At 34.2% G+C, this 72089-nt stretch overlaps 2 protein-coding genes and 1 non-coding gene across 7 annotated transcripts; all 3 read right to left on the reverse strand.

The window, feature by feature from the left end:
* Window positions 1-20482: 20482 nt before the first annotated feature.
* LOC105763285 (succinate dehydrogenase [ubiquinone] flavoprotein subunit 1, mitochondrial) lies at window positions 20483-26981 on the reverse strand. Its single transcript, XM_012581440.2, has 16 exons — window positions 26751-26981; window positions 26046-26204; window positions 25081-25168; window positions 24493-24639; window positions 24275-24415; window positions 23987-24072; window positions 23799-23891; window positions 23640-23703; window positions 23330-23473; window positions 22798-22985; window positions 22318-22492; window positions 22065-22235; window positions 21824-21893; window positions 21612-21732; window positions 21485-21522; window positions 20483-20852 (listed from the first exon to the last, which is right to left on the reverse strand). The coding sequence occupies exons 1-16, from the start codon at window positions 26853-26855 to the stop codon at window positions 20750-20752; spliced, it is 1893 nt and encodes a 630-aa protein (XP_012436894.1). The 5' UTR covers window positions 26856-26981; the 3' UTR covers window positions 20483-20749.
* Window positions 26982-31761: 4780 nt separating this feature from the next.
* Window positions 31762-37015, reverse strand: LOC105763286 (ATP-dependent DNA helicase DDM1). 5 transcript variants are annotated; one of them, XM_012581443.2, is made up of 16 exons: window positions 36873-37015; window positions 36585-36671; window positions 36043-36306; window positions 35878-35955; window positions 35198-35550; window positions 34925-35114; window positions 34627-34802; window positions 34193-34262; window positions 33911-34100; window positions 33605-33700; window positions 33425-33519; window positions 33213-33332; window positions 32786-32905; window positions 32591-32689; window positions 32390-32494; window positions 31762-32269 (listed from the first exon to the last, which is right to left on the reverse strand). In XM_012581443.2, exons 2-16 carry the CDS (start codon window positions 36651-36653, stop codon window positions 32033-32035), a joined length of 2262 nt encoding a protein of 753 aa, XP_012436897.2. In that variant the 5' UTR covers window positions 36654-36671; window positions 36873-37015; the 3' UTR covers window positions 31762-32032. The 5 variants fall into 5 exon arrangements, with proteins under 5 accessions (XP_012436897.2, XP_012436901.2, XP_012436898.2 ...); XM_012581447.2 differs by having other exon boundaries at window positions 36585-36662; window positions 36873-37001; XM_012581444.2 differs by having other exon boundaries at window positions 36773-36961.
* Window positions 37016-45745: 8730 nt separating this feature from the next.
* On the reverse strand, window positions 45746-45851 carry LOC128035745 (small nucleolar RNA R71). The gene has a single exon (XR_008192295.1). It is a non-coding gene; the product is annotated as a small nucleolar RNA R71 (small nucleolar RNA).
* Window positions 45852-72089: the final 26238 nt, after the last annotated feature.

The raw sequence follows: 72089 nt of genomic DNA on the forward strand, positions 1-72089 counted from the left end.
ACCCCAAACTGGTCTGGACTGTGAGGTCGGAAGATAAGTAGTCCTTGCTTACTTGTTATTTGAGTGGAAGATCGAAAGATTCTGCTAGGATGGTGGCTAGTTGATTAACAAGAAACCCGAAGCGAAAATTGATAGGAATTACCAGAGCGAGCTAATCACACATGATTAGATTTGATTTATTCTATTCTTCGATCTCTTGAATCTTATTTCTTTATGTTATTTTATTATTATAAAAAAATTAAAAATCCTCTTTTTTTACTTTCGTACTATAACTAAATTAAAGTACTAATTGGGTCTTTCAGTGTTTAGGTTTAAATTGATCTAGCACTCGCCTCCCTTGGGTACGATCCTCTAATTACTCACCTACTTCATTGTAACTATATTACAACTGGACCCATATACTTACGGATACTGCCTCATATATCTATATCTTTTACTACAGCATTCACACTCTAGACATTAGTATGTGTAGAGTTGATCAAGTTGTTGGCGTCGTTGCCGAAAAGGCAATGTCACTAGTTTGATTTTAATTTTTGCACTTCAAAAAGACTAATTAGGAAATTTCTAGGTTATAGATACGATCTTTAATTTATTCAATTAACGAACTTCACTATTACTTATCTGTGTTTCTCTGAAAACCCTTAGTGCCCATTCCAAATTAGAACAACAGTCGTCGTTGATAAAAGAGGTCAACAGGAAAATGGATAATTTGGATTATATATGGTCAGAAGAAGAATTGAATTACGATGCTGATATTTACGAAGAGGGAGTCTATGAACACTGGGAGATATAGGAGAATCAACATTTATTTAATGCTTGAATTAAGTCAACTTCAAGGAGAAACCATAGCTCTTTCCCAAAATGATAACAACCACATTAGTATACCCTCAAAAAAGCATCAAGATGTGTCAAGCCCAAAATTGAGCAAAGGAGAGAATACCATTAGAGATACGTGTGAGGAAGAGGAACCTCTAGATTGTTATTCATTCCAACAGACAAAAGAATATCCAGATAAGCTGAACGAAACAGCAACAGAAAAAGGCATGGAGCTTGTAGGGAAAATGGCTAGTGAACCAAACAATTAGATAAGCATGGAACTCATCATTCCAGCAATTTCAAGTTCTTTCGATAAGGCTGACACACAAGACCAGCATAACACAAACCAAACAATACACACAATGGTAGCCATGCTTGATCTATTGGAAGAATGCTTGTTGATTCTGGAATTCCCAAAGCAAAATAAAGAGACACCAACAGTCTCAGCTGATGACCTAAATTAAATTTCCTTTGCATGACCTTAGTCCTAAACCAGAAATCCCAGAGATTTTATGGCCTAGGAATTTTCTATATGCTAAAAAGAATTAGAAAAATATATATAGACAAGACCTATGCTTATATAGCAAGCCTCAATCAAGTTGGACAACTAATGAGAATAGGCCTCGAACTGCAAGCATCTCAAAATGTTCGGACATTACAGGAGCCATTTAAGAAAAATATATGTAAACAAATGGAAAATTTTGAAAGGCCACAAATTCAGAATCCAAGAGAGGTAGTCCGAAATTCTTTGCCAATCATCACCTCAAGTATTTCTGAAAAGCCATTTCTGATCGATGAGATGGGAAGAAACACAATGAGTGACAAGTATGTACTGTAATTTTCAACTTTCTTATGAAGCAAGAATGTTAAGCGACAATTAAAATGGTGACATAGTTTCATGGTACTACAAATAATTAATAGCTATTATCTAAGGCAAGAATTGTCGGTTGTCAAGGCAAGCCGAAAAGGGAGGTTTAGAGAGAGAGACAATCGCAGACACATAGAATGGCACGATAGGTGTTGGACTAATACGGACAGAGACAATTTACTAGGAACACCTTGGTGTATATTGACAGAGCTGACGAACGAGTTCGACAGCAAGACTTAACGTTTTTTTTCATAAAAGCTCTTACTAACTGCACAGAATTGTATAGTATGCTAACCAAATAATTAAAATATTATAGGTAGATCAAAGACAAGGTTACCAGGCCATCTGAAGATTGAAAATTTGGGAAAATGGTGGCTACATTATGACACAGACATTTGGTATCTCAACATCGTGGGTAGTAGCGAAGAATTACAATAATTATATCAACGTCACAACACCACTATCCTATGTCGCGACATGGCAGACAGCCTCCCAGAATTTCAATATTGTAGGGCGTGTCACAACATCGAACCTTGATGTCACAACATGAGCAATCTACTACAGATGTCACGACATAGTTGTAATTTTCTGCACGATCAACTCGACCCAATTTCGCAACCTAACTCTTTAACCTTAAAAACACTAATTTTAAACATTAAAATACCCTATTAAGTTAACTTAACCTAGTTTTAACATCTAAAATCTTTTAAAACCTCTCTAAACGCTCTAATTTCCAAACCCCTTTTTCACTAAAGCCTAGGTTTTCAATCCTTCATCCCCAATTCTAAAGGCCACATTGGAGGAAGTCATCATCAATAAATCAAAGAGGAAGCACATACGAGATTGAGGTTAAGTGCTCTTGACTCTATTTTACTGTTCCATCATTTACTATTCATTTACATTCTTGTTAGAAATTTTGATTATAGAATGTCTCCGCGTAAGAGCAAGAGAACGACTATTTTAGAAACTCTGACTGTTTCAGACCCTGTAAGATTTCATCATTTGAATGTTGAAAAATATTTTCTCGGGCCACAGGGGAGGCCTTTTATATAATAACGAGGGTTCGGACCCTCTATGGTCCACTGAAAAGAAATATGGACTTTAGCCTGATATCACCATTGGGAGCGACTCTATATCATTCCCAAAGAAAATGTAGTTATTCCTGTAGTTCATGAATTTTATGCTTCTTTTAAACATCAAATAATTCGAGATGGCACAAGGGTATATGTGACTATTGTCACAATTCGAGGGAAAGAAGTTTCCTTATTTCCTATCAATATTTGTGAGTTTTATAACATTCCGTTTTATGAAAAAAAAACTTTATTAATGGTATAGATTTGGAAAGATTGAAAATATTGATATGGAAGATGTCATAAAGTATTTAACTCAGGGTAGGGGTAGTTGGAACTATAGGCCATATACGGGGATACCAATAAATTTCAGTCAGGTGATTATGTTTCTTATCGCCAAGATATGGATGCAATTCATCGATACCCGAATTGCACTCGCATTAAATGTTTCTAACATTAATATTTTCCAAGTTGTTTTGCTATATGTATTTTGAAGCGTAAACAAATCTGTGCAGGGAGTTGGATCGTCTGAGAAATGAAACGATGCATACAGAGTCAGAAAGTCAGACTTTTCTTTCCTCATTTAGTGACAGCATTATTCCAAAGGGTGAAAGTACCAATGAGTGAAAACGAGTAGTTCATGAAGCCAACAAGGAGCATAATTGAATACACATTATATACACAATTTGTTAAGCTTCAGTGAAAGGAAATTACCTAATGGAACCAAAGAAGGGAGGAGAAGGTGGACGTTCCAATATTGCTAAATCAAGAAAAAAAATCGAAAGTGAGAAGAGGAGTCAGGGGACGCACAGAGGCAAAGCTCAATGGAATGATTATATGGATGTAAGGAAATGATGGGGGGCCAGTTTCGAAGATAAAGGGGATATACAAGATCCTCCAAGAACAATGGATGGGTATAAAGCTGCCCTTCAACTGTAAGTTTCTACACCTAATGGGCCCATTATCCGAAGCCCAACCCAAAATGCGCCCTCAACAGGTAGGAGTTCCCACCAAGAATATGGCTCGGGAAAGGGAAAAGCCCCGATGGAAATAAGGCAGGCGCCACAATGAGATGATGAGGAGGATGATTGAACTTTGTTTAAATTATGTTTTTTTAAAAGACTTATATTAATTTTTGGATAATTTCAATTTAACTTTGTAGGAGTAGGATTAATAATATATTTTTAGTTATGTTGCATTTTTTTAAGTTTTCTATGTAGGAACCCAACACGAAGGAGACACAAACAATACGAGCATTACACGATCAAAGGAAGAAGCACCCACCCTTAGCATTTGGAACAACCAAGATCAATAATGTAACTTCTTTCCTTGTCTTTTTGTGAGCTACACATGGAGGACAATGTGTCAACTAAAGTGTGGGGGTAACATAGAAATTTTGTTTTAAATTTTATGTTTTTCTTTTATTTCTCTTGTCTTTTGTGTGCTTCAGCTTGTAGAAATACAAGTGATTGGTTAGGAGCATGTACATAGGTTGCTTGTGTTTACAAATAAAGTTGGCATGATGATAGGTGATTTTAAATTTTTATTAGACTACTAATTTATGTATGTTACACTAGAAATGGGCATTAAGCAATTAACTGTACCAAATGATATAGAAAATACAAGAAAACGAGCATGCTTGTATGAATGATAAATGGTTGAAATTTGAGTTTGTTTGGTTGATTAAACTCGTGCATATTAAGATATTTGTGGGATGACCTAAGGCATTGTTTGGAACATAACCAGAGCCAAAAAGTTGACTTACTTTTACTCACCTTGGGTATCGATTTTTGAATCTTGTTAACACTTCTTAATGAACCTTATTACAAAACCTGAACCTGAAAATGTTAATTTGTATTTGCCCTTTTTCTTTAGTCCTATACTGCAATACTATAGATGTCTGGCCATACGTATTGAGGGTTAATTAGATACATCACAGAAGAGTTTGTAAAAACATAGTGAAATAGGAAAGATTGGTGGGATATGGGAACTATAGGTTAGCCTGAAAGTGCAAAACAAAAGAAAAATTCAAAAAGAAAAGTGATAAACTCACAAGAATAAGAAAAACTATTTCATTAGTGCACAGAAACTTGTAGGTTAGTCGTAGTTACTATGTCATGCTATGATTTCCTATGTGGAGAAATAAGGAAGGTGGGAGGAGGAGAAATAACGGAGTGAACGGGTAACGGTCACTATGAGGAAAGAATAGGGATCGATACGATGTGCCAAACTATTTTCGTGTTTGTAACCCTTTTGATGCTTACTGTTTTTTATTTCCATACTTGTCCTAAAACCCAGAACGTTACAGGCTAAAAATTTCTATGTGACCTAAATGTCCTTATGCATGAATGGACATTATATTAAACAATCATAAAATCGACTATTTGTATTCTACTTAGATAATCAAATTACTTGTATGATTTGTTGATGGATCCGTACAGGTGAGACCCTTAATGTTTGTATACTTTTTAATATACGGAACTTAGATGTTTGTAGTCAAAAGTGGTAAGTCAATTATTCATCATGCTAAAGTTGTTTATGGAGATGAAATACCTAGTCATGTGCTCCAAAGTCAATATTGTTATGATATTTGCTTAAGGGACATCTTTTCTATTTCTTGTTTTTGTTTGTGTTGCTTAAGGACAAACAATGACTTAAGTGTGGAGGAGTTTGATCTGTCGTAATTTAGTGTAACAGATTAAACTAATTTCTACACTTTAGGAGCATGAAAGCAAGCATTTCCATTAGGTTTTAGTCATGTTTTCGTAAGTTTTCATTAAGTTAGTAAAATGTGCAAATTAAATCTTTTATGACATTAGAGGTAAAATGAGGCCTAAGAGTGAGCTAATAACCTTTGTAAGTGTGCAAGAGACCATCAGAAAGCATACTAAACCGATACTGGTCACTATGTCACAACACGGAATACTCAATGTCGTAACATATGAAGCAGAATAGAGAAATCACGAAACTGTCTTAGGTGTCGCGACATACCCCTGAAGATATCCCAAGAGGAGTACGTTGACTCCTAAGTCATGACACAGGTCCTGGTGTGTCACGACATCGACTTTGAACGAGAATTATACACAATCCAGGGCGTATTTTGGTCCGTAAAATCAAACTTAAAGCTTGGGAACGTCAGCTAACCTAGGGTTAAGGACAACGGCCACCTGAAATCTATAAATAGGCTCCTTTGTCACATGTTATAGATACCAATTACTTAGTTTAGAATTTCTTTTTAAATTTAGTTTAGCTTTTCTTTATTCTTAGGTTTTAGATTTATCTTCAAGTTGTTCTTGTTTATTTCGAGAGATCTAATTTGTGGAGACAATCAAATTTGTTGATTCACTCCATTCTTAATACAAATCAAATGTTTTCTTAAACTTTACACTTCAATTCATTTATCATGTTTTCTCTTTACATCAATTCCATATTGTTTATGAAAATCATAGAAAAATAATCCTTCTATGGGGGATTAGCGAGAGGAAGCATGATCTATCAACTATTTTATAGGGTTACTCAACAGATCAGCTGTTTAGGAAAGGAAAAAACCTAAACCCTAGGTCTGACAACCCTAGGAAGTCATCAAGGTGGAAATTAACCCAAAATTGGTATGGCCTATCCGTGAACTCCTTCACCCCAAAATGGTCTAGATCGTGAGGTCGAAAGATAAGTAGTCTTTGTTGACTCATTATTTGAGTGGAAGACTGAAAGATCCTCCTGGGATAGCGACTAGTTGATTGACGAGGAGCTCAAAGCAATAGTTGATAAGGATTACCTAAGCGAGCTAATCACCCATGATCAAATTTGATTTATTCTATTCTTTGATCTATTGAATCTTATTTCTTTATTTTATTATTATAAAAAAACCTTAAAAAATCCTCTTTTTTATTTCTGTACTATAACTAAAATAAAGTACAAATTAGATCTTTCGGTGTTTAGGTTAAAATTGATCTAACACTCACTTCCTTTGGGTATGATCCTCGGAGTACTCACCTACTCTGTTGTAACTATATTACACTTGGACCTGTATACTTGCGAATACCATCTCATATATCTATATATTATACTGCAGTATTCACACTCTGGACATTAGTACGTCTGAAGGCAGTCAATGGTCCTATACCAGTTGGTTTGAAAGGAAAGCTGGTTGGAAAGAAACAAAATGTGAACCAAAAGAGTCAAAGGCTGGAGGAGTATCAGGTAAGTTTCTTAGACGTGGCAGATTTTGATAAGCCACTCAGTCTTCACGTGATGTTTATCAAGTCCCCATGAAAACTTAAGTTAGGTTAAAAGGACACTTAGGTTAAGTTAAAGAGGGTTGTCTCCCTTCTTAAATACAGAAGGGCTAAGCAAAAAGGGGATGCCTCCCAAAAAGACATGTCTGGAACTCTAGTTTTCTGCTAGCAAACTCCCTCCCAACAAGGTACGTTTTCATGACTCTGTCTGCTAAAGCAACACAGATCTATGAGTATACTTTAAGAAATAATGTTTCATGATATATATGAGTTAAAGTAGAGGTAAAAGGTTGCCTGAATAGATTCTAAAAATGTGCCTCTGTTTGACAAGGCGAGGAAACCATAGCATCTGGTTGAATGAAAGATCTGGAACTCAAGCTACTGTTGTCACAAGGAAGGATTAGATTTAAAGTTTGACAGCTTTCTAGGTTATAAGGTGAGTCTCTAAGCCAACTCCTACAAATGTATTATGCATGTTAGAACCTTTTGTGTAAATAAGCTAAGATTTGCATGATGTGATAATTCTATATGAAATGTATGTCTAATGAACTTTCATGAATGATTCGTATGGAAAATGGATATGATCTTTGAGGATAATGTGTCTAAATGTGTAATGTGTGTATATGTATATTTTGATATATGAATAAGTCTGTTGTTAAAGATTCTATCATGAGCAAGTCAGTTGTAAATGAGTCTGCCAAGTATGACTCTACATGAAGTGTCTGTGTCTGTATCCAGAGTCATTTAAAGAGGTCCATCGGGACTAAAAACATGAATCTCTAATAAGGAAAAGTTCATAAAACTCTAAAGGCCATATAGTGTAAGACCATGGTTGGGACATGGCATTATATGGAATATGTAAAGGACGGTTAGGTGAGTAATAGCGATGAAGGGAAAACCTCAAGATGGTGAGTTTAGGCAAATCCCTATCATCAAAAACACTAGTTTCCATATAAGTGAGCCTTTGTGGTGATATCTATTATAAGGAAGCCTCTATGGTGATCTTTGTTATAAGGAAGCCTTAGCGGCGATCTCTATTATAAGAAAGCCTTTATGGCGATCTCTATTAAAAGGATGCCTTTGTGGCTATCTCAGTTAAATGAATGCCTTTGTGGCTATCTCTGTTAAAATAATGCCTTTGTGGCTATCTCTGTTAAAAATATGCCTTTGTGGCCATCTCTATTCAAGGAATGCCTTGTGGAAAACTCTGTTAAAAAGGACACCTACATGAAGAGACTCTGAAAGGAAATCCTCTGGTGCTATCTTTGGAAAGGAACACCTATGCGGCGAAATATGAAGAATGGATCTCATGATGACCATCTGAAAACAACGCCTTTGGGCGAACATCGAATGAATGGTGAACCCTGTATACTTACAATGGATTAATAGAAAGGCTAGTGTGTGCCAGAGTATATGGTGAGACAAATATATAAGCTAAAAGTAAGTACACAGAGTGTACTAAGTAAGGAAGATATAGGCAAATTCTAATATAAGTATTAGGCACAATCTACCCTGTCGAAAGATAATGATAAGACTAGTCAGTATGGAATAAGTTATTAAGTCTGATAATAAGGTAAGAGAATAAGTTAAAGAATGTGTAAAGATAAGATTTAAGAAAGGATACAGAACGTAAAAAGATGTTAAGTATAGTACGCACAAGAGAAGGAAAATGGTTCTGAGGGAAAAAAATTGGTAGCTTCAGTATTGTACCCGCCAAAGAAGAAAGAAAGGTCAAGGAAAACCCAAAGATTAGCAAAATAACACAAGCAACGTAGAATGAATGAAAAAGGTATTTTAAGGTTTAGCTTACTAAGTTCTTACGAACTTACAAAGGTTGTTTTTGTTTTCAGGTTTGTAAAGGAATGTATGCCGAGATACGATGTCAGGGCTACGCCAAGGAAGCGGTGCATTGGGCTGTTATGCATACAAAGGGAAAACAAGTGGCGTGTCAAAGTCTGCAATGAAGTTCATTAAAAAGCATCCCAAAGTATACCCGGTAGACTAAGAGATAGAGTAGGAAAGTCTGAAAGTTTATTGAGCCGAAATAGTAACCATACATTGTATTTTTACAAGAAAACCTATAGTAGCCTTAGTCAATTGTACATAGGCAAAATGTAAAAGTAATCATACAATGTACACCAATAAGAGATTCTGTTACATTTTTAAAAAGATGTTTACATAAAGAATAAGAAACAATTTTAAGTTACATCTATAAGAAGGACATAACACCCGAGATTTGGATTCTGTAGATCGGGTTAGATTAAGGGTATTACAGTGCGAGTAGAATTTCTTGACAAAATTATTACGAAAATTACAAGTTTTGGGCTTTTTATTCGAGTTTAAATCATATTATGTTCAATTTTTAGGCTTAATTTTTATTATATGTGATCCCAATATTGTATTTATTAAGTTCTATTATTTTATTATTTATTTATTGCAAATTTTGGATAATTTTAAGCATTTTAAGTTATTTAGAGTTTTACGTCAACAAGAAAGTTTAGTTTAAAACTACTTCTTGTTTAAGTTACTTAGAGTTTCAGTATACTTAAGAATTTTATTTGAATTTACTTAGCTAGCCTATATAAAAGTCTCTTCATTTTACACAATCAATTAATTCATTATTCACTTTGAGTTAATAAAATCTATTTGAGTTTTCTTTTCAAAAACTTCTCTTGAGTTTTCTTTTAGAAATATTTTAACAATCTTTTCAGATTGTGGGGATTATCTTCAAGCTTTTTTTTTTTTGTCAAGTTTTCTTTCTTGGAGGGAAAGTAGAGCCATTTGAAATGAGTTGTGCATTCGTCGGGTTTCCAAGGCTCATTAGGACTTCTACACGCTATCTTCATCTTCTTCCATCTATCTTCTTTATTTTCTTCTTTATTCTATTTTGTTTCTATTTAATTATTCAAATTTTTTATTTATTTAATTATTTTTTTCTATCTTAATTATTTATTTTAATTGATTCTTTTCAAAAAAATAGATCTGAGTTGGATTTGTTTGCGTTTCAGGTTGTGTCAAAATCCAAGTTTCTTTCTGATTATCTAGAACCCTAAGTCAAATCCACGAGTTGAACAAACTCAATGCCTTCTTCCGCACCTCATCCGTACCAAAAATCTTTTGTTTCTCTTAGATTTTAGTATTCATCCTCTTGAATATTTGCTAGGGAGGTGGAAGAAAATGGGTAGGTGTGCTTGTTGCTCAAGTTTTGAAATTATGGATATCAAAGTTGATAAACCTCTACCATATCATTTTGATCCCATCATTTAAATCTACCTTGGTGTCAATCAATATAGGCATCTTGGTCTTCTTACTCTTGCTAGTAGGTTCCATAAGGTAGAGACATAGCTTTTTGTTTGAGTTTTACAAACTATGCCAATAGTTATAATATTAACTTATACACAATGTAAAATAATAGATGAATGGTTGTTTCATGCAGTTGGGCACATAAAGCCACTAAGATGGGTGAAGGATGAGGGGTGTTCAGGCAATATCCGAGCAAAGTGTTTCCTTATTAGATTGATCATATATCTTCTGCTAAGTGTTCCCTTGCCTTAATGTTGAAAAAGTATGTTTATAGAGAAAAGTCGGCTTAGCGTAAGTCCCAGCCATCAATATTGGAAAAATCGATTTACAAAATAGCATTTTTAGGCACAACTAATGTTTACTTTTTTTCTTAAAATCAAGCCTTGTGATATTTATAGTAATAAACCCTTAACTGAATTATTACATGTGCTTTGTATGAGGCGATCCAAGTCGTTTCCCGATTTTCTACGAATGATCTTCTCTACTATCATAGAACCCCAAATGGCTTTGAGTGTAGGCTCAAATAAAATGAACCAAGTGCACAAAATAAAAAATTTATTAAATTTCAGTAGGAAAGTTAATTGTCTCTATAGAACTGAAAACTATGAGCTTTTCCAGAAAAATTTAATTTATTCTAAAAATAAATTGCTACTATTTTTCGACAAAACAATGGTGCTCAAATAACTTGTGTAAGTAGGTTAGCCCATAATTGTTATTTATATAGAGAAATGGTATAAGAGTTCTTCTTGAACAAAATTTAATTAAATAATAATATTTTAATAGAAAATATGGTATTCTACTAAGAGCAAAATACAAGGGGCAGCGACAATCTTATAGGGAACTAGGATTTGCTACCCCTTATCCCTTGGGATAGGTTTTCGGGCTCGTCTCGTATTTTGTGTACAATTATATGTATTATCTAGATTTTTATTCAACACTTATAATTTGTTCAAGCCAAAAGAGATTTTTTTTCTTTTTCCCAAATATTATTTATTTAATTAATTTTCCTAATTAAATTATTTTCTCAACCGAATTCTAATTCCATTAAATTCATGACAACTTTCTCGTATTAGAGTTTGTGAGGAAATAAATTTAAAGGCCTTATTTAATAAATCTATGATGGCTAATTAATTTAATTCTCACTTCGAACTTCAATTGTTTAATTACAATCAATTAAATAATAATTCGAAAAATTGAATTAATTTTTAAGTCATATTTTGTACTTAGCGAAAAAATGCATTCACTACTAATAGTGATACATGCGGTCTATTTCTCTTACTTGTTGTTTTCATTCATTCCACGATTGTTAATTCTACGTGCAATTCATTTCGGGTTATCTCAAGCTAGTGGAGTGACTGTTTGGACATATATAATTAGGTTTCAAATAATTTGTAATTAATTTTTGGCTCTGTACCTATTAATTACAACATTACTTGATCATGGAGTCATTCCACTATAGTGTCATGATGAACTCTCTCTTATTATATACCCTTATGAAAGCTACTCAATAATTGTTGGTCCAATGGCCTTTTTATAAGTGCGTTACCTTCATATGATATCATTAATATCTTTGGGATAAAATCTATTCTCCCAATGTGATTATATTTTATCTCATGATATCCATTACATCTTCTAATATGAAAAAGTCAATTGCACATAGTAATTAAGTCATTTGTCTTATGATAAATAACATATGGCCACCTTCATTTTTCAACAACCATGTAATGTCATTGAGAGGATATCATTTACCCTTATAGGGCTATGATTCCACTATTGTGGATGACGCTACATCATGCAGAATTCGTATACCCAACGTGCCAGCTTTGGGTTCTTTATCTATTTGAACTTAGGTTATCATTATGTCAAAGTATACGAGTCACGCATATATATTCCACCATCCACTTAGGATTAAGATATACCACACTATTAATGTTACAAGTGAATAAATTCATAAATGAATCTAGGATAAATTCACTTGGTCCTGTTCGGTGTATAGTTATTGTAACAGCCTAATTTTCAGTAGTGTCGAAAAAGACAATTTCAGAACCCCATTTTTGTAAATCGAGTCTATAAATATTAAATATGAATATTTATCGAGCTGGTATAAAATAATATTAAAGTTTGGCCCATCAGTTTTTTTCTATTAATTATTTAATTTAGGTATAGGAACTAAACTATAAAGTACAATCGCTATAGAGTTTTTAATTGAAAAAAAGGCTTGATGACCTAAATGGCAATTAAACCAAGATCTAAAATAGCAATTAAACCCTGAATTAACATGAGGTAGTGGGTGATGATTTAATAACTTATTAAGAATTAATAATAGTTAATTTTAAGTTAATAAAACAAAATTAAAGTAATTAAGTTAGATTAGCCTTAATTAATCAAGGTATATAAAGTTGAGGTGGTGGAAAATAGCACTATCTTCTTCTCTAAATGATCGCCCTCCATAGATGAACAAAGAGAAAACCTTCCAAGCTTTCTCAACTTTCGGCCAACAATTATTCAAGGCTATTAGGTCTTTTTTCTTGTAATTTTTATAGATTTGAGATCATGGGAACTTGATTTAGCTAACTCATGTACCAATTTGCAAAACTATTATAGTTTTTGAACGTTTTCATTATTGATTTCTTAAAGATTTTGGTGTTAAATTAGATTTTGAGCTTAGATTATGAAAAGGACTAAATTATAATAGTTAATAGTCAATTCTATGCATAAGGACTAAAGTGAATAAAATGCAATTATTTTATGAAATTTTGGTATAAGTAGATAGTAGAGGGTCTCTAGTGAATGTAATTGAATTTGGTTTTTAAACCGAGTCTAAAAATTGAAAGATATGGTTATTTTGAATTTATGGAGTAAATTGAATAAATTTTAAAATTTTAGAGGCATCAAAAAATGAGATTATATCGGTTCATACACGTCATGGAATAATGTACAAATGTTTGGTATTGATGAATTGAATGGAATAATTGTATATATCAAGAATTGAATCAAACCAGTGGTAATCGAGGAAAAGCCAAACTTGTCAATTAGTCCCTAAAAATTCAACTGGTTTGCAATTTTGATATGGTAAGTTTATATGTTATTTTTGTATTTAAGTAGTTATGTGTTGATTTGTGAATGTATATTTGAATGTGGATTAATTGGTTGTGAATTGGTATGAAAGGTGAGAATTGGACTAAATTGTAAAATGATGGTTATAAGTGGAAAATAGGCCCATGTGAACTTAGTAAAGGTTAGGATACGATTGGCATGCCAATAGGGCTTTATGCGCACCTGTTCGAGATTGATTACAAATGTTACCAAGGTCCAGCATTTGTTGCGGATACTCAAATATACGTGACACAGGTTTAGGTCGGACGGGTAACCTGACATTTATATATATTCAACTTGGATAAGCAATCAGATGTGTCGTTATAATTATTTAGCCCGGACGAGTAACCTGACACAAATTTATTCAACTCGGACAAACAATTGATGTGGTGTAGTTGCTTGTGTATCCAAGTCCGTTTACTAGGGTTCATCGGGTAAAATAATTTATATGAAATGAGAAATGGAAATAGGATTAAATGAAATTGAAGTTCAAGTGAAGAAGTTCAAATGAAGGGATATTAAATGAATTGAGTGTAATGCTTTTGATATGAATGTGATTGTAGTACCCTTGGATTGAATGAGATAGTGAGATCGACTATCTAAAATGATATGTTTTGGCTTGTTATACAATTTTGATATCATATGATTTGATTATAAGTTAACGCTCACCTTGTTGATGTTGTGATTTTCCATGTCTAGCAAATTGTGTCAAATTATGGTAGCTTATTGTATTTAATTATAAGATAAGATAAGTTTTGTTTAATGCTTATGAACTTACTAAGAATTTTATATACTTACCTAATTTGTTTTCCCTTTTCCTTATATACTTACCTAATTTTATATACGGTGTAGTAGATTAAACTAGTTTTCGCACTTGAGGAGCTTGAATACAAGTATTTCCATTATGCTTTAGTTAAGTTTTCATATTTTAGTTTAAATCCAATAAATGGTGTATTTTGAGTCTTTTATTGACCTTAGAGGGCTGAATGAGGCCTAAAGGCGAGCTAACGTACTTAGTGGGTGTGTAGGAGACCATGCAAGTGCAAAAGAACTTAATGATGGTCGTTGTGTTGCAACATGGGAAGTTCGATGTCACAACATAGGGAGTAGAATGCAAGAATCTCGAGACTGCCTTCGATGTTGTGACACAGCCATGGGATGTCAAAACACACCCCTAAAGCTACCCTGAACCTGAGCATACTACCTTCGATGTCGCGACACAGGCACTAGGGTATCGTGACATCGGTCCTGGATGGGAAACACTTACGAGCCAATGGTGTTTTGGTCTACACAATCAAAAGTTAAACACGAGAGCGTTAGCTGACCTAAGGTTGAGGACGACATCAACCCTAACTCTATAAATAGGCTTTTAAACACTTGTTAAAGGACAGCTTTTCATACTTTAAGTTTTCTCTGTAATTTCAGTTTCGATTTTCCTTTCTTTTAGGACTTAGGTTTATTTTCAGTTCTTTTTTATTTTGTGTTCTTCGGAGAACGTGGTTTGTAAATGTAATCAAACACTAGTGGATTTTTTGCGCTTCATCTATCAAATACAAATAGGATTATTTAAACTCTACTCTTGATTTGTTATTTATGTTTATCATTATCATCAAGTTTATTGTGTTGATGAGATCCATGAGGAAGTAATCCTCTTATGGGGGATCAGTGAGTGAAGGTATAGTTAATTAATTGTTATGTAGGATTTTCTTAGCTGATCAGCTATTTGGAAGAGGAAGAACTTAAACCACAGGCTTGCTAACCCTAGGAAGTCATTTAGGTGGGAATTAATCCAAATTTGGTATGGTCTATCGATGAACACCTTTGCCCGAACCGGTCTGAACTATGAGATCGAGAGGTAAGTAGTTCTTACTGACTTGTTAGTTTAGTGGAAGATTGAGAGCTCCTGCTGGGGTAACAACTAGTTGATTGAATAGAAACCCAAAATAGGAATTAATTATGACCACCGAAATAAGCTAATCACCCATGCCTAGATTTGATTAAGTTTATAAGTTAGTTTTCCGAAGTCCTTTTTATTTAGGTTTTTGTTATTTTATTTTCTTATTTATAAAAACCCAAAAATCTTTCTTTTATGTTTTATCGTAATACAATTTGTTTAAAATACTAATTAGATCTATTTGTGTTTAGGTTAGAATTAATCTAGTAGTTCACTTTCCTTGGGTACGATTCTCGAAGTACTCACCTATTTTGTTGTAAAAACTATATTACAACCTAACCCTTATACTTGCGGACACCGCCTCGATTTCAAATCTTTTAGTGGTAGTATTCAAACTTTAAACGTTAGCACATCCAGAGGCGGTCAAACACATCAAGCTAGATCATCTTGAAGCTCACACTACACTATCATCGAATTTGTAGCTTTTTGGCCATTTTGAATCTAGGATTATGGCATGTATATAAGTGTCTTGGTGTAATCCTTAAGGTATAAAAGTCTTGATGAATTTGGTAACTTATGATGAATTTGGCACATGATAATTTTTGCATGTTGCTCATGGCAAGTGGTTTGATATATGCTTGACTTAGCAATGTTTGATGCTTTTGGAAAGTTGAAATATGAACCTACTTAAACTTGGTATGTTATGTTTGTGGGATGAGGTGAGTAGAATGGCTAAAATTATGCCTAGTTAAAATGGTAAGCTTGATTTATATGTTTGAGAGATGTGTTGGTTGATTTGGTTCATGTTTAAAGCATTTAAGCCATTAAGGTATAAAATGAACATGTGTATGAGGTTCTAGTGGAATGGTATGATTCAATGAGATATGGCATAGGTATTGATTGGTATTTGAATGGTTTGGTTGGTTTGTTTGAATGGCATTTGATGGAATGTATTGAAATGGATACTTTTGTAATAGGTTGAAATTATATTGAATTGGTTTTGATTAAAACTGGCTAAATGACTTGTTTTGGTATAAAATATTATGTGTTTGGTATGTTTTTAGGTAGCTATATTGGATGGTTTGATTGGAAACTATGAAATAGGTACCGAATGGTTCAATTTTACCAAAAAATAGGTCCACATCTCGACGACCAACCTACCTCATCACAACGTTGACCTATAGTAAGTGACATCGTGACGTCAAGTAGCCTAACATCGTGACATAACACATTTTTTTGGCAACATCACAAAGTGGAAGAGATAATGTCACAACATCGGCCCTGAACTTTTAAAACTTTTCAAATTGGTCTTATTTCGTGTTCGGATTGAAAAAAGAGCTTTTGTAAGCTCGATGGAGACTCGAAATTTATTGTTTAACATGATTTGAAAGTGATTGACATCTAATTGCATGTGCGAATAATTATTTATTGTGTATTTGACTGTAGTTGCTCTGTCAACGAATGTGGCATCTTGTAGCTCAGACCTAGTGACTGGGTCGGGCGAGAGGTGTTATAGCTAGTCCAAACAATCATATCTATGTATCTATCTTTTGGGAGTCATCTGCTCCAATACCCAAGACAAGGTATCTTCCCAATTGAACTTGATAGACAGTATAATAGTTTTTCAATCAATTTACTCAATTTCAATTAGACTACACAAACTGTTTAAATTATCTACTAATATAAGTTGTCTTCTCACATTATGATCTGACCAAATAATGCAACTTAATATTACTTAAACTTTAAATAATCAATGAGCCAATATTTGTTTCATTTTGCTTTGTGTGAAAAAACCGTTGAGGAAAAAAATAAATGATATTAATGTATAATGGAATTTATTTAAACCAATTTGTTCGATGAGGTAACGCGGTGCTTTGATGAGGCTCTTCTCCTAGCGAGGTCGCAAGGCAGAGCTTCATCTAGTTTTCCTTTAACCATAATGTTTGGTGTTTTGGTGAGGGGTGATATATGACGAGGATAAAAACACATGTATACATCGCATATAGGCTTAGGCTTTAAGTTAAAGAAATCATGATATAATCGTCGAGGTAACACAAGACAAAAGATCGAATGGAAGGGTTCATAAACAAGTATGTCCCTTATGGCACACCTTTAACTTAAATCTAAGAGGATTCATCATCTTTTGAAATAGACTACTTAAGATTTTCACATTTCATTTGTCATAATTTTGAATTTAATAAAGAAATAAGAATATCTAAATCGGTAAACAAATAATGATTTGGATCAAGGTCAGGGTTTGATATTTAAAGGATGATGAAAAATATTTACTTTAAGTTGGGGATAATTCTAAAAAGAAATTATTTTCAACTTTTTTAATTCTCCAAAAAAAATTCCTTGAAAATAATAAAAATATTTGTTTTATTTTATTTTTTCACATTTTCACATTTTTTATTTTTTATTTTTTATTTTTCAACCTATTGAGAGAAGGTTGGTCTCGCTCTTTAGAGTCTTTGAAGTATCATTCTTTGAGAACCAATGGACCCCTCAATAGTGGAGGTATTGTGCTCAGAGTATTTATGCTCAGTTATATCCTCGGGTTTTGTCTCCCGATCTAAAGAAAGCCCTATCGGGTTCACAAAACTAATATCATACAAGGGTATGTGTTTGAATCCCACCAAGATCAAATGCTCACATTTCCTTGGTGGCGAGACACTCCATAAACTCCGTGAGCCCAGTTGAGCTCTCCTTGGAGTGGGGAGACAAAACCCGAGGATAATATCAAGTATAGACACCTTGAGCAAAATACCTCCATGATTGAAGGGTTCATAGGCTCCCAACGAACAATACTTCAAAGACTTCTCCAAAGAACGACACAGCCCTCCCCTCAATACAACCAAATGTTTTTTTTTTTTTCAAAGAGAACTAAAATAATTCTAATTTTTTAAATATTTCTTCATCTTAATTATTACTAAATAAAAGAGATATTATACAGTGATTAGAAAATAGAAAAAGCAGATTATAAAGTGAAGTCGCAAACATTTCTTATTTCTTAGTCAATCATGACAAAATTGGATCTTTCACTCAAACATGTCGTTAAGTGGATTCTTCATCATCCAAAGATTACCCTTTTTTTTTATCTGTCCAAAAGTGGACTACCGGTAGTGACAGCTATGGCCTCTTGCGAGTGAAAAACGATGACAATGTTTTTTTCTTTTTCTTTTATAAATAAAAGGCGAATACCTTAAGATAGAGAAATATTACTGCAAATATGAAACATAAATTTGGATTTGTTAAAATTGACGTTTGCAGTGGGAGACACTGTATTTTTGTCAAATGGAATAGGCTTTTCTGTTTCTCCCAGAAAACTGTATTTATCATTCGTAAGAAAAATTTACATACACTACTTTAGTCATGGTTATAATTATTAGTATTTGTAAACTAATATATTGACAAACAGCCCACTAGAGTTGGTTGGACTGATTATCTTTGCTTGTCTCCCTTGATAGTGATGCTTTGTACAATGAAATAACATAATCAACAACATCACGACTGGTTTCATAGACTTTTATATGGATTAGCAGCCCCACAGTTTAACCTCTTATTTTCCCCTCTTTCTAAATATTTTATTATTTTATTGTAGAAAGAGTAGAGAGTAGATTTGAAAAATCATAAAGTATATACGCAATACTTGGGGACGAAGAAGGTGTCCCTTGATTTCGTTGGTGACAAAATTTGTATTATAACCCAATGGTGGAAAGGAAAGCCTAATTCTTTACTTAAAGACGTTACTTCTGTTTCCATCTTTGTCATATAGTCTATTAAGATGCCGAAGACCTTTTCACAGTCCATTAATGACTTATTTAACAAATTGCAGTGGGATAACTCAGATTTTAAGTAGTCAGTAGAGGTGTTCATATAGACCGATCGAATCCAATTTGGGTTAGGTTGAAATATATATTATTATATTTTATATTTGTTCAAGTTCAATTTGGCTTGAAATATAATTTTAAATTTTGTTAAAACCTACTCATATTTGTAAATGATTAACTCAAATTCATTTTAAATCTATTCCTATTAATTTTAAAAGATATATATTTATATCATTTTAATTTAATATTTAATGATTTCATATCTCTTTATTTGTTATAATTCTTTTTGAAAAATCTGATTATAGGTTCTGATCATATCTGTTCTTTTTGACACTATACTTAGAACTACCCATAATTCCTCCCCAACATATAAATAGAAGGATAATGCACTTCAGTGCGCTCGATTTGAATGTCCTCATGTATTGGCAACAATGTTCATACTAATCAAGCTAAATCAGTTATTTATTATAATTTTATCTATAGTCATTTTAAATATTTTAATGTTTACATTATAATAATATTATATATTACTATAGATTTAAATTTTATGTGTTATAGATTACATAATATATAAAAATAACATAATCTAAAACATTACAAACTTTGAGAAAAAAATTAGCCAAATTAGACCTTAAACCCAAATTTGATTCATATTTTAAATTATCTTAACTTTTTATTTAAACTCATTTTTCGAGCCTAATATTTTTATCTAAATCCTTCCAAATATCGAGGGTCTATTGAATCCTGACAAATAACTCAATCATTCATAGAAAAACATCCATTGGATGAGCTGGATTCGCCTCACTATTTGAAGGTGGGCGGCATGGGGTTTAGAGAGTTTGATGACTATAATATTGCACATGTGGCAAAGCAGGGAACCAGGGTACCAATCCACTTAAGGAAGGCCCAATACACTTTTGGGCCGATAAATAGCGGGGATGGTTTAGCATTGAGTTTTCTATCTGATTGCCTTCTATCTCATACTCTGCTAAATATGCTAAGTTGTCCCAACAATTTGGTGGCTTTCCGTAGCAGAAGCTTTTAAAGCTCCTTCCCCTGTAATGATAGTTCCTTTTTTGTGTACAAGTGGTACCGCTTGTTTTTTTTTTTTTTTCCTTTTTTTAAAAGAGTACAATATTCTAGAAAAATCTGAAATAACTAATCAGTTTATGTTGTTTTAAGATGAGAAAAACTTCTCTTGAATCTCGTACCTTAAATCAATGAGTTGCAAATCACACAATATATAGCCTACGGGCATATGAATGGAGCCACATCCCAGGACTCTTCTTCCTGAAGTGAGAGGTTTACTGTTTAGCTAGAGGTATTGAACTTAGAAATGGGTGTTGTCAGTCCCTATGCTAGAGCTGAAGTTTGAAGTTAAAAGAGGTCACTGAGTATAAATGGATTGTTTAATTCAGCAACCATAAGCTTATTGCTGACCAAACAAATACAAAATTCTGATTCACATTCGAACTTATTGATGCTTTCAACCACAAAAGTTCCAAGATTGATGAATGGCACAAAAAGATTGCCAAAATGCTATGCTTACAAGTATTTTATTGCATCTTTGTTCTCCATAACTTATGCCGGGCTGAATTGTCGGATCATCATAACCCATTTGCATTACAGCACGAGTTTTAATAGACACGAGCTTTAGGTGGGAATGACTCGACTTCATCATCTAATGTGTTCATGTGAACTGGCCGATAATCCAGTCTCACTTTCTCATTCTCCCAATAACTGCAAATCAAAGTAGAAATAGTGAACAATCGAATAATGCTGCAATTTGGTGATTTGCATTATTCGTATATTCTAGAAAATCACTGATAACATAGAATAAATGATTATCGGTAGCAAGAGTAATTGTTCTTTTATTCACTCTGCCAAAACCAATAATAAAATCCTAGATTTGATCATATCAGATGCATGTCACTAGCTCTCTACAATGAACATAAATACCATGGAGAGCCCTAAACTTTATGGTATTCACTGCAAGAAACATTCTACAGCAAGCATTGATACAGAAATGCCTCGCCTAAACTACTTTTTTCTTTTTAGTGACTAAGGTTCATATTCTAAATAAAACTAAATAGCTTAAAAGTCCAAACATTATAAAACTATAAGTACGGATTATGCTAGATTGTTAATAACAGAAAGTTGTTCTTAATTCAAATAAAACTCAATAGCCTAAATGTCCAAACATTATAAAACTATAAATATGGATATCACTAGGTTTCTCAATAACAGGAAGCTGTTCTCAACTCAAATGCACCTGTCAACTAATACTGAACACCCCACCCTCCCAAAAAAGCAGCACACATAAACCAATCTACATGTTAACATTGCATTCTTCCAAGGGAAAGAGATCATACCCCAATGTGTGTTTCATCCAGTTCTCATCATCTCTTTTCTGCAAAGTAACAGCAAAAGGAAACCTTATTGTACCAAAACTAAGCAAAGAGGACATAACCAAACTAAAGAAAGGTAAAAAAAACTAACCGTAAAATCTTCACGAGCATGTGCTCCTCTGCTCTCTTTCCTAGCTTCAGCGGAGTGCATGGTGATACAGGCATTTATCAAAAGATTTTCCAACTCGATAGATTCTATCAAATCAGAGTTCCTGCAAAACATTTTATAAGTGAAGTTTATGAAACAAACTGAAACTGAAAGAATTATTAGGTCACCAACATCTTAAGTCCCCACAATCTTACCATATTAAACTGCGATCCTTCAACTTAACATCATGGAAGCTTTCCCATGTCTTATCAATTAACTGACAACCTACAAAAAGTCCAAAGAAAGAAAATAGGATTTCCCAAGTGTCAGCAGTGAGTAGGAATCTCACGAGCAACATAAAGCTAAACTAAATTTGCCTGCAAAAGGAACAAACAGAAGACCAAAAGGCAAGAAGAAGACACAAGACGGAGAAAATGAAAGGGGCAAATGGCACACCTTCCTCAAGTGTTTCCTGTGTGCGGAAAACAGCAGCATTATTTTGCATTACTCGTTGCATATTTAATCGAATGTTTGAAGTTGGAAGAGAACCATTAGAATTTCTTATTTTGTCCAACCATGAAATTGTTCTCGCACCAGCATCCTTTTCCAAAGGTTTCTGCTTCTGCCCTGAAAATAACTAGTAAATGAATCAACATTCAGGCATAAATGGCAAAGCTATTTATATGTTGAGGATTGCAACACAGCTTGCCTGGCCTTTGGATCTCTGCAACTCGGTTTGCACAAGCCCGACCAAAGACAACAATGTCAAGAAGGGAATTTGCACCCAACCGATTAGCACCATGAACTGATGCACAGGCTGCCTCTCCAGCAGCCATCAGTCCAGGAACCACAGAATCTGGATCACTGCCTTTGATAGTAACTACCTGCAAATCAAAGCAAAATTATTTATGTCAAATGAGCCTGAAAAATAGCAAAAGATATACACAATTTTTTAAGAACCTGATTGTTGCATGTTTCATTTTCAGTTAGTCTTACATGTCATTCATATTTTAAATGCGTTTGATAGTTAAAAGATCATACAGACATATATCAACATGCATTTGTTTTGTTTATATTTAAAATAACACAATTGTTGTGTGTATCTAAAATGAATAACACAATTAAGTTCCAGTAAACCTCTAGAATTACATCCTAGTATATCAACATTATGTGCACTGAACATTCACACCTCTCCATGATGATTTGTTGGAATTCCACCCATGTTATAATGTACAGTAGGCAAGACTGGGATGGGCTCCTTCGTAACATCCACACCAGCAAAAATGGCAGCAGTCTCAGAGATACCTGGAAGCCTCTCCTTAAGCACCTCTGGAGGCAAGTGATTCAAGTGGAGATAGATATGATCCTTCAAAGGTCCTATTGGATATAAGTATCACAGTTAATAACCCAAGTTCAAATAATCTTGCATGTAACTAGTAACTGTCTGCATCACACAAACCTAGAAACAAACCTATATTTCTTACAATGGGCACCTACAAGAATGAGTGCAAAAAGAACATCTAAACCTTCATAGAACAAGGTCTAAACAATCATATGAAACGAACAAGAAAAAAAAACGAAACCAGATATCTACTATAAACAACAGGCACCATAATGCAATACCTCACTGCACATCTGGCAACCCCGCCTAAAGGAACAAAAACACAGATAACACTGGATGCTGGAAAATAGAAATGTCAATAATAATAAGATAATCATACCTACACCACGACCTTCCCTGATTTCCATGGTCATAGATCTCGAAACAACGTCCCTTGAAGCAAGATCCTTGGCTGTAGGAGCATACCGTTCCATGAAGCGTTCACCTTCACTATTTCTAAGGATGCCACCTTCACCACGAGACCCTGCAAATTGCAGATGCAAATTAGAAAAGAACCCACTCAACTTCAACCAAATAAGTGGTGCAGTAAAACTAAATTAAAAAAGGAAAGGTATAATAACTATCTATATGATGTAACCCAAAAATCAACCATAATGCTGCTCTCAGTAAGCAGTTGAATACGCACAAACCTTCAGTAATGAGGCACCCAGCCCCATAGATTCCAGTTGGATGGAACTGCACAAACTCCAAATCCTGTAGGAAGCATAAATAAAATTGGATAAAAACAAAGGTAAAAAAATAAAAGATTAAGAAATAAGAAAAAGGTTGCAGCAACACAGAAAAGAAACCTGGAGGGGAAGCCCAGCACGTGCAACCATAGCATTGCCATCACCAGTGCATGTGTGAGCTGAAGTTGCAGAAAAGTAGGTTCTACCATATCCCTGAAAGAAACAGACAACACACACAAAGGTCCTTCAATTCATTTTGATCATTCATTTTGAAAAAAATAAAAAATAGATCAGGAATGCATATATACCCCTGTGGCCAGAATTGTTGAAGAAGCCTGGAAGCGATGTAGTGTTCCGTCCTCCATGTTTAAAGCTATCACTCCCTGGCAGCTTCCTGCACAAATCATAAATAATCAAGTTATCCATGTTACACTACAAACAAGGATAAAACAGAAAATGGAGAAGGTGACATGCTCATCAAAATTAAGAGAACAAATAAAGCTCAAAATTATGGACAGCTAAACAATAACAAGGGCTGCAAATGAAAGTAATATGATTTACATTGATGAGGACTTAAATTCCCTACATGAACCTACCATCACTGTTCATCAATAGATCCAGAGCAAAATATTCCACAAAGAATTGGGTATTATGTTTCATAGCTTGGCCATAGAGAGTGTGCAGTAGAGCATGCCCCGTTCGATCAGCAGCACATGCACAACGATAAGCCTGTCCACCTGGTCAAGATAGAAAATGCCGAGCTAAAATCAGAATTCTATCACTAAGCACAACAATCAAATTTATGTACTTATACCTTTTCCAAAGTCTAGGCTTTGACCACCAAATGCTCTCTGATATATTTTCCCATCTTCTGTTCGAGAAAAAGGCAGCCCATAATTCTCAAGTTCAATCACAGCTTTTGGTGCCTCCCTGCACATATATTGAATTGCATCCTGATCACCTACAATCATACACCCTCTTTTTGTTATAACAAGGAAACAGATTGTTAAAAAGGTAGTCACAGCACTACAGACATACAAGTAAAATAGGTAGTTTAGTGCAACATAAAAAAGCATGTGCCCAGCATGGCTCTTCTGCCTTTAGCTTCAGCCAAATTACTTTGGCACAATCAACTAATATCAGTATTTTGAATAGAGTTCAAGGCGGGGGGGTCAACAAATGTGGAAACCACTTCAAGAATGCAAGGAAATATAATAAACTACATCAGGCAAGACTGAAGTGTACTTAAGGGGGAACATGTACTTTTCGTAGAAAAGAGAAAGCTGATAAAAAAATAAACTATTCTTAGAGAGCCAAAGATCAAGTAGAAGCATATGCTTAAATGCATTCCATGTACCAACTAGAAAACCACAAGAGATACAAGTTCAAACAAATCATATACCTAACCAATCACTTCCTTTAACTGTGTCATACATGTGCCATCGCCAGTCATCTTCAGTCATATTTCCCAAAGCAGCATTTATGCCACCCTAAACAGAAAAGTCCAGACAGATAAATGAGCCAATAATCTTTCAAAGGAATGGAAAACAAACAGCATCACTAACAAAACCTTTCTACAGACTGTGCTTTAGACATGTAAATAAACAATGGATCTGTTTTGTCAGAATGATCCACTTTTAAAATGAAAACAAAATACTTAAAAAAAATGGGAGAAGTGCATTGTATCTTATAAAACACATCAATATAAGAAATTTACATAAACATGTATTGCACTTTAAAATGCAAAAGAAACAAATAGATCATAATACAAAAAGTTTAAGAGTGGCAATTTATAGTATTTGAAGAACTTTAAAAGGAAAATCATGGTTATGGTAATAAAAATGCTTTTGGTATAATTCATGTTTGTTCAGTCTTAGTTGGACAAGAGAAATTTAAATACCCATGTATTACACTTCAAAGTGCAAAAGACACTATATTTAAGAAAAATGCAAAAGACACAAATGGATCATAATATGGAAAGTGTAAGAGTGGCAATTTCTGATATTTGAAGATGTTTTAAAAAATTCATATTTGAGGTAGTAAAAATGATTTTGGTGAACTTCACGTTTGTGCAGCCTCTTTTCTTCTTCTTCTTCTTCTTCTTCTTCTTCTTCTTCTTTTTTTTGTTCAGTCTTGATTGGACAAGGAGAACATCAGTTATTGTGCAACACAGACATCTGTGATAAGAAAGGGAATAGTAGCAAAGAGACAAGTACTATGTACAGAAACCACTAAACTGTAGAACCAATATGCCCATAAAATCAAGAATGATGAATCCCATTTATCTATAGCCACCGTAACACAAGCATGCCCTGAATAATAGCAACAGCATAACTCATAATCATGAACACCATATAGACTAAAAACCTGAGCCGCAACAGTATGTGAACGAGTTGGGAAAAGCTTAGTTATGCAAGCAGTATTAAATCCATGCTCTGAAAGACCAATGGCTGCTCTCAGCCCCGCACCACCAGCACCAACCACAACTGCATCATACGTATGATCCACTATTGTATAAGGGGACCCCTGCAATGATCGCAAATGTCCATCACCAAAATACTTCTGGTTCAGTTTTTTTTTCTTTTAATAACTATATAAATTCTATAAAACATTCCCAACCAATCAGAAGAAAAAGATAATACTGAGAAAAAAAGCGAAAATATATGCATTTTGCATAGAATCAGCTAAAGTAATCAACATGGGCAGAAAACGGAACTTATCCCATTAGAAAAAGATGTTAACTAAGATCAAGTTCCAGATGGTATTTGTTTCTACTGTATATTAGGGAAGTCAACTGAATGGAGCTAAAATTAAAGATGATTTAAGAAAATAATGCGTAGATTCTATGGATTCTTTTCCTTGGACACCTTTCTCAGCAGCGAAACAGTACAAACACTAAAACGATTCAAATTACATATAGGTTTTAATCAGAATCTACCCAAAAAAAACCAGCAACCGTTGAGAAAACGAGAATATAAAAACAAAGCAGGAATTGATTTTGAAAGCAGAAAAGAAATAGAAATTAAAAGCGGAACAAAAAGCTCAAAAACCCTAGAAAAGAAAGAAGCATACAGCATGAGTGGAGAAGAAACTGGAAATGTTAGATCTAAGAGAGTTAGCGGCAACTGATCTGTTGGAATATGGAGCTCTAAGGCTACGAGAAACGCAGCGCCACATCTCCGCCTACTTTGTTGGATGCTTTTTTTCCTTTTGCGAGTTGTGGGTATTGGAAGGCGTGTGGTTAATTTTGTTTATGTATAAATATATATATATATTTGCTGGGAAGTTACTGCCTGGCGGAGGGAAGAGAGCAAAAATGATGGCGGCGTAGTTGGAAAGGGCCTAATTGCTCATTTGACGCAGTATGCTGTTACACTTACCCTTTGTTTTTCAAGATAACTACCGTAATGCCATTTCTTTTGCATTCTATGAATTTTTTTGAGGAATATAATTAGTTTTTAATGTATTTTTATCTTAATCGTTTTTATTTTATTATAATTATATCTAAAGTTAAATTTTAATTATTTAATTAAATTATTGAATTTTTTAGAAATCTTAAATTTTATATTAACGTATAAATATAGTTATACATATGTAATTGAAATATATTTATATAATATATATAATTATTTAAAACAAAAAAACAAATATATCTATGAAAAGTAAAAGTATCACGAGATTTAAGCGTCAAACTATATGCCAAATTTTATATCAAAATTATATATTTTATGTCAACAGTTTTTATTTTAGTAACAAAAGCATTATGTTTATAAGTATAATAGTTTGAGTTTGATCTCAAATAACTCCATTTTCTTCCACTAATTATAGAAAAAATTATATGTTCTTATAATTAAATTTAAATAAATTTTATACTATAACAGGTTAAAAAAAATAGTCGTGCTCACATTAACATTTTTTTGACACATAATATTCTCCATTTGAAGCACTTATTTACAATTTGGGTAAATTACTCTTTTACTTATGGCCTTCTAATTTTTTTAAGTTATTTTATGCCTTTTGTTTAATTTTTTTATAATTTTATATATGTTAAATATAAAGTTAATTTTAAATAAAGTATCTCCTTATTTTAAGATTTTACTTGATTGAATTAACCTTTAATGTTATAATATTAAAATTAATGAATATTAAAATGTTAAGTTCAGAATATAGTTAAAAAAGTCACATATTAATAATATTTATTAGATTAAATTTATATTCCTTTTATAATATAATAAGATTTAATTACATTCCTTGATTAAATAGAGCAAAGAGAAATATAAAATTAAAATAAATGACAATTTTAACATTAAAACAAATTAATTTAACAATATATATAATAAATAACCTATAAGAAATTATTAATAATATTATTTAAATTTTAATGTATTAATATTAATATTCAAATTATGATAAATTTTGTATTATTTATAAAATTGAATATTTTGTAATTATATTACATTTTAATTTATTAATATTTTTGAAAAATCTATTAAAATTAAACAAAAATTAATATTATAAAATTATAAATTTAATATATACAAGCTATGAGATGAAATAATATTCGCACCCTAATTTTATGATGTTAAACCATACACGATGAAACATTTTATGTTGATAAATTATTCCTTTTTGCAAGTCGGTATCAATTACAGGTCCTCTTCATGGACTGCAAAACTTTAATTTAAGAATGTTATTAGAAATCATTTCTCAAATTAAAATTTTGCAGATGCTTTAGGATTAATGTTAAAAAATATATGATTTTTAAAAATGTGAATCTAAACACTTAATTTAGCATAATTGTTGCTGTTAGAAAATTAAAAGTGGGTTTTCAAACAAAATCAAATGTCTACACTAAAATGATAATTAAATAAATTAGTTTTATTTTGAAAATATATAAATATGTCATGAGAGTTCATTTTGAAACTTTTAAATAAATTTAAAATAAAATTTTCCTTCTAACAATTATTTTATTTTATTTTAATAATTTTAGAATTTATTATAAACAGATTATAAGTGAATAATGGTTTACATTTAAAAAATTTCTAAAACATGAATGTATACCTATTATATAAACATGTAAAAATGAAATTATTTAAATGAATATAAGAGATGACATTAAATGTGTGAATAAAGTAATTTCGTTTTTGAAAAAAAATAAAAGAAAACACTTCATTTTCTTATGAATTATTTGATTTATCAAAGATTATTAGGAATAAGTTGAATAGTATTAAGAACCGAAAGCCGAGGCTGTTTTTTGTTGTTTGACTAATAAGGCAAAAGGTCAAGGGTGGAAAGCTGATGTTTTGCAGGTTTAGCGTCGGTCCATTATTCTTTTTTGCATGCATAAGTTAACTTTCATCATTAGATATTAATTGATGAAAAAAGAAAGTTTAAACCAAGTTGCGTGGGGGATAAGCATTGATCCATGATCCAAATGGTTCCACGTAGGAGAAACAAAGAAAGATAGGCGCTGGTGCATTTCCCAGCCATGACGGACCTTTTGGGTGGAGACAGCAGCCACGTAGCCTCCACATTCACCATTCACAACAAACAATTCATTGCTTCTTCTATCGGGCTTTGCGTGTATGGTTTTATCAAGAGAAAAATGGAAAGTACTGACCAAATATAAATTTCCCTACTTAGAGTCCCAGAAATGGCTTCACATTGACAAAGGTAATAGAAATTTCCTCTCCCTTTTCTTCACCAGTTTCTGTCGACAACTTCTCAAACGTATGGGAAGCAAAATCCCAAGCCATATAGCCATAATGGATAGCCAGTAGTGCCTAAAATAAAGGGATAAATACGATAATAACATTAGCATAATAAATGCAATGGCCCAAAAAGTAGCCACACCTACATCAGTCCTGCATCAAGCCAACGGATTCTCATCAACAACATAGAAAACCAATGTAAGACATGATATGTCCGAAAAAGAAAATTGTACTCAGTAGGAATTATAATCTCTGACTGGCACTATACTTATTATAAGTGTAGTATTATATGATATAACTCCAGTTTTAGTAGTAATAGTCAAAGATCACCAAAAAGCTTCAATCAAATTTTAATTAAACGCAGACTGTCTGGTGAGTGGACAATAGTTACGCTATTCAAGGGCTTCTTAAAGCAAGATGACATGGTGCGTGCTATCTGCATCAGGATATTGCACTTAGTTATCTTGCACCTAAAGCAGTTAATTACTGCAATTTGGTCCTAGTACATCCCATTTCAATTCAACAGCAGTATCTAAGTACTAAACCCATGTATGGGACCAAATGTGGGCCATCATAGCTTGTTTACCCCTAAAATGAGTATTACCTCTTTCACTAGTAAGCAAGCTAGATAATTTCATACAATAAAAAATGGGATTCAAAAATTAACTAAATCCATAATCAGATCACCGTCAGATAAAAAATACAGTTAGACCATTATGACTAAGCATCTTTCATTGACCTTGCTGTTGTAACTCAAAAACTTAGGAGCCAAAAGAATGACAATTAGGAATGACCTAATACTCTTTGTTCAATTGCATGGAATCCATTGATGGACATTGGCATAACAATGACTTTCTAATAGCAATAATCAAAAGCCTGACGAAAAAAATATGTGCAGTGACTACCGTATAACATCACAAAAAAACACTCGTGTTATATTCATGGTGTCGAAAGTTGGCTGCTAAATGGCTAGACACCACAAGTAGAAATCTACCTCATTTGAAGTGTTTTGAGGAATTTCAAGTCACCCTAGCTGGAGAACAACCAACTCATCAAAAATGTAAGCCCCTTTCAAAAGAGAAATTAAATGTGACCAACATAAAATTCATCCTTCGGTTGCCTTAGACTCAAGTATTACAATTTCAGTAGTGAATCAAATATGCTCTCACTTCAACAAAGATAAATTCCACTTCAAATGCTAACCCTGGGATGAACAATAGAATTTTAAACAAGAATCAATAATTTTTTGCAAAGCTACAAGCTACACCAATGCATTTAAAGAACATCACGGAAACCACAATGTTCCACAAGCTCAAGTACTTGCATGACCCGATTGCTGAATAGGGCAACCATCAATTATCCTTCTTAGAAGCTAAACGTGGAGATTTTCTCACTTTGATCGATTTAATAATTGTCAATACTACCAGCAATATGATGATGGAAGTTGGAACAATACCAAATTTCAAATCCACTCGGTTTTTATTATATGTGAAATTACTCTTTTATAGAGAAAAAATTGAAATATATTTTATATTTCTGATTACAAACCGAACAAATAAGCAAGAAGTGATATGGAAAAGGAAAAGGAAAAGAAAAATTGGAAAAATGATATTATTACTTTTCAAATTTCCAACCCAGCAAATATTATACTTATATTGAAATTAATTTTCAATTCAGAGAATATAAAAATATTTTATTAGATACTGGAGTTACAACCAGTAATTGTAGAAAAATGTTATTCCTATAGAAAAATGGAACCTATGAATAATCCTATAAATAGGTAAATTTATACATAGAAACACGCAGATAAAAAAATGCGAAATTTAGAAGTAAAATATTAAACAAAATAGGAAAAGGAAAAGAAAAATAAATCGTACCAAGAAGTGATATGGGGTTTGGGAGAGAAGAGGATAAGAGCAGGGCATTTGTTTTGGGACCTGATCTGGTAACCTCTGAGTTGATCAACGAGCTTAGAACGAGTTATCATTTCTCGAAATCGGAGATATTTCTTCTCCGACCTCTGTAACCAAACACTCCTTGCTTCTCTCCCAAAAGAAACAAACAAGCTCTGTTTGGGTTTATTTTTCCTGTTTTATAGATGGTATTGGAGACTTTCGTTGCGATTAATTATGTATGATAATTACAACTGATCGCATGGATGAGGTACCGAAGCCTGCATGCAAGTTTTTGGGCTTACATGTGAATTTTCGCTGATTTTGGTGCGGAGAGTTACCACAATATTTGATTTGGGTACAAAAATCGACCCGGATTTAATACGCTTCTCCATTGGTATAAATCCGCAATATTTCTTTTATTATTATTATTAGCAAAATATATAGCCTTTAATTTCATTTTCTTTTCTAAAACTAAGAGACAGATCGCAACAGATTTCATTGATTCATAAATCCATAAATTGAAATTCACCTCAAAATGACAATTTGCTTAAAGTTATAGGTTGTTAAACAACTAATTAATCAATAACCGATGCTATCTAATTCTACTTTGTAAGTCTACCGCCGGCATTTACAAAATCAGCTCCCTCGGACATTCATATAATCCATGGTTCAATGAAAAAGAGAGCTTTTCTTTAGAGCTATATTTCAGCTCGACCACAAAAAATCAAAAGAGGTAGTCGATGCCCATTTAACTGTTGAGCGTTGAGAGCATGCCTCCAGTACCAGTAGGTAGCACAACCTCCCAACCAGGGCCTTTGAGGGGAACTGCATCAGCACTAGCCTGGGCCTTCTCTTTATCACTAGTATCAGCAATAAGGTCGCTGCGATCAAGAATCCTCTCAAGATCCTCATCACTGATATCTGTCTGAATCATCTTGTCCTCGGCAGTTTCTTCATCCCGGAGTAGTGCAAGTAGATCTTCTTCCTGAAAGGTTTCTCAGGAAATCAGTCTGCATCTAACATGATAATCTTTCACAAGGACAAAGGCATTGGTGAAAGATCCAAGAGCAGGTAGTGAGAGAAATGGATGGATGATAAAACGAACCTCAACAAGATCATTACTCTGCTTCCGTTCTTGGTGGAACTGCCCTTTTCCAATCACCACATGTTCTAGCTTCAACTTACTATAAGCTCTTTTCAAAATGCGACACTGTTAAAAACCACCTCTCAGTTTTTCTCAATCTCGATGGGCAGTAGAAATACTTACCAAAAAGGTCCACATATAGAAAAGAGAAACAGTGAATACCTCAACAGATTGTGCTGTTGCAAGTCTGTAAACATGAACAGGTTTGGTTTGTCCAATGCGATGACATCTATCCATGGCTTGCAAATCCATTTGTGGGTTCTGCAGTAGACAGTCAACATAACAAATTAGGCTTTAAATCCATTAACATTTCAGGAATCACAGAACAAATAAACACGAGAAATTAGCACTGAATACCCAATCACTATCATAAAGTATACACGTATCAGCTGCAGTCAGGTTGATACCCAGACCTCCTGCCCTTGTGCTGAGAATAAATATCCTATAGTCACTGTTCACATCATTGAACTCCTGGATCTATTTGGAAAAAGAAAAACAATACAAAGTAGCCAGTTAATAAATACAACTAATAAGAAATCCAAAACTGCAACATGTCCCATGAAGCACATACAGGCAGAGAACATAATTAAAAAAGACTAAAAGACTAACAGACTCCTTCGGGGACACTTGGGAAATTTTGTTCTTATGAAAACCATACTACACAGATGAACTAATTTCTGAGCAAAACATGTATATTTGCTCGATGTAGTTTCAATTTTAAGCTGATTTGAAAGAACTAAAACAAATTACAATGTATATACAGTACTCATGACTTCATACATACCTGTCTTCTCCTTTCTTCTAATTTCACACTACCATCAATCCTACAAACATTAAATCCATTTTCACTAAAATAGTAATCCATTATATCCAGAACCTTCGTCCACTGGCTAAAGATGAGAACCTGTTGATGAAAGGCAGGGAGAATGAGTAGACAGCTTTTAGCTTAAATAAATCAACGAGAAAACATACAAACTAAGAGAGCTTATAACATAACTTGTGTTTACGCTCAAATAACCGAGTCAACAACCGTTCAAGCAATTGAAATTTCCCACACTGTTCGACAATCTGCTCTACAGGTGGATAAAAATCTGTCACAAACAATAGAGCAGGGTAAGTGAAACTGCCAAGTATTCTTTCAGAACAATTTTTCAAAAAATTTCACAAGGAAGGTACATGATCCATCAAAGGCAGCTTCTAGGAGATCTGGATGGTTACAATTCTTCCGAAGCTGAATCATCAAATTGTTAAGCTTCCCTTTCATACCACGCCCTGCAGCATTGCAATGTAAACTATCATACAAATTGCAACAGAATATAATGCAGAATGCTTATAATTAAGATTTTGTGTTTATCAATCAGCAGAGTAATAAAATTTCTGAATATCGATCTCTTAGTTCCTCTGCCTTTTCCTTGTTTTCCTCAAATTGAAATGTTAGTAGTGGTGCTTCTAAGATCAAAACTCAAAGCTGATCTAATATACCCGAGTCACCCCTATCTCGTAGATGTGATTCCAAAGTTTTATTAAGCAAATGATCTTGGAAATTCCTTTGGTACTCAGTCAGCGAAGCATATAATATGATCTCTTTTTTACGAGGGAGCATCTGCTCCACATCAGATTTCATTCTTCGAAGGAGAAAGGGGCGCAATATAGCATGGAGTTTAGCTACCACCTGCAAGTAAAAAAAAAGGGCCAAGAATTGTAATTAATTTATAATTCTTGTTTCAGAGGTAGGGGAAGGAAAACAGTCAGAAAGGTGCATACTTGAGCCCTTCGTTTCTCTTCCATTTCTTCCTTTGACACCTCACCATTACTTTTTCCCGAAAAATCAAACCTAAACATTTAAACCATTTCATAAATGAAATAGCAGTAGAACAACGCAGCAAATATCATCCAGCAAGAGGAAAAGCCAAATGGATCAATAATTAAAAGAATAGAAACCCTAAAAATGAACATCATAACATCCCTGCCAGCAAATTTTAAGGACCTAAGAGGCCAAAAGAACTAGAGAAGAGGACCATGGTTTTCAAGATATGCACTCAGGTTAACATTAGAAATCAATATAGTAAGCTAAATGAGTAATTCTGGAAGAATAGCCCATGATTATGAATGTCACAGGGCAATTACTAGAAGTGGAACCTTGACAATGTAACTAGTAAGCTAATGTGTTAGTTCATACCATATTTTAAACAACATACCATGACTCAAATTCTTCATGAGATTGAAAAATATCAGGCAAAATGAAATTTAACAATGACCATAGCTCTGCCAAATTGTTCTGCAGAGGAGTTCCAGTTAAGAGGAGCTTATTGCCAGCACGCAAGTGTTTCAATTCTTTCACTAATTTGCATTGGAAGTTTTTCAATCTGTGCCCCTATAAGAAAAAGGATAACAGTTTGAATGGATCATTTGCGCATCCACAAGTTTCAAGTTTTCACGTATATAGAAGTAAAGCCAGACCAGGCTATAGACAATCTGGGATAAAATACTACTAACCTCGTCAACCACAACATATTTCCACTCATAATGCCTCAAAAATTTCTTTGCATCATTCATTGCCATCTCATAAGAAGTAACAACTACTGGAAAACTGGGGCCAATTACTTTAGGCATGTGCTTCCTACGAATCTCATCCCTTTCTTTCTGAGTTCCATGATAAATAATGGCATTAATTGAGGGCGTAAACCTATTTAACAAGAGGAGAAAGAATAATTAAAAGATGAAATTTGAATTTATGCTTGTATACATGAAACATACAGCTGATTTTACCTTGCAATCTCATTCATCCAATTAGAAAGAGTCGACAAAGGAGCAATAATCAAATAAGGCCCATTCATCCCATTTCCTTTCAAATGTGCAAGAAAAGCAATCGTTTGAATTGTCTTTCCAAGACCCATCTGATCTGCAAGGATCCCATTTAGCCCATTTTGCCATAAGGAGATCAACCATTTCACACCTTTAAGCTGATAAGACTTCAATTTTCCACCAGTCAACAATGGTACAAGTTCTCCCTGCTCCTTCTCATTTTTTTCCTCCTCAGTCAAGTTTTCATCTTCAGCGTTCTCAGTCTCTCCCTCTTTAGATCTTGTAAGCATTGCTGCAACTGCCCTCTTGACCTTCCTCTGGAAAAAAAAAAGGAAATCAAAGAATAGTGGCTTAATACCACTCAAGGTTTCAATTTAAATTACAAAGATCTCAATGTTACCAGTAGATCAGAAACATACAACCTGCATACTAACAATGTTCTCAAATAAACTATTGTCATACAAGAACTATTGAGTTAAACCAAATTGTTACAGAGGGAACAGGAGAACTGAATAATTGGCATACACTGCAAGCCAAGCAATAACAGAAGAAGAAGAAAGAATAAACACAACTAATTTTGTGATAGCATGTATATAATATGTAGGCATTCCATGTTGACAGGGTAAATAAAGCAGAAAGAATACATTGTTGTACTGGTTAGCAGCTCTTCTTTTTGAACCTCGACCTCTCTTTGTCTGAGCAGCTTCAGGCTTAGGTACACTCTACCAATATTATAACAGATGATCAGAAAAAACCAGACCAATTAAAATGGTAAAAGTGCACGCAAAAGAAAGGTGAGAGCGGAATACAAATGTTATGTCCTCCATCTTTTCAAGCAAAAACTCTGAGTACATCTGGGTTTGGGTCAAAAGCTCGTCCAATCTAGTAAACTGAGTATCATTCAAGTGCACTGACTCTTCAGGCTCCCCTTGTTTTATCTCCTCTTTCAACCGAGCTTCCCTTAGCTTCTCTTCTTCCTCGACCATAGCCTCTGATAAAAGAGAAGTATCTCCATTTTTGGCATCTAGAACTGTTTCCTCCTCCAACTTAGTGATTTCCTCTTTGCACTTCTCCTACATTTTTGTAAGAATAAAAAATATTATATAAAAACAAAAAGTAACACTTTTCAATCCTCAAAAACCTACAAATGACCTAAAAGTTTGTTTTAATACATAATAGAAGATCATATTTGAAACTTTCTGTCTTCCTTTCAACTTTCTTAGCTTACATTTTTCTTCATTTTCTCAACGACTAAACATAAGCAGTGAAAAACACTAAAACCTTTCAAACCACAGGGAACCAAAACCCTAGCGGGAACAAAAAAGAAGAGATAAAGTATATCCCAACAAACCTCATCTTCGAGAACCGAAGTCGGTGATTCAGCAGAAACGTCATTTCCCTTTCCATTCTCAGCCCCCATTTTCAAACCCTAAATGTCCTTACACCAAAAACAAAAAAAATTCAATAAAGTGAATATAAAAAAGGAAATAATCAAATTCTAAGAGATTAAAACATATGAACTAAAGCTTTAGTTTCAACCAAATACAGAAACCAGCCTAGGGTTTTGAATCGTCGAAAGCGAAGTAACGCCACTCCAACAAGTAAAAGCACGAAATGTATAACAAAGAACTCAACATACAGTGAAAGAGCTTCCACTCTCAGCGAGATACCAGAGAGAATCGAAAGTCGGAAACGTCGAAAAGGAAAAGCGAGCAGAATAGAGTGGAGCAGAGCAGAGCAGAGCGCAAATGCGAGTGAAATTTATTTCGACACGAGTGGAGCACTTAAATTAAACATTAATTATGTTTATTTATTTTCTAATTGACTGTCTTGGTAGGTTTGGGCGGGAAAATGAAAGTTTGAGAAATGCCCCTAAGTTGTGCCATAAATAACACACTGGACTGAAATCTGTTTCTCATTCTTGGAAGGGTATTTTAGCCAATGTAAAATTCTTCTGGGCCTAGAATATGTGGCCTTTACTGGTAGGTTATGGGTTCCCAAAATTGGGGCATGCTTTGTGCCTTCCACTATGATTTTCCTTTTCCTTTTTTAGACTTTCGAGGAGCGGTGTGGGATTTCAACTTTCTAAATGATCTTTTTTTTAATTTAACTTTTCAAATTATTTGATTTGATTAATAGTAATACTGTGTCTCGTTTGATAGTAGATATATTTGGCTTTTTTCTCCATATGATTTTATTGGTGTATGTTTATTTAGGTTAATAGGAACATAAAATAAATGCTAAAACTATAATTATTAAATTATAGATGCTTTCTAAAAATCAAGATCATTACTATATATGAGAACATTCAATCTCGCGTTCACAAGCTTGAGATTGAGAAGACCTGATATCTCATTTAGGAGTTTGAGAAGATCTGATATTTGATTTTTCTTCATTAATAATAGAAGGTTGAAGAATTGATTAATCATTATTACTTTCAAATCTTTTCTTGAAAAAAAATTCGACCTTTTTGTTAACCATAATTTAATCGAAAAACTTGAAGACTGTAATAATATATTAAACAACAATATATTGGGAAAAAGAAAAAAAAATAATAAGTCAAATAAAAAAACATAATTTATGCAAAAATATTTACCGAGAGGTCTTTTACTTAAGGAGCCGAAAAGAAAATAATTTGTATTTTTTTTTTACTTTATACTCTCAGTCTTGAGATCAAACTCCTTTATTTTTCTCTTGGCAGTGTCAAGACCTTATCAAAGGAAGATAATTCCTTAGCAAGACATATAAATCAAAATAAAAGAAGTCACTAACATAATATGTATGGGTATAAACCAAATCAACTAATTCTGAAATTTAGCTTTAAATCCCATATTAGACCCTTAAGTTTAGTCTCTCAAGACCCATTGATGGGCATCGAAACCACCAAATATAAATTTCTAAAATAAAATAACAGTAATAGCAGTATAGAGCAGTAGGGTCGAATCCACAGGGACTGATTATCTAACTTCGCCTTTTTCTGTGATCAGATTCGTCGTCGCAGTCACAGTCGTGCCCACGACCTGTGCGTAATAATGCTGAAAGAATAAAAATGGGAGTTTAAATTGATAAATATAATAAAATAAGGAAATACGAAGTGTAATAAAATAAAATAAAATAAAAACAGAATCGAAATTTTAAAAATAAATTTAAACAAATAAAGTAAATTGGTAAATAAAATATTTTTAAGCTTAGCTTTAGCCTCAGAGTATTCTAATCTTGAATCAATCCTTTAAATAGATCTTCCCTTCCAAGTGATAAATTGGTTATAGTAATCGAGGATCTCTCAAACCACCAACTCTTCCTCTTGTAGTTGATCCCGGTATTATCTCACGATTACTTTGTCGAAGTGATGACCGCGCTAAAGCTAAAAAGAGTTTAGTTAATCACGGAGAGAATTATGCTTGAAAATAAATGGTTTAAGTGGAATTGTGGAAGATGAAAAGGGGAAGGGCCTTGGAAGGTAATAAAATCAAAAATGTTGAAAGAAAAAAAGAAACAGAATAGAAATTGTAGAATGAAAGTCACGCTGGAAAGGGAAAGAAAATAAATGAATTTGATTAATTCCAAAAGTCAAGTGTGTCTTTAATTAGCTGTAGTCACTATGTATTTATATATACTTTTAGTGCTAAAATTTAATTAGATTTTTCCTAAATATTATCACTAAATAAATCAAAATTTTAAAAATTAAATTTAAACTAATTACAGAGTTTTAAAAAAATCCTTCAATCTTTATCCAACCACGTTTTTTAAATCTTCAACCCTTCAATCTTTATCCAACTAATTTTAAATCTTCAATCTTTCAATCGAGCCCTCCTCTTTACTTTTTGTTCCAATTTAGCCCATTTTTGTAAGAGTTTGAATTCAACACATCAACTTCATTCCTAATAAGAAAAACCCCAATTTAATAGCACTTTATCCGATAATTAGTCAAAAATAAATATATTAAAAATATGAATTTATCTTGCTATCACCCATCACCCATCATACATTAATATTTTATTATTATTAAAATTATATAATTAAAAATTGAAAAATACTTTGTTAATATAAAGTATAACATTATGGCTTGGCGAATTATATTAAATAAAATTTGGTCAAAGGAGGCGAATGTTATACAATGTAGACATCAAATCTAAAATACATGATAATTTATATATATAATTCAAATATCTAAAAATTTCTAGGGGGCAACCACCCCTGCGCCCTTCCTAGATACATCCCTGGATTTTTATGATTTGTAATGTTGAGAAGGGAACTATTGAGCATATGGTCTTGATTTGTGGTTGAGTTAAGGGTGCATGGTATGAGGTATGTGTTGGCTTGAAAATTAGAAGGGAACATATTAGATCATTGGATTTATGGTTTTATTGGTGATATTATCAAAGGAGAATAAAGAACAAGAAGCAAAAAAGTGCAACAAATGAGTTTGTATTAGCTCTATCATTCGACAAGAAAACAATACATTGAAAGTCAAATGCATCACTAAATACTCAACTAACCCACTAAGCTATCTTGAAATTTAAAAAAAAAACATTACTTGTACATAAAGGTGTCCATGGGCTAGGCCAAAATACAAATTTAGGCCCGATTAGTAAGCTCGAACTCGACCCAACCCAAAAAACGGGCCTAATTTTTTATCCAAGCCTAATCCAAATTATATATGCTAAACTCGATCCCAACCCAACCCATATTGAAAGAAAAATAATAATGAAATGAAACCTAAAAGGCCAAAACAAATAAAAGTTACTAAATCAGAACAAACCAAGAACAGGTCTAGGTAAACATCACCAAACAGATTCATCAAACTTGAAATAATTCAAGTAAAAACAAACTAAAGGCAGTTTAGATCTCATTTGGAAGGAAAAAAAGTTTTATATTTTAACCATGGCTAGTACTAAAATAAAAATCAGCTAATTCATAATAAAAGCAGAACCCACTGCATGATACAATTTTCAACACAACTCGAACAAATATAATGTACATAATATAATTACAAATTCTACAATTGCCAAGAACCCTTACAACATATATATATACACACACAACATTTTAGCTAACATTACAAAAATATATAAGCATTAAAAGCGAAGTATTACAATGGAAAACAAAGCAGATAGACAATGTATATTAAATAATAAAATATACATTGTCATTACCATTACACACTTTCGAAAAAAGAATAGAACATACGATTCTTGAAAAACCAATTTAGTATAATGTACACGAGGTATTATAATGGAAAACAAAATAGACAATACATAATAGAATGACAACAATGGTCATCGATAGGACCGAAACATAAATAGAAAAAAACAACCAATCTTATTGCTTCAAAAAACTCATTTTATTTGTTCAAAGGCAGAGCTTTAAAAACATAAACAAAAAAGTAGAGAGTTGAAAGAAAAAAATTTCAAAAAATGGTGGAAATGTTTGTGGCTGAGAATGGACTAAAAGGAGACTCAAGGCTTCAAGCTATATCAAACGTCATAAGGGTTGTTACCTTCGAGTTTTCAATCAAGGTGTAATCTCGTACTTCACCACTTCGCAGTGTCATTTCGCAATTCACCACTTTGCGGTGTCATTTCGCAGTTCATCTTGCAACTTGCCATTTCGCACTTCATCATGTGTTTAAGTTGCTGCATTGTTGACCAACTTGTAACACTTCTCCTTGGCCTTTATGCTACAAACACCAATATTGTTTCTCAAACTCTTGAACTTGTCTGATGTATATTCGGTTCAATTGTCTGATTTGAGTATCTTCAATTTGCAGCCAACTTTATTTTCAACAGATGCTTTGAACTTCCAAAAGACTTTTGCTACTTCTAACTTTAGCTTCAAGAAATATACCCAACAAAATCTTGTGCAATCATCAATAAATAGAATGAAATACATGCTGCCACTCAGAAATTGAATTCTCATAGGTCCATACACATCAGTGTGAACCAAGTGAAGCTTTTTAGTGGGTATCCAAGCCTTATTAGCTGGAAATGGAAGAATAGCCCGCTTTCCAAGTTGACATACTTCACAAATGCCACTTTGATATTCAAATTTAGTCATATTCTCAATCATTTTTATAGGTTTTCAACTAAATCATTTTTGGATAACTGACTTAGAGACATGTAATTAACATGACCCATTCTCTTATGTCATAACTTAGTTTCATCTACTGAGCTTGAATAGACTTTAGAAGTTGCTAATTTTTATTCCACAATAAAACTTCTATCAGACATAGAAACTTATACAAGTTCACATCCACATGGATCAAGAATCAAACATTCTTTATCTTTAAACACAACTGAATAACCTCTTTCAAGTAGCTGACCAACGCTTAACAGATTTTGATAAATTTCAGGTACAAAAAAAATCTGAAACAAGCTTTGTACCTGATGGAGTGTTGATTAAAACATCTCATTTCCCTTCTACCTTGATGTATTGACCATTTCCAAATATGATTCTGTAGTTGAAACTTTTGTCAATCTTTTTAAAACTACTTGCATCTAAGGTTATATGATTAGTACAGTCACTATCAATAAGCCAATGCTTTCTAATGTTGCTATTGGTTACAAAATAAGAGGTAGTGAACATCAACTCCTCTTGAGCTAGGTTCCCGCCAGCTGTTTGAGCCTGAGCATTATGCTGTTATGGTTACCCTTTGTTTTTGCACACCCTTTCTATATGGTCAAACTGCTTACAGGCTCTACATTGAATCTTTGGCCTGAACCAGCAATACCTCTCCAAGTGATTGGTCTTTTGCAGTGAGATCATGGTGAATATTTCTTCTTCATACCATCTTTTCTTGGATTCTATTTCTTCTCTATCCAACTTTTCTTTCCCTTGTAGCTTGATAAGCTCAAGCCTTCCTTATTTCTGGCTTGAAAGGCTCCTTTTGAATACTTCTCCTGTCTAGAAGCTCTTCTTTGCTCTTGAGCATATATAGCATTTATTAGCTCGGATAGGGAGATTATTGATAGGTCTCTTGAGTCTTCCATGGAGGATATTTTTGACTCATACATCTTAAGAAGTGTTATAATAACCTTTTCAATAGCTCTACTATCACTGAATTGATAGCTTAATGTTGTTGACCACTACTATGATCCTAACTAAGTATTGCTTCATTGTCTCAGCCTATTTCATCTTAAAATTTTCAAAACCTCTCTTGAGATTGATGAGTTTTTGCTGCCTAGTATTCTCTAAGCCTTGAAACTCCTCCTTCAGCTTATCCCAAACTTATTTATAAGTCTCACAGGTCATGATTCTTGTGACGATAACATCTGAAACACCATTTTGTAAGTATGGCATTTCTTTATGCTTCTTGGCACATTCCTCACTGTGTTGCCTCATTTGAGCAATAGTTGGATTTGCTCTCAAAGTTGGTGGTTTGATGCCAGCATTCACAACCTCCCATAAATTGAAAGCTTAAATATAAGTCTTCATTATGACTACCCAAATGTGGTAGTTCTCTCCAGTAAAGATAGAAGGTGGAGATGGTGAAAAACTTGCTAAAGACAAATAAAAAAAACAACAATGAAGAAGTAAGACAAATTCTTTCTTTCTAGGCAAGAAACTAAAAAAAAAGAAACAATGACCTTCAAAGATCAAGGCTCTAGATACCAATTGTTGGTGATATTATCAAAGAAGAACAGAGAAAAATGAGCAAAAAAGCGCAACAAAGGAGCTTATATATGTTAGCTCTATCATTCAATAAGAAAACAATACATTTAACGTCAATACATCACCAAATACTTAACTAACCCCACTAAGCTATCTTGAAACTTGAAAAACATTACTTGTACACCAAAATAAATCAAATAAACATGCCATTCATCACCTAAGCATATCAATGCATCAGCTAACTAAGCTATAAATATAACAAAACTAAGTTACAAATGAACTAAACTACTCTACCATGCAACTCGATGAAACCTACATGCACCAAGGCTTCAGTTGGATCTCGCCACCTACGAAGACATCTCGCACTTTGCCACTTCGCAGTGTCATTTCACAGTTCACCACTTCACAGTGTCATTTCGTAATTCATCTCACAGCTTGCCACTTCGTGATTCATCATGTGTTCAAACTGCTACATGATTGTTCAATTTGTAACAGGTTTATCGAGATTATAAGTAAATTAAAGCCAAATGATGAGATGAAGACCGAAATTATATATACATATTGGTATATTTGGAAAGTTCGATGTGAAATTACACTTGGTGAAGATAACCTAGAAGTGGGTAAGATTATTCGAAAAATTAAGTTTTCATCTTAGAAGTTCATAAATGGTAAAGAGTCTAATGGTGATGGTTATAACTGTAAAGAGTTTGCTCATAAAAATGGGGATATTTGGACTAAACCCGCTCAGAAATGGGTTAACATCATCTGTGATAAAGCTTATACAAATGATACTAAAAGTGTAAGCATTTGAGCAATTGGGAGAAACTCAAATGGTGTGTTTCTTGATGTTGTTAGGAAAAAGAGAAAAGGTTGGTTTTGTAATATGGCTTGAAGCTTAAGTGGTGGTTGTTAGCATTGAAATGGCTGTGAAGAATGGATGGATTAGGGTGATTATTGAGAGTGACCCTTAAAAGTGTGGCCACTAAGTTTGAAATATAGCAATCTTGTGGAAATTAGAGGTTGAAGCTGATCTTTCTTCTATTTAGTTGACTAGCAACTAACTTGTCTGAGATTAAAATCAATTAGATTAAGCGAGGAGCCAACAAGGCAACTGACTAGATTGCAAATTAAGCTCAAAGTGAGGTGTGATACAACGGTTAGACATGTCAACTACCATCTTGATTAGTGGTCATACTTAATAAGGATGGACTCTCAACTCCTCCATCGGTGTAGTTCTCTCTCTTGATTTACAGTGAGGAATTTGAGACTTTCTTATGGTCATGCTTGCTGCAGATGTACTAATACATACATACATACATACATACATGTATGTATGAAGACATTTCGTATCTATAACATGAATAAGAACATATTTCTTGAAAACAAAAATAATTACATGAAAGGCTGATTCATAAAAATGGTTAAATTACATGAATAAAAACAGGGTTATATTTAAGCAAAGTTAAAACTCACACTTGGAAAATGATAATGGATGACTTGGGGTTAAAACTGATAATGAGATAGAGCACTGGCACAAAAATTCCATCACTTGACGTTGCATCAAGGAATCCGGCAGATGTTCCCACAACTATTTTCCAACCTACTCAAACAATGATTAAAATCGAGTGAATCAAACAAAGTGACCGTGAAAAAGGTTAATCACATAAACAGATCAAAAAATTCATCATCAGTTGTTGCATAAGATAACTCCAGACATGTGCATAGGCAAACTTCCCACATTGCTAGAGGAAGTTGACAACTCTAAAAAGAAATCCCTTGTGTTTTTAACTATTTATTTGGGAACTTATTGGTTCCTTTTGTCTTTCAATAATCTCTTTGCAATCCCCACACTGCTCATAATAAGAAAAACCATAAAGACTATCCATACTAAGATTGTCAATCCTCTTCTATTGACTTTAATTTTAGCCATTTTTGGCTACTGTCTGACTTATTAAAAATGAAGGACTATAACTGACTTAAAGTATTATTTAGATATTTAATTGTTTAGGTTAAAATTGATTTAGTACTCGCATTCATTGGGTATGATCCTTGGAGTACTCACCTACTTTGTTGTAAAATCTATCCAGTATACTTGCGGATACCGCCTCATAACTCTCTCTTTTATAGCAGTATTCACACTCTAGAAGTTAGTACGTTCAGAGGCGATAAGTTGTTGGCGCCATTGTCAGGGAGGCAACATCACTAGATTGATTTTAATTTTCACATTGCAAAAGAATAATTAAGAAATTTCTCAACTATAGATACAATTTTATTTTAGTATTACTAATCTTTTTTTTTCTAGGTTTGGTGTATGACTCAGAGTAGAGGCACACCTATTGTAGCAGCCACATATCTAGAAAAAATAATTCGAAGAAATCGCCTACAACAGTAGAAGCAACAAATACAGTATCTACCACCACCAGTTGTAGTTAACGTACCACGTGACAATCCATTATTTCGTGATGTTGAAAATAACGCCTTAGGAAACCTACCAACACCACAATTACCTTCAAACATCATATGGCTCAGAATGAGAGAACTTTACAGGATTATACCCCACCAAGTTTAGATATGGTTCAAGAAAATATAGCGAGGTCAGTAGTCACAGCTAATAATTTTGAGATCAAACTGGTAATGATACAAATGATCTAAAATAATCTCCAGTTTAGGGGCACTATGAGAAAAGACCCTAACCAACAGTTGAAATAATTTCTTCAACTCTGTGATACTTTTAGGTATAACGGGGTCACTGATGACGCTATTCATCTTCGGTTTTCCTCTTTTCTCTGATTGATAACACCTTTTCTTGGTTAGACTCGAAAGCTCTAAGATCCATCATGACTTGGGATGATCTTGCTGGAAAATTCTTACAGAAGTTTTTCCCGATCAGTAAAGTAGTCCAATTAAGAATATATATTACTTTCTTTAGATAGATGGAAGGGGAAAGCTTCTATGAGGTGTGAGAATGCTTCAAAATGTTGATTCAAAAATGCTCGAACCATAGATTTCCTGAGTGGATGAGATTGTAGATATTTATAATGGGTTGGATGCAAACGCAAGATCTGGATTAGACGGAGCAGCAAAAGGAGCCCTTATGAATACGACGTAGAGGATGCATATGAAATTGTTGAAAATATGACACTAAATTCCTGTCAGTGGCCAACTTAATGATTCACATATGGCCAGAAACCCGCTACAATCAAAGCTATTCAAGAGGATGATAAGCATCAGCAACTAGTGGATAAACTCACCTGTATTGAATCTACTTCGACACCGTCTATGCATGGAGGAGACAAGCCACTATTCCATTATATCAATAATCTTACTGAGGATATAAATTATATTAGGACTAGGGTTGGAAACCCTTATTCAAACACATACAATCTCTGCTGGAGAGATCACCCGAACTTAATATGGGGAGAAAACCAATGAGGAGGTAACAATTCAAATCAAGTTAAAATACTAATTACCAACCTCCTTATTTGCAGAAAACCCAATGACAAAACCAACCCAAGCGACTATACCACATGTGGTTAATGTCTGGATAGAATTGAAGGAGAGATACGGTCAATGAGAACAGATGTCAAGGAGGTGCAGTCTGAGTGCACCAACTCAACAATAACATTGATTAAGCTCGAGGATCAAATGAGCCAATTGATAAGCATGATAGGCGATATCAAAAGACCAATTGGGACTTGCATTCCCAGTAACACGGAGGATAATCCATTTAGGGAAGGTAAAGACCATGTGAAAGCTATAACACTCCGATTGGGCAAGGTACTGAGTAGCCTAGAAATACCTACCTTAGAGGTAACTATGGATAATAATGATGAACCTCAAGGCAATTCTCCAGAAGGGAAAGACGGGCCTAAACCAGAGGAGGAGAATGCGCCAGCGACTGAGACATGAAAAAAGACACCTAAAGATGTTGAAATCACAAAATTCTCATTTCCATAAAGATTAAAAGAAAGAGAAAAGTAGGATAAAGATAAATTTGTAAGTTTTTTTAATTTGTTTAAAACCTTAAATGTTAACCTACTTTTGATTGAGTTAATTGAGAAGGTTCCTAAGTATGCCAAGTTTTTAAAGGAGATGATGGCAAGGCGTAAGAAAATAAAGGTAGGAGAACAAGTTAATTTAAGTGCTTCCTATTGTAATTATTTCCAGACAAGTACTACAAAAATTGAAAGACCCGGGTAATTTTACTATTCCCATAGAAATATGGAGTATTCATTTTAATAAAGCCTTATGCGGTTTAGGAGCTTGTATTAATTTAATGCCCTTATCAATTTTTGAAAAACTAGGGTTAGAGAATATTAAAGCAACTCAAATAACATTGCAATTGGCTAACAGGTCTTCAGTACACCTAGAAGGGGTACTAGAAGATGTGTTAGTCAAGGTGCAAAGCTTTATTATTCCTACAGATTTTGTAATACTTGATTTTGAGGAAGATCGTGAGATACCAATCTTACTAGGAATACCTTTTCTAGCCACTTCTAGATCCACCATTGATTTATAGAAAAATGAGTTGACAATGAAAATTAATGGTGAGACTGAAACCTTTAGATGTGGCTATCAATTGAACGAGGAAAATAGGAGGAAATTAAGGGAGCATTGCAATAATTTATCTATTTTTTACGTTCCCAAATAAAGGGAAATGCTTTCTTTGATGAATATAGAAAGAATAAACAAGTTTAAGGAACAAGACAAATGAGCAAGGGCGGAATGGCACGAAGGATGGCGGACCAATACTAATAGATCAAAAGGATCGTCCATAGGTGAATTGACAATACTGCTGGATAAATCTGGTAGTATAACTTAAAATTTGTGAATTGCTGCATGATATTTGTAAATTATTGTATATATAAGTAACCACGTAGTTTAGATTTTAACCTTTATTTAATATAGGTTTATCCTTAGATCAAAATATCTTTAAGATAGAGTTCTGGGCCAAAACAGAGTCGTTGTCGTGACATGACAACAGCAAGTCACGACGTAGCAGACAATCCCTGAGAATCTCCAAACTAGCGGATGTGTCGTAAGACGGAACCTATATGTCGCAACATTGCTGTAAGTTTTTGCTGGGTTGACCCGACCCATTGCGCAACCTGACGGCTTAAAGATTAATTGTACTCAATTTTAAAACCTTTAAAACCCCATTTTATAACCTAAAATCATATTTACTCCTAATTAAAACACTCCTTAAACCCTAATCCCTCAAATTCTCTTTAATCTTTTAACACTTCTTAAATCCTAAACTCGTAATTTTTTTCAAGTTTCCTTTCATAAACTTCTCAGTCATACTTGGTGCAATGAGGAACGGGAACATTGCGGGGAAGCAAGGAATTCAAATGAACTTTGACTATATACTTAAGGTTAATGGTTCCTAAACTTAAACTTTTTATTATTTTATTGAATTTTTTGTTTAAGGTTGAAATACAATGCCTCCTAGAAAAGTTAGGCAAACCATGGAAACGAAGACATTGATGGTTCAAATTTCCTCTAATTTTCCAAATTTGAATGTTAAAAAGCATTTCAATGACCTTCAAGAAAAAACATTCATTTAGGCAAGAGGATTTGATCCATCGATGATCTTGTGTAAAGAAATATGGCTTTTGGTCAGGTATCGTCGATGGGAACGTTTTTGGACAATCCCAAAGGATAATGTTGTGGTCTCCATTGTACAAGAATTCTACGCATCTTTACGGGACCACGAGTCTTGAAATACTAAAAGTCATATATGGGATACAATATTTCTGAGATGGAAAGAGGTACGAGTAACCCCTCGAATAATTTGTGACTTCTATAATGCTCCATACAACGAGAACGATTTCATTAATGAAACTAACTTAGAATATTTTAGATACATCGATATGGATAGTATTATAAACTTTTTAACTGAAGGAAGGGGTGAATGGAAGTATCGCGCAGGTACAAATATCCCAGTATCTTTTCATCAAGCCATTATGTTTCTTGAAGCTAAGATGTTGATTCAATTCATTTGGACATGAATTATACTTACTTTAAATGTTTCTAATGTTAATAATTTTAGAGCAGTTTTACTCTATGCTATTTTTCAAAAAAAAAAGGTTTATGTTGGCAAATGGATCCACCAGAACATGGGACGATGCATTAGTAGCCAGAAGGTGGGAGTGTTCTTTCCCTATCTAGTGATGAATTTATTCAAAAAGGTGGGTGTACCTATGATCTCCACTGAGCAAACATTAAAACCATTCCGAAGCATTATCAGGGACACTTTATTCCAACAATACATCGAGTTATGGGCCAAATAGATAAAAGACGGGAACAAGTAAAAACAAAAAGGACAGCTACACCCACCTCGTCACAAAGGTTGGCATGAGCTCAACAAGATGTTGGTGAGAGTATTCATCCAAATTGAGATTGGATGTTTCAGTGGATGCAAGAATCATGACAAAATTTTTCAAGATTTTGCGAGGCAAAACAACATTCGGGTTCCCAATTATACACTTTGTAACAACCCGTTTTCAATGAAATCAGAATAGTGGTTTTTGGACCATAAATTTGAAGTTATAAATTTTATTTTATTATTATTTTATGGTGTATAGCATGATAGTATTACCGTATAAAAATTTCGTTAAGAAATTTTACCGTTTACATGCTTAATTTGATAAAAAAGACCAAATCGCGTAAAGTGCAAAAGTTGAGTTCTAGTAGCTAAAGGTATTAAATAGCTATATAAATTTAAAGTGGAAGTACTTATATGGTAAGTAGACCACTTAACTTGATAGTGGATGTACATGACTTGGCAATTGTGTAAATATTAATGTTTTTAAAGGTTAATTAAGTAATTAGTAAATAAAGTTAATAATAAATGAAGCAAATGAAAAAGTCATCATCTTTTACTTGCTTCAACCGAAACTAAAATGGAAGATTAGCCATGGAAGAAGCTAGGTTCGACCATCTTCACCTTTGCTAAATTGGTATGAAATTTATCCTTTTTTTATTATTTTTATGTTTTAGGGATCGTTGTAGCTTAATCTAGATATCCCGAGGACTTATTTGTGAACCTGTTAAACTATTAGGGTTTTACCATTGATGAATAGATATTATTTTTGAATTTTAATGGTAAAAAATGAATGGTTGTTGTTAGATAAATAACTTTTGTAAAGGGATTTTTGGTGAAATTGTCAATTAAGGGTTAAATTGAAAAATGTGATAAATTCATGGTAAAATTTATGATTTTGTGAAATATATGGGCTACTATTAGTATGTATAAAATTTATCTAGGCTTGGGTAGGGGTAAAATTGCATGAATTTTATTTTCCGAGCTTAGGGACTAAATTGCAAAAAATTAAAAGTATAAGGGTAAAATGGTAATTTTTCCAAAAAATGTGTTGGACTAAATTAAATGAGAAATATATTAAATTGAGTTAAATTTATGCATATTGATCCAGTTAGACCTCGAATGGAGATAGATCGGGGCAAAGAGAAAGTCTCAGATTAATTGCCTCTGTATCTATGTTTACTCGTCGAGCTAAGTTCGTGTAATTAAATTGAGTATTTATATGTTTTAATTGAATTATATGCATGTGATTCGTATAATTGTCATGTATAAATATCGATCGCATATCCGACGATGTACGACGATTATCGAGTCTCATTTGAACCTTAGGAATTCGTAGGATACAAATGACATGCCATTAGGGATTACTGATTGCAGCTCGTGAGAGCTTACCGATTCTCAACTCGTATGAGCTCATCGATTACAGCTTGTGAGAGCTTATCGATTCTCATCTCGCAAGAGCTTACCGATTTATAGCTAGCGAGAGCATACCGATTCATAGCTCGTATGAGCATACATGTACATGAATTGACGGATTACAGTTTAGCACACTATGTATGAGCTATCCTGAGTACCCAACGATATTCTAAGTGATTCAATGGGCAATGTTCTGTTACAAGATGAGATGAGTTCAGTACGAACTATTACAAGTATATACATGAAATATATGGAAATGATATTACATGACATATTGAAACATGAAATGAATGATACATGTATATGAAACTTGCTTAGTGGTTATGTTCATCCATGTTTATTGGCTATTATATGTGTTTTACATGGCTAACATGTTGGTGAATATATTCTTAGGCATTTGGCCAAATTGAGTTAGGATATGCTATGTTTACTTACCTAAATTGTGACTAAATGGTAAGTTAAATTCTATGTTATACGAACTTACTAAGCTTAAATGCTTACTCGGTGTATTTTTTGTGTTTTTAGTGAATTGAAAGCTCGTTTGGGTTGGAAGCTTTTTGGAGCTATATCACACTATCAATCGGCTCACTCGGTACTTTTGGTTGGTTTAAGTTTGGTTATAATAGCATGTATAGGTTATTTTGGCTAATGTTGGCCTATATGCTTTGTTGATATTTTGGCCATTTGTTTGGCTTGTGTTTTGGCATTTTGATGATAGAATAAGTTTAGTATATGGTATGTAAATATTTGATCTCTAATGGTTGATGAATAACTTAGTATGGTTGAATTATGGAAGATGAAAATTGTAGCATGATTATACATATTGAATATGTTCTTTGTGATAGGATGTAATTGTGGTAAATTGGTGCTTTGGTGCAAATGATTTATATGGTCATTTGATGCTAGTTTTAGTTTGGATTTTTGGTACCAAATGGTATGTTTTGTTAAGTGATCTACATGATAAGTTTTGGTACAAATATGCATATATGTAAGCTGAACAATTGGTTATATTAAACACATGATTAATCATATTTATAAATTGTTATTTGAGGTGCCTAAGGGCATATTGGTTGTATGTGATCATACCATTTGTATAAGGCATGATTTTGCTTGTTTTGGATGCCTTATTATAGCTTGTGTATATGTGCAGTGTTGGGTGTAGGTACATGTCAAATTGACGAAGAAATATGGCTTGTAAAATTGCCTATTTTAGTCCACACAGGCAGAGACACGGGTGTGTGTCTCAGTCGTGTGTGATACACGGCCAGGTGACACGGTTGTATGTCCCTTGTAGGTTTCAAAGGGTTGCAAGTTAGGCTGTTACACGGCCTAACACACGACCTAGCACACATGCATGTAACGTTACTTCGAAGGGTACACGGCCTAGCACACGAGCGTGTGGCTTGGCCGTGTGGCCCAAGTCAATGAGGTACACATGTACAGACTCGGTGTAACACCCAAACCGGCCTAGACGTTATGGTCAAATCCGAGAGTGTTACATAAAAGGGTTTTGAAATTGATGATACTTCGATAAAACCATGTTCAGTTACTTGATAAAATGTCCAAGTTTTATAAAACATATTTATATATATTACTGAAATCGTTACATGTTGTCCTTTAAAGTTAACCAATTATTTTGTAGTGGAAGTTTGAAAATCATTTAAAACAAAACCACGCTCGTGTTTTTAGAAAAACATTTGTTCACGTAAAATCGATATTTTATTGAATCATCGCATTTTAGAAATCATAATGAAATCAAAGCCCAAAAATTCAAACCAAATAGTCAAAAAAAGTCCGGAGAGTCCAAAAATTACAAAATTCTCACGAAAAATAGAAATTTTAGTAAAACCGTTAAATAATTATGATAATAAAAATAGTTTTCGTCAATGGTCACCGCTGAGCCTCCGTCACACTGACCCACCTATATCTGTGGATTACTTGAACATAACAGACAAATAGATGTGAGTTTTCGTAAACTCAGAGTGTAACCCAACAGAGATTGTCATGCAACATATACAAAATTTCATATACAGTCAGATACAGATTCAAACCTAAGTCCTTAACAGAAACGAATATCAGAATAAGATGTACAGAACATATATACAGAATCCTACCTCCATCCTCTACATACAATTTTCGACCATCCCATCACACCATGTGGGTTTAAATACTCTCACCCATCCCTACACACCATATAGTGTCGATGCGACACATAACAGATAATATGCAATCAAGCTGCCAGAATATAGGCAAAAGGTCGCCGTTCAGATCACTTCATCCACATATACAAATCCCACCCCAAGCATAGATACAAAATAAAATGCTTAACATGCTTGTATACAAATAAATAGATACTTAACAACACAGTTAGGCATACATATCAGTTTCCTACTCAAATCAGACTATCAGAGTATCAAATCACATAAAATAGAGCTTGGTTAGCCCTTATCGACTGTATGGTAGGCCTACAGTCGATCGGAATGACCCGTGCGACCCTAGAGAAATTTTTAGAATTCTGGGCCCACATGTCCCTGTCGGCCCACACACCCAGAATGGCCTTGCCCGTGTGGCCCATACGGCCTAGCCTTAAAACCTACACGCCCAACCTGGCCTAGCACGTATGGCCTACACGACCATACATTTGCCATCGCACGGCCGTGTCTTGCACACGGCTAGCCACACGATCTGGCACACGCCCGTGTGAAATCGACAGTGCCATTTTTTGGCTTTCATCGGGTACACACCTGGTTCTTTTTTTGAAGAATTCACACCCTCGAAGCAAACAACTCCTAAAATTTTCCCCCAAAACACCCACAATTAACTTTAATTCACAAATCCAATCGTGACACTTTTTGGGCACAACTCCAAAACACAACAGAAAACTGCACTAAAACGATCAAAAAGCTTACCATTGACAATAGTAGTCTCAAAACTTATGATACTTACGACCATCAACCTCGTAAGGTGCCATCTAGATGCTATACTGGAAACTATTATTGTAGGCGAACTCAGCTAACGGCAGAAAATCCTCCCAACTACCTCGAAAATTAATCACACAGCTCCGAAACATATCTTTTAGTATCTGAATCACCCTCTCAGATTGACCATCGGTCTAATGATGGAATGCAGTATTGAAGTCCAATCTTAAACCCAAAGCTTCATGCAGTTTCTTCCAGAATCGAGAAGTGAAGCGAGGATCCTAATAAGGGATTATTGAAATCGGTACCCCATGCAATCTTACAGCCTCGGAGATGTAGAGCTTTGCTAACCTTTGCAGAGAATAGTCCGTCCAAACTGGAATAAAATGGGCAGACTTGGTCAATCGATCCATGATAACCCAAACAGAATCCTTCTTAGTGGAATTTAAAGGTAACCCACTAACGAAGTCCACCGTCACACGTTCCCATTTCCATAAGGGAATTTTAACGGGTTGGAGCAAACCCGAAGACAACGAGTAACAAAATCTAATACCTCTCATTTCAAACCCGACCACCAGTACAATTCACAGAGATCTCGATGCATCTTATTACCATCTGGGATGCATAGCATAAGGACTAATATGCACTTCCCTTAGAATCGACTGTCTCAAATTAGAATCGTTCAGTACACAAACTCGTCTTCGAAAATACAGAATCCCATCTTTATTCAACCCAAAATCAGATGCACTGTCGCTCTCAACCTGATGGAACCATAGAACCAAAGAATCATCCCCTAATTGCTTATATTAAATCTGGTCAATCCAAGTCGGCTTAACTCGCAACTCGGCTAACAAACATCTATTATCAAACAAACTAAGACGAATGAACATCGCCTTCAAATCAGACATTGCTCTACAGTTGAGAGCATTGACCACCACATTAGCCTTACCGGGATGATATTCTATCGTACAATTATAATCCTTAAGCAGCTCAATCCTTCTACGTTGCTTGAGATTCAACTAATTTTGAGTAAAGAGGTACTTGAGTCTCTTGTGATCGGTATAGATTATACACCTCTCACTATACAAATAGTGCCTTTAGATCTTTAAAGCAAACACCACGATAGCTAACTCGAGATCGTGCGTCAGATAATTCCCCTAGTGTAACTTAAGCTGACGGGATATATAAGCCACAACCTTACCATCTTGCATCAGTACACATCCCAAACCGACGTGCGACACATCACTGTAAACCATAAACTCTTTACCAGATTCAGGCTGTATTAGAACAGGAGCCTGAGTCAAAACAGTCTTGAGCTTCTCGAAGCTCGATTGTTACGCATAGGTCCAGGAAAAAAGAACTTTCTTATGTAAAAGTTTAGTCAGAGGAGCTGCAATCAGTGAGAACCCCTTAACAAATCTCTAATAATAACCCGTAAGACCCAGAAAAATATAGATCTCAGAAACGTTCTTAGGCTGTTACCAATCAAGCACAGCCTCAATCTTTCTAGGATCAGCTTGGATCCCCTAAGAAAAAACCACGTGCCCCAGAAATGTTACCTCTCGCAACCAGGATTCACATTTGCTCAACTTAGAGTAGAGCTGTTTCTCTCGAAGTATCTGAAACACTACTCTAAGATGCTCATCATGCTCATCCTCAGTCATAGAGTACACCAGAATATCGTCGATGAAGACTACGATAAACTGATCCAGATACGGCTGAAAAACTCAGTTCATTTGATCCTTGAATACAGCCGGAGCATTCGTCAAACCAAAGGGCATAACTAGAAATTCGTAGTGCCCATAACGAGTCCTAAAAGTCGTTTTATTAATATCAACTTCCTTAACCCTAAGCTGATGGTACCCAGAACGAAGATATATTTTTGAGAATACTGCAGCTCCACGAAACTGATCAAACAGGTCATCGATCCTTGGAAGTGGGAACTTATTCTTCACAATCAGTTTATTCAACTGTCGGTAGTCGATGCACATCCTCACAGTACCATCCTTTGTCTTCACAAACAGAACCGGTGCCCCCACGAAAACGTACGAGGACAAACGAAACCATGATCCAGAAGCTCTTGAAGTTGAACCTTAAGATCTGTAAGCTCTTTCGGTGCCATACGATATAGAGCGATGGACACCAGAGTTGTACCCGGTAAAAGCTCAATACGAAACTCAACTTCTCAATTTGGAGGCAAACTCAATAAATCATCAAGAAAGACATCCGAAAATTTCCTTACTATTCTAGTATCCCCAATAGAAGAGTCTCTAGAAACTGAAAAACTGACATAGGCCAAATACGCTTGACACCCTTTCCGAACCAATTTCTGAACCACTAGAGCGAAGATTACATTGGACAGGTAATCTCGACATTCGCCGATCATAACCACCTCCTTATCATCCTCGGTCCTCAGAACAACCCTCTTAGTCGCGCAGTCTAAACTAACTCAGTGCTCAACTAACCAGTAGATACATAGAATTAAGTCGAACTCCCCAAATGGTAGCTCCATTGCCAAAAACACAACCGATTGTACTTCTAATAGAACACTCCTATGTAGTCTACTAACCCGAATAGATTACCCCAACGGACTTAGTACAATAATCTCACCAGAAGTGCACTCAACAGAAATCCCCAAGTTCATAGAAACAGAACTAGCTACATAGGATTGTGTAGAACATATGTCTATCAAAGTAGTTTATGGAGCATAAAAGAATAAAGAAAGTACCTGTGATCAAATCAGGGGCATCTCTGTCCTTTCGGCGTTGAGCAGCATAAACTAGTGTAGGCTGCCTCGCCTTAGTCTGATTAGCACCTCTTCCTATTGCTATCTGTCCTTAGCCCATACCTTTACCACCCCTAGCTGGTCCACGGCCCTTAGGTGGCTACTGCATTGCCCACTGAGGCTGAACAAAACCTGGTTCCATAGCTTGCATCTGATCAACATGATATGGACACTTTCTAATCCGGTGCTTCAAAGACCCACACCGTAGAAAATCCCCTAATCTTTTCCAACACTCGCCTGGATGACACCTACCACAGTCACCACAAGGCTGAACTCTAACAGACCCATCAGGTCTGACTTGTTTTTTAGGCCTTTAAATAGAACTAGAGGGCTCAAAATCCCTCTTATTCTTGCTTCTCTCTCGGTCTCTATTCTAGCACTCCACGCCCTTAACCTCATCGGAGATCTTTGCCTTTTCTACCAAAACAACAAACTCACGCTCCCTCTGCGGAGTAATCAGAACCCTCATACTATTATCCAACCTATCTTCAAAGCAGACACATTTCTCATACTCAGATGCCACCATGCCTCGAGCGTAGCAGTTCAATCTCAAAAATACAACCTCATGCTTGGCCATAGACTTATCACTTTGCATGAGATTCATGAACTCACACCTACGAGCATCAACATAGCTCGCGCCTACATATTTTCCCTAGTGGGCAGTCTTAAAGTAGTCCAAGTTCAGATGATCTGGTTGAGTACCCTCCTCAATCGACAACCACCACTGATAAGCTTCGTCGCGAAGCAAATAGACTGCACTCTTTAATTTTTGCTCAAGAGTGCAGTCAATGTCATTCATAATCCTCTCGATGGCCTCCAACCAATACTCGGCCACAGTAAGGGTGACTCTAGTGACGCCCCTAAACAACTCAGCTCCATTGGATCAGAGTCATTCAGTTACTGACCCACGGCCCCCAAATCCAGAATGGGGTCAAACGACCCTCTCTAACACTCTCAACATGGCTTGGACAGTGCATCGTCCCCAGCTGAGCGGCTTTGAAACCCAGTCTCAGTAGCACGTGAAACAGGTGTCTCACTCGTATTTAAATTCGACATATTGCCCAAAGAGGAAGACTTAGCTTAAGCCCCCTACGGCGCCCGCCATGCCCACGAATACCACGATTGCGAGTTTCACGAGCGCTCATCGTATTTTTAGTTTTATCTACATTATAAAATTTTATGCATCAGTTCTAGTGTTTATTAGACTATATTTTATGCTTAAGTTATTAGAAGTTTAGAAGTAATTCGAAAGTTTTAGTCTCTAACTAACTTAGTATAGTTTCAGAAAGTACTAACTACAGTGTTTTCAGAAAGTTCTATCTAAGTTCAAAAATACTTACAGGATCAGCGCCAGAGATTCGGTGTACCACATACTCATTCATGATAAAACAAATTTTTCTTGAAACTAGTCTTTTTCAAATGAAATTTTAGAACCCAAAAATTCACATCCCGAGTTTTGTAACCTGGCTTTGATACCATTAAATGCAACACCCTAAATTTGGCCTAGACGTTATGGCTGAATTCGAGAGTTATGAAGAAGGGTTTTGAAACCGATGATACTTCGATAAAACCATGTACAGTTACTCGATAAAACGTCCAAGTTTTGTAAAACATATTTATATATTATTAAAACTGTTACATGTTGTCCTTTAAAGTTAACCAATTATTTCACAGCGGAAGTTTGAAAATTGTTTAAAACAAAACCACGCTCGTGTTTTCAAAAATAGCATTTTTCGCGTAAAATTAGTATGTTGTTGAATCATTGCAGTTTAAAAATCATAATGCAATCAAACCCCAAAAATTCAAACCAAACATTCCAAAAAAAAATCTGAAGAGTCCAAAAATTACAAAACTCTCACAAAATAAGAAATTTCAGTAAAACTGTTAAATAATTATAATAATAAAAAAATTTTAGTCAAGTGGTCACCGCTGTGCCTCCGTTGCACCGACCTACCTATATTTGTGGATTACTTGAACAAAACAGACAAATAGATGTGAGTTTTCATAAAATCAGCGTGTAACCCAACAGAGATTGTCATGCAACATATACAAAATTTCATATCTGATCGAGATCTGATTCGGATATATGTCCATAATGAAACATATATCGTAATCGGATGTCTGTAATGTATATATAAAATCCTACCCCCATCCTCAACACACCATTTTCGACCATCCCATCACACCATGTGGGGTTAAATAATCTTACCCATCCCTACACACCATATAGTGTCGATGCGACACATAACAGATAATATGCAGTCAAACTGCCAGAATATAGGCAAAATGTCACTGTATAGATCTTTTCCTCTGCATTTACAAATCCCACCCCAAACACAGATACAGAATAAACATGCTTAACATGTTCGTATATAGATAAATGCATACTCAACAGCACAGTCAGGCATACATATCAGTTTCTTAATCAAATCAGATTATCAAAGTATCAGATCACATGAAATAAGGTTTGGTTAGCATTTACCGACCCTATGGTAGGCCTACAGTTGATCGGAATGACCCGTACGACCCTAGAGAAATTTTCAAAATTCTGGGACCATATGCCCATGTGACCCACACGTCCAGAATGGCATTACCCGTATGGTCCACACACCCAACCTAGCCCATCCCTTGTGGCCTACACGGCTACACATTCACCATCACACAGTCGTGTCTTGCACACAGCCACACCTATGACATTCACACGGTCGTGTCTCGCACATGGCCAGCCATACGACCTGGCACATACCCGTGTGGCATCGACAATGCCCTTTTTTAGCTTTTACGGAACCTCAATTTTCATGTTTAGGGTACACACCTGGTTTATTTTTTGAAGAATTCACACCCCCGAAGCGAACAACTCCAAAATTGTCAACCAAAACACCCACAATTAACTTTAATTCACAAATCCAATTGAGACCCTCTTGGGTACAACTGGAAAACACAACAGAAAACTACACTAAAATAATCCAAAAGCTTACCTTTGGCAATAACAGCCTCGAAACTTCACTACACCATCGAAGGGTTTCGGTTTTCTTGAAGAGCACCTACCAAAGAGGTATACCAAATTAACTCAAACATCAACAAAAACAAAGGTACAAAAAAAAAATTCCACAACCCTACGACGAACCCTTACTTTCAAAATCGTACAAAGGAAATAAAAAGTAAAACACCGCGATTGGAAGAGGAAATTTCGACAAGAATTAAAAAAGAAGAAAGAGGGAAAATTTGACAAGGGAAGAGTATAGAAACGTCAGAAAGAGAGAGTTTTCTTTTTATTTTTTAGGAAAAAGAAAATAAAAGATTTTTAACTCAAATTTAATTTTTTTGTAACACATCTCTAAAATCTCTCTAACTCCCTACTACTCCACTAACCCAAACCAACCACATCAGAATTCCATCCCCATCGAAACTCTATCAGACAACCGAGGCAAAAATTAACATCCACGCTTGCACAAAGATTCGAACACGAGACCTCAGGGCAAGCTAACTCCTTACCACTCGAACCAGCAAGCTCATTTTGATATGAGTTTATAAACAATATAATATAAGCCCACCCAACAGAGATAAGGCTTGGATAAAAAAATAACAAAATTTTCCAAATGTGGGGCTTTAACCTAGGACCTCATACACATACCCAGAACACTTAATCACTAAAGCAGATACATATTTGTGTCAGATTTCACAAAAACATACTTAAATTATTCAGGGTGTTACACACCAGCTGAGACATGACCGTGTGTCCCTATTTCAAATGCCCACACGGCCTAAGACACAGACATGTCTCTTGGCCGTGTGAGTCACACGATCGTATGACCCCTGCGACTTTGAAATTTTTCAATGTTTTTTGAAAAATTCTCTGAGTTTCTGATTTAGTCCCGACTTATTTCTAATGAGTATTTAGGGCATCGAGGGCTCGTATAAGTGACAATATGCATGTTTTGAATTGGATTTATTATATCTATTGAAATGATATGAAATGTTTGAAATATTTGTCCGTTTAAATTGTAAACTCTGGTAATGCTTCGTAACCCTATTCCGGCGACGGATACGGGTTAGGGGTATTACACAGTTGACATGTTTGGGCCGACAGATATCGATCAAGAAGAAGACGCGTATGAAAGTGAAGAGGAAAGAGTAGAAGAGGGGGATAACAAGGATGAGGAGATGAACGATAAGGATGATGATTGAACTATTTTTAATTTTATAAAGACTTGTATTAATTTTTAGACAATTTTAATTTAGACTTCGTAGGAGTAGGATTAATAAGTTGCTTTCAATATGTTGCATTCTGTTTAAACTTTCTATGTAAGAACCCAACACAAATGATGCACAAACATATTCGAAATTTACATGATCAAAGGAGGAAACACCTACCAGTAGCATTTAAAACAATCACGATAAATCGGGTAACTTTTTTCCTTATCTTTTGATGGGCTACACATTAAGGACAATGTGTCAACTAAAGTGGGGATGGGTAACATAGGTTGTTTTTAAAATTTAAATTTTTCTGTCTTTTGGTGTGCTTGAGTGTGTAGAAATACAAGTGATTGGTTAGGAGCATGTACATATGTTGCTTGTGTTTAAGAATAAATTTGGCATGATGATAGGAGATTTTAAAATTTTTATTATTAGACTACTAAAGTTCTATATGTTACACTGTAAATGTGTATTAAGTTATCATTTGTACCAAGTGATATATAAAATACAAGGAACCGAGCATGTTAGTATGAATGATAAATAATTGAATTTGTATTTGTTTAATTGATTAAAATTTTGAATGTTGAGATATTTAAAGATGACCTAAGACATTGTTTGGAACACATCCAGAGCAAGAAAGCTATCTTATTTATATTTCACCTTTAGTACCAATTTTTGAGAATGTTGACACTTTTTGATGAACCACATTACAAGCCCTGTGCCTGGAAACATCAATTTGTATTTGCCCTTTTTCTTTGGTCCTGCACTACACGATTATAGACATCTGGCCATATGTATTGAGGGTTAAGTGGATACATCATGATGGGGGTTGTAAAAATAGAGTGAAATAAGAAAGATTAGTGTGATATGGGGATTATAGGTTAGTCTAAAAGAGCAACAAAAGAAAAAAATCTAAAAAGAACATCCAGACTAGTAGAAAAAGTACCTAAAAAGCTAAAAAGTATTCTTGAGTGAAAAAATAAAAAAATAGTGACAAAGTCTCAACAATAAAAAAAACTCGTTCATTAGTACACCAAAACTCGTAGTTTAGCCCTAGTTACTATGTCATGCTATGATTTCCTATATATGGAAAGATAAGGAAGGTGAGAGAATGAGAAATAAGGCGGTGAGTCGGTAAGGGTTACTAAGGGGGGAAGAATATGGATCAATGCGATGTGCCAAACTATATTTGTGTTTGTAACCTTTTGATGATCAATGTTTTTGAATTCTATACCTGTGTTAAGCCGTAAAACGTTACAAGTCGAAAAACCCTATGTGACCTAAGTATCCTCATACATGAATGGGCATCATACTGAACATATGCATAAACGACTATTTGTATTTTTCTCGGATAATCAAAGTACTTGTATGATCTGTTGATGGATCCCTATAGATGAGACCTTAATACTTGTATATTTTGCAACATACTAAACTTAGATATTTATGGTCAAAAGTGGTAAGTCAATTACCCATTATGTTGAAAGTGTTAGTAAGCATGAAATGCCTAAGTCATATGCTCCGAAATCAATATTTGTATCATACTGGCTCAAGGGTCGTCATTTTTATTTGTCATTTTTGTTGTTTGAGGACAAGCAATGACTTAAATGTGGGGGAGTTTAAGCTATTGTAATTCAGTGTAGCAGATTAAACTAGTTTTCACATTTGAAGAGCTTAAATAGAAGCATTTTCATTATGTTTTAATTGAGTTTCTGAAGACAGCTGCAGAGGAATATATTAGACGTTATGTCGCAACACAAGTCTTGGTGTGTCGTGACATTGACTCTGTGACAAGAATAAAATACGAAGTAGGGGCGTTTTGGTATTCACAATTGAACTTTAAGCTCGAGAATGTCAACTAACCTAGGGTTAAAGATGACAACCACCTCAAGGCTATAAATAGGCCTTTTTAGTACATGTTAAAGACAACTTAGCATTAACCTAGTTTCTTCTGTTAAATTTAGTCTTATTTTCTTATTTTCTTAGGTTTTCATAGTTTTAGTTAGTTGTTTTCTTCAAAAGATTTGATTGTAAAGGAGACTAACTCCCATGGATTCACATTATTCATCAATATCAATCAGGCGTTCTTAAAATCTCTATTTCAATCCATTCCCTATGATTTAATTCTTCTATTCTTTTCAAGTTATTTGTGAAAGCCATGAGAAACTAATCCTTCTATGAGGGATTAGCGAGTAGAGGCATGATCTTTTAACTATTTTGTAGGGTTACTCAACAAATAAACTATTTGGAAAAAGAAGAACGTAAAACAAACTCTAGGCCTAACAACCCTAGGTATTGCCTATTTGTGAAACTTTTACCCCAAGCTAGTCTAGACTGTGAGGTCGGAAGATAAGTAATTCTTGTTGACTCGTTATGTTATTGGAAGATCGAAAGATCTTTCTAGCATAGCGACTAGTTGGTTGATGAGGAACCCAAGATGACAGTTAATTGAAATTGCTGAAGCGAGCTGATCACCCGTTCATAGATTTGGTTCACTTTATTTATCTCTATCTCTTGCAGTTTTAATTTCTTTTTATGATATTTTATTTAACTATTTTACAAATCATAAAAATACCTTTTCTTTTACTATCGTACTATAACTGACTTAAAGTATTAATTAAATATTTAATTGTTTAGGTTTAAATTGATTTAGTACTTGTCTCTCTTAGGTACGATTCTCGGAGTACTCACCTACTTTGTTCTAAAATCTATATTACAACTCGACCCGTATACTTGAGGATACCGCCTAATAACTCTCTATTTTATAGCAGTATTCACATTCTGGACGTTAGTACGTCCGGAGGTGGTCAGTACTGCTCTTCTTGGGAAATCACAATAGGAACAATTCCTAGGAAAGTTTGAAGGGGTCACTGTTGATCTCGCTTAAAACCGAAACTCCTAGACAAAATTTTCTCTAAAGTGATTAGGGAACAAAACCGACTAGTTTATAAAGAAAAAACTTAAAAAGTGGAGGACAGGAATGCTTTCAGAGGGAGTTTTTTTTTTCTGTTCAGTGTATAAAAATGAGGAAACTAATCCTCTATTTATACTAGTAATATAAGGGCAATATAGTAAAAAGGCATGAGTAATTTTGTAAAAAATTCATAATCACATCTTCACAAAATCTTCAACAAGTCCCACTAAATACTCAACAATTTTGCATTACCAATAGTCCCTCACTAATGCAAAGTAGTTTTGGATTTTTTTTATAGACACAAGAAATTTAGTTAAAAAGTGAGAAGAATAACGATGAAATTAGTTGCTTAAGCACTAGTATCTTGTGGATTTGAACTAGTACATAGTGAAATAAGTGATTCTTCTATTCAACAAGTGAATGGATCTTGATCTTGTTAAGATAAGAGTTAACTCATGACATACAACTAATATCGGATCCAATTTAAAGTTCCGTGATAAATCAACAACTTTTAGCCAATGTACCTTGAGATGCTAGTAAGTGCTCTAGAAAAATAGCTCAAAATGTGTTCTATAGAAGGTGGATAGTCCTTAACACTTATGTAGGTGATTACATCAGGTATATCTCAATGTAGACCACCCGTATCACGACTATGAAATCATTAAGAGCTTTTATTAAGCTCATCTTCTCAAATTTATGTTCAGTGAATTCATCAAGTCCTTCTCAATAGGACCACCCAAAATGTGGGATATGAACTCATTAAGAGTAATAAATTTAACCTCTCAAGTCGATGAATTCATTAAGTCTGTCTCAATAGGACTACCCAAAATCTGGGCTATGAATTCATTAGAAGTAAAAACTCATCTTTATGCATGTACATCATTTGCCATAAGGATAGGTAACATGTACATTATGAGTCTTTCCATGGTTTCGTTTGACCATATTGAACTTAGAAACTAAGTTGGGTATCCACCATGAATTCCTCAACCATTAGGCTTAAGACACACCCCCTCGACGAATCAAGAATCATTTTCCTACTTAATCCTTTGGTTAGTAGATCAATTAGGTTATTTTAGACCTCACGTACTCCAAGGCGAGTACTCTATTTTTTATTAAATGTCTTACAAATTCATGTCTTATTCGAATATGTCTCTTCTTACCATTGTAAGCTTGACTTTTAGCAATACAAACTGCAGCTTGCAAGTCACATAATAAAGACACGAGAGGTATTGGTTTTTCCTATAAAGAAATCTTTACAAGTAAATTCCTAAGCCGCTCAGCCTTTTGCCCAGCTAAGTTAAGGGCTATAAACTCTGACTCCATTATGGGGCGAGTAATACAAGTCTGTTTAGCAGATTTCCACGAAATGGCTGTTATACCCAAAGTAAAGACACAACCACATGTAGAGCTTATCTCATCATTTTTAGTTACCCAGTTTGCATCACAATAGACTTTAAGGACTACAAGGTAACCAAAAAATTCTAATTCCCAATATAAAGTACCTTTAAAGTATTTAAGCAAACGCTTTAGAGTATTCTAATGCTCATTGCTTGGATTGTGGGTATACGTACTTAGTCTACTAATTACATAAGCAATGTCCGATCAAGTGTAGTTCATCAAGGACATAAGACTTTCAATAATCTTTTTATACTCTAATTGAGAAATATTGTTTCCTCTATTTTTTAACATTTGTATGCTAGAATCATAAGGAGTTCTCACAGGGATTACATCAAAACTATTAAACCTTTTTAGCACTTTCTTTATGTAGTGAGATTGGTTTAATGAAAAACCCTTTTTTGATTTTATAACTTTAACTCCTAAGATTATATCTACCTCTCTCAAATCTGTCATTTCAAATCTGGTAGATAAGAAATTATTGGTTTTATTAATGGCTTCTACATTAGAACTAAAAATTAACATGTCATCTACATATAAACTTACGATGACACAATCGGATCCAAACATTTTAGAATATACACATGCATTTGAACCATTAACTATAAAACTGAAACTGAGAATAGTTTTATGAAATTTCTCACACCATTGTTTTGAAGCTTGTTTGAGATTGTACAGAGATTTTTTAAGTCTGCAAACTTTATCTTCCATACCAGATGTCACAAATCTTGGAGATTGCTTCATATAAATCTCATCTTTAAAAACACCATTCAAGAAAGCTGTGTTTACATCCATATAATGTACCGGTACATTGTGAATGGAAGCTAAAGAAAACAAAATAGAAATAGTAGAGATTTTAGTCACAAGAGAGTATGTATCAAAATAATCTACTCCAAATTTTTGAGTAAATCCTTTAAGCACTAGGCTTGCCTTATACTTTTGTATTGACCCATTAGGTCTCAGTTTCTTTCATAAGACCCATTTATTACTAATAGGTTTAAAACCTTTAGGCAATTTTACTAATTCCCAAGTATGATTAGACTTAATAGATTCAAGCTCATTATTAATAGGATCTCTCCAAAACTAGCATCTATTAAATTTATGGTTTTATCGTAATTTTTAGATCCTCATCTATCAAAAAGTATGGGCAATAGAACTATTTATTAAGTTTAAATCATTAACTTCAGGTTGCCAGAAAGAAGTAAAAAAATCAAGTCTGAAACTAGTAACATTCTTTTATCTTTTACATATTCTAGGTTCTACATCATCGTTAAGAATATCTCTATTATGTGTATTAGAAGAATAAACATGCTTATCTAATGGTATCTCGAGATTTGTAACAGAGTTCTTTAGAGGGAAATATTTTCAAAGAAAACAACATCTCTAGATTTACATATGGAAGAATCATGCAAAGACATAAATTTATATGCAACACTGTTCATAGCATAACCAACAAAAACAACATCAACAGTTTTAGACCCAATAGTGTTCTGTTTGAAAACAAGTATGCCTACTTTTTCCAGGCATCCCCACACTTTCAAGTATTTTGGATTAGGGGCATAACCTTTCCACAATTCATATATGGTACAATCTAATTTTTTGTAAGGCACTCTATTAAGGATGTGATTCGTAGAAAGTACAGCCTCCCCTCACATGTGATTAGGAAAACCAGAACTAAGTAGTAAAACCTTCATCATTTCTTTTAGAGTTCTATTTTTCCTTTCAACTATACCATTTTGTTGTGGAAAATAGGGGTGAAAAATTCATGTATAATTTCATCTTTCTCACAAACCTCTTTAAGGAAGTTAGTGTCATATTTTCCCCCTCTATTGGATCTAAGACGTTTTATTTTTCTATCAGTTGGTTTTCTGCTTTATAAAAGAGAAACGTTGGTTCAGCTTCATCTTTTGTTTTTAAAAGATAGACCTTTGTATACCTAGAATAGTCATCTACAAAGGTAATATAGTAGCGTTTCCTATTTTTACTTTCTGTGTTTCTAAAGTCTACTATATCAGTATGAACTAATTCCAAAAGTTCAGTTTTTCTATCAGTGCTAGGATTTAAGGAAGGTTTAGCATGCCTGGCCTCAACACAAATTTCATATTTATTAAGGTTACTATTATCTAGATTAGGCAACAGATTCATTTTTACAAGTTTCTTCAAAGAATGTATATTCACATGTCCTAATCTAGCATGCCACATATCAAATGATTCAACAATATAAGTAGAAGTGATGACTTTATTATTATTAAACATAGTCTCAATCAAAAATAATCCCCTACATAAATAACTTTTCTCTACATAATCCTCGTTTCGGGAAAGTACAAGTTTATTGGATTCAAATACTAGTTTAATGCCTGCCTTATTTAATAGACCACTACTAATCAAACTTTTACGAAGGGCAGGTGCATACAAAACATTATTCAACGCCAAAGTTTTACCAAAAGTGAGTTTGAGTAAAAATTTTCCTTTACCGAATAATTCTAAAGTGCTTCAATTGCCCATGTAGACTTGCTCACCTTTAATTACCTTTTCAAATTCGATAAACATTTCTCTATTGGCGCAGAAATATTTAGAAGTGCTTGCGCCTACAATCCACTTGGTGTTAGTTTTTACCAGGTTTACTTCAGAAACCATAACAGTTATAACGTCATCTAGATTTTCGACTACATATGCTCGTGGTTTGTTTTCATTCTGGTGGTTAGAATGTTGGTAGCATTGATAGGCTTTGTGTCCGTCTTTGTTACACACGTAGCACTTCACGTGGTTGTTGGATTTATTGTTCTTCCTAGGTTTCTTAGAGTTGATAGCCTTCTTATTGTAGAATTTTATTTCCTTCTTAGACCTTCCATCATCTTTATTCCTGCTGGATTTATAACTAGAACCAGATTCGACAAAGTTAACTTTTAAAGGGAATTTATTTGAGGTAACTAGAGCCTTATCTTTAAGACAATTGGCTTCCTCAATCTTTATATGGCTGATTAGTTCTTCCAAAGGGATGTCCCGTTTTTATACTTTAAGAGATTTCAGTAATTAGACTAGGATTTCGGTAGCTTCTCAATCAAGACATTTACGTGGAGAATCTTACACATCTATATTCCTTCCACCAGGATATCGAAAACCAACTTATCGTAGATATGGACTTGATCCATAATCGAGTTATCATCGGTTATTTGGAACTTAAACCATTCACCAACAACATATTTCTTAACTCTAGCATCATCAACTCCATATTTTTTCTTCAAAGTATCCCAGATGGATTTGGTAGATTTACTTATGATAAACAAATCGAAGAGGTTGTTAACCATATGGCTTAACATGTGACCTCTTACCATTTTGTTGTGTTTTTCAGATTTAGCTTTTGAAGCAACTGCATCTGGTTCTTTGGAGGCAGTGGTAGAATATTCAGGTTTCTCGATGGCAAGTGGATCAAAAAGGACGTAGTCAACTTCAAGTTGTTTGAAGAAGATGTCTATCCTCTGAGACCAACGACGATAATTAATCCCATTGAGAGGTTCGAGCTTAGATAGATCAAGGATGAATTTGTTGATCGAGGTAGACATGTTTAACCAATAATTCGTTTCTAAATTTTTGGAAATATAATCTACTGCAAAACAAATTTGTTAGCACTGACTAGGAAAAATAAATGATTAAATATGAAATAAAAAATAACTATGCCATGGTAAATCCACTGCCTTAGAAATGAATTCGCCCTGATCGGTGAATTGTGTAGTGGACGTCGTCCCCCAATGTTAACACAATCCTTCGATATTTGTACACCCGAATATGGAAGATGGAACTCAATTGGTACTGCTTTTCTTGGGAAATCATAGTAGGAACAATTCTCAGGAAAGTTTAGAGGGGTCACAATCAATATTGCTTAAAACCCAAACTCCTAGACATAATTTTCTCTAAAGTGATTAGGGAATAAAACCTACTAGTTTATAAAGAAAACACACAGAAAGTGGAGGAGAGGAATGTTTTCAGAGAGAGTTGTTTTTTTTTTCTATTTAGCGAATAAAAATGAGGAAGCTAGTCATCTATTTATACTAGTAACAAAAGGGCAATACGATAAAAAGGCACGAACAATTTTATAAAAAACCCATAATCACATCTCCACAAAATCTTCAGCAATTCCCACTAAGTCCTCAACAATTTCGCATTACCAACATTTTACACTTCACGAGAGGGTTGAGAGCTTGATATGTATATTATAGGGTGTAGTAAAAAATAAAAAAAAATTAAATATATAAATAAATGTGACACTTATCACACCCTCAACCTGTTTGTCTCAAAACATTTACTCAGTACATATAATTTTTACTTTTTAAAGCAAAAAAATGATGCAGGAATTTTTACGAAAAAAAAAAACCCTACCTTCAATCAGATTCCTATGAGTTGATGGCAGTTAAAAAGAACATAAAACATATACCAAAAGTTGCACCGATTTATATCTTTCTGATTTTGAAAACCCAGAGATTGTATGCTGTTCTTAAGAGTTAAGACCGAGCAAAGTATTCCATTCACAGGTTAAAAAGAGGCTAGTAAAGGTTGACAAGACCATTCACATAACCAACAAACCTTTCATAGGGATGAATGATATATTCGCCTAAGCAATTAGACGCCTTTTTATTCATGTCAATACAATAGTAGCTGTTCCTCTTTCGAAGCACCACTATATCACCCACAAACACGATATGTAGTTGATTGTGACCATCACAATACCGACCTGAATAGTTGCAAGGACAAGTAGTTGATTCAACAGGCAGTGTGCTATCTAGCTTGATTTCAGGTAGAATTCTTGTCCAGGTCTTGACGGCTGCCCTCCTACGGGTATGGGATTGAGGATTAGTTAGCATAAACACAATTAATTTCTGGTTGCGTATGCAAGCTGCACAAAGCTTCCCACTTATCATGCCTAAGTTCTCCAAATTAGGAGAAAGCCTACACAACTCTGAATTGAGATCGAATGAAGTAACTCCTCGTGTTGACAGCCAATAAACAATGCCATTCACATGAACACCTGTTTTTGGCAAGAGTTTCTCATTGTCATCAAACCTAATCTCACCAGATGTTCTCCATGATCCTCTGTCAGAGGAATATACCTCAAACTTGTATTCACCTAGTTCAGATGGAAAGGGGCAAACTAGCTTATAATTGGCAGTGAAGTTCATAATCGATGGCTCGAATACGAGCACTACAGCAGGGTCTGGCCCATGATCACCGTCTGGTTTTGGAAGTTCCTTCCATTGCTTGTTAGCAGGATTGCAGATGTAGTAAGGGCGGTAAGCAGTACGTCCCTGGCAACAAAGTAGCCCATTGCAGGATGTCCTAACATCAACAGGTTCAGGCAGAAATGTTAAGGATGGGTCTGGAACACCATAAACCCTGGGGTCAAGAGACATGAATGCTGGCATCCCTGTTAGTGATTGAAAAAAGAAGCCAGATATACTACGGAATGAATTCGATTGATTGTGAGCAAAGAAAGCGATTGATATTTGAAACCTCCATCCCCGACAAACTCCGGCGCAACGAAAAAGCGATTTAGCCGGAAGGTAAGGAAGAGCATTCTCCCTTATAATACCTTTTAGATCCATGTAAATCCTGCTCTTCTTGTTCCCATACAAGTTTGGTGCCTTGTTTCCTCTTTTAACTCAAAATTTCCCCTGCACCGCACCCAAACCTCAACAAATTATCAGATTGTTTACCCACATGAAAGGCTAAAATTTATTATTCACGGTTTCAAGGACGAGTCAAGGTTGGTTCGCTAACAAAATTCACTAAAACATTTTCTAGAAAACCCTTAATGCTATTCTTCCATATCAGTACAATGTGATAATAAAAATTTCAGTTTCCACAAGATTCTTCCAACTTAAAAACATCATATACGTTTGTATGTGTGTGTATTCTTTTTTTCTTTCTTTTAGTATTTAGAAGTGTAAAATTTAATAGCTGAAATCCTTACATTAAATGGCAAGAAAGTCTGAATGAACCAAACAAACTATTAATCATATCAATCTAATCAAAAGCTAAAAACTAATAATTAAACAACTCAATCAGATCCTAGTTGTGAGAAAAAGAAGAAACCAAGACAGGAAAAGCAAGATTAATCATAAATCATTTGACATTTTACAAAAACGAGCATAATTAAGGAGAAAGTCAAAGATTCGGCAGCCATTAAAAGAGAAATTGAGTGAGAAGCGATACCTTGACGTATATTTATTGGTGGGGACTTTGGAGAGAAGGCTTTGATTCTGTTTTGACCATTTGGGATCTTCTTTTTCGTTTTCTGAAGTAATATATAGCGTGGACTAGAGCTGTAGTTTGACTCTTTAACTAATTGTATAATTTGTGGCCGGAATTGTTGTTATTGTTTTTACTGTTTGATAATCAATAATTTTTGGCCAAACGAGGCAAATAGTAAAGGGACACATTTTTGTAGGTTAAAATATGATCAATATATCTTTCAAAATTTTGGAATTTAGTCCTTTTATTTCTATTTTAAAATTTTTTTTTACATTTCAAACTTAATTGTCAACACTTCTAAATTTGGGACATTTTAAATAATAATAAAAATTCACTTAATAACAATGTAATGTAACTAAAAAATGTTATTATAATTAACCTAAATTTAATAAAAATAATTTTAATAATATTAACAATTCACATAGACTTTGGTATAATTTAACTTTTTTTTAACGTAAGAAGGTTGGTTCTTATTTATTTATTTATTTATTACAATTCTCTTTTACACTATTTTATTTTATTGTAAATCTAAGCCTTGGAGTTATGGCTTAATTCTATCATGGTAGCTATCAAATTTGTTGTTTATTTTACACTTAATTCACGATTTGGCTTTAAAAAATATTCGTTTTTTTTTATTTTGGTATTTAATTTTTTTGGTCTAAATTGGCATCAAAGTACACTCACTTTGTACCTAAAATCTGTCTCTGTTATATTTTATTGTCCATTTTTTGACAAATGTTAAAAAAAATCTTATAGCCTATCACAAAGCGCCATGTAGCACCCCTTATTTGATCCGGTTGCTAAACCCGAGTAAAACGATGCTATGACAAAACTCAACAATTGATAAATGCTTTATTAAACAAAAACTCATATGTTTATAACTTATATCACATGTAAACAAATATATTTAAATTTGAACTCTATGAGGATCTAATTGTGAAATCCAAACATACAATAGGATTGAATTGCAAAATCATTAAGTTTTAAAATCAATATTGAAAATCCATAGTTGGTATCGATACTGAATCAATACTTTGTTGAAAATCGATACC

The sequence above is a fragment of the Gossypium raimondii genome, chromosome 12, assembly GCF_025698545.1.
Source record: "Gossypium raimondii isolate GPD5lz chromosome 12, ASM2569854v1, whole genome shotgun sequence".
Classification (NCBI taxonomy): Eukaryota; Viridiplantae; Streptophyta; class Magnoliopsida; order Malvales; family Malvaceae; genus Gossypium; species Gossypium raimondii.

Coding starts and splice junctions, on each gene's coding strand:
- LOC105763286 (XM_012581443.2), bottom strand. CDS start 36,653: ATGGGGGCTGAGAATGGAAAGGGAAATGACGTTTCTGCTGAATCACCG. Junction 36,307..36,584: donor CTTCGGTTCTCGAAGATGAG/GTTTGTTGGGAT, acceptor ACAAAAATGTAG/GAGAAGTGCAAAGAGGAAAT. Junction 33,520..33,604: donor AGCTGCCTTTGATGGATCAT/GTACCTTCCTTG, acceptor TGTTTGTGACAG/ATTTTTATCCACCTGTAGAG.
- LOC105763285 (XM_012581440.2), bottom strand. CDS start 26,855: ATGTGGCGCTGCGTTTCTCGTAGCCTTAGAGCTCCATATTCCAACAGA. Junction 26,205..26,750: donor GTTTCTTCTCCACTCATGCT/GTATGCTTCTTT, acceptor CGATCATTGCAG/GGGTCCCCTTATACAATAGT. Junction 21,523..21,611: donor ATGCTCGTGAAGATTTTACG/GTTAGTTTTTTT, acceptor GTTACTTTGCAG/AAAAGAGATGATGAGAACTG.